The 72089-nt window shown below is 32.7% G+C and overlaps 1 protein-coding gene across 1 annotated transcript; it reads right to left on the bottom strand.

Moving 5' to 3' along the window:
- Window positions 1-43129: 43129 nt before the first annotated feature.
- LOC149539218 (stress-response A/B barrel domain-containing protein HS1-like) lies at window positions 43130-45036 on the bottom strand. Its single transcript, XM_089800553.1, has 2 exons — window positions 44798-45036; window positions 43130-43498 (listed from the first exon to the last, which is right to left on the bottom strand). Exons 1-2 carry the CDS (start codon window positions 44941-44943, stop codon window positions 43312-43314), a joined length of 333 nt encoding a protein of 110 aa, XP_089656679.1. The 5' UTR covers window positions 44944-45036; the 3' UTR covers window positions 43130-43311.
- Window positions 45037-72089: the final 27053 nt, after the last annotated feature.

Raw genomic sequence — 72089 nt, 5'->3', positions numbered from 1 at the left:
GAATCTAGACACTCGGGTATCACGCCTTCACTTTGAACTTTTTGCTTCATTTTAAATCATCAAATCTTCTTCATCAGACCTTCTTTAAATTTCTCCAGCCGTAGATCTCATAACTAACTTCATTCTTATATTCGATACTTCTCAAACAATCTTAATGGTCATCCTCTTAAAAAATGACATTGCTTCCAAAATGGTGACTAAATGAGAAGAGAGCTCAACTCAAACAAAATGTGAAAAATATACAATGAACGACATCTTTGAGGACCTTTTTAGGGTTTGGGAGCAAAGAAAGAATAAAATATATCAATTTTGCACATGCAAAAGTCACCTTTTAAGTGGTTTTGGGAATTCGAAATGGTCTCAACCTGTGGATGCTTCTAGATGCCCACGAAGGCCGTTTGGAGGGCGTTCGGGAAGCATTTCTTGGGCCTATCGGGGAAGCCCTCCTGAGCATCTCCATAGTGCCTCTGTGGAGCATCATGAATCCACATGCTTGGACAAAAAGAATCAATACCTTGGCTTTCTTATTGTGGATTGACTTAGGATTTGATCCTGTAGAAGGATTATAATTGGAGTTTGGAACCTTAGATGTGGATTAAGATCTTTGGACTTCGATTACGATTATGGAAATTATTTTTGATTTCTGATTTGAAACTTGGAATCAGGAATTAGATTTTCTATTTTTTAGGATTTGGACTTGGAATTGATGAATTTGGAAATCTAATTTTGGATCATAGTTCTTGGAATTTCTGATTTCTGATAATAGGATTCTAAAAATGAAATTCTAACTTTTAGGCCCAGACTTCTGGATTTGCAGTCTTGGAATTGGATTTGAAAGTGGAAATCAGATTTTGGAGGAGGAATGTGGGTATTGTGGATGTTCTTAGAATGGAAGTTGGGAAGTGCAACGATCCAATTTTTTGTAAACTTGGAATGACAATTTGGAGACGGATTCATGAATTTGGAAAACTGAAGTTCTGATTTTGTAATTAGGAACTCAGGTTTAGGAGTTTGGAAACTTGATTTAAAAACTCGAATTCCTAATTTTGGGTATGAAATGCAATATAGGATTAGAATTTGAAAATATGTTTTGGAAATTGGGGTTGCATACTTGGAATGGAAAAATGGTTTTTTCGGAAATTGGATGTTAGAAAATCAGTTTTTGGATTTTGGATTTAATGCTTTCTTGATTGACAAGGCGCATTGGAGGAAAACTTTGGAAATTTCCTTGTTAGGTGTTTGTCCTCACCATGAAGGCACATGCATCCTTAATGTTTGACTGACATTTTTGTATTTTGAAATTGTTTAGGGGCATATGTGGAGCATGGCACATGGAGGATATAGTTTTGAGTTGTTCTCATTATGGCTTTGGTCCTTCATGTTTTTCCTTAAACTTCTCTAATGTGCAAAATGTGGTCCTTCATGCTCTTCCTTACCTTGTGTCCCATGTAGCTGCTTAAGTGCATTTTGTGCTTATATTTAAGCAGTTTAGTGTTCTCATGAAAATTTAAAAGTGTCTATGAAGGATAATTTAGAATCTCTAGTTATTTTAGAGGAGTGGCTATTATTTAGCGATTGAAAATAAGCTATGCAAAAAGATGAGGGGCTGAAAATAAGCAGTCATTGCTTATTGCCAAAAAAAACCACGTGGCTCCACAATTTTTTTCCCTCCTTTTAATTTTTATTAAATTTCTAAATTCATCTTTGTAAAAGTATTATCTAATTAATTAATTTAGAATTTAAGTTTCCTACTTAAAAATAAGCAGCAAAACATATGTTTATGGGGCCACAAGCTCCACAATTATTTCCTATAGTTGTTGAGCAGCCACTACTTACCAAAATAAGCTAAGCAATGGCATGGGAACATGCTCTTAGTTGATGAAATTCCTATTTCTCCATCCTTGCTCATGTTTCCTTTCAACTTCATTTGATTCCTTCATGATTTGATTGACAAAGCATTCATTTCTAAGTTTGTAAATCCCATTCCATACTCCTAACGTCTTTTTCCTATGCAATCTTGTGGTGATCTTCATTCAAAACCAATTTGTTTGTCCATTTATCAATTTCAAGGACATCCTAAAGACTCTTTATTGTTACTTTTCCTTTCCTTTGTAATTCTTGGCAGATTCCAATGCTACACCTAATTTAATCTTCGCTTATGCAAGGTGTATTTGTGATCCTCAAATGCAAAGATATAATGTACACCTCTTATAAAAAACACTCCACATGCGAGTGACAAACTTGACTTGCCCTAAGGGGAACAAAAGAGAATTGAGGGTGTGCCTTGCATTCTAGGTGGAGAGATCCAAGGGGAGTTGGTGTTTAAAATTTAATTGCAATGTATTCTTTGTAGGGCAAAATCCTTGCAAAAAAATGAATTATATGTGATATGGGTCTTATGAACAAATCCTCACAATTTAATTAATTTAAAAAAGATATAACATTTTAGAAGAATAAATAACTTAAACCCTTTCAAAATTAGCAATCATAAAATGTATGTCCCATGATATGTAGAATGTAGTTATACATTCTATTTCAAAGAAAATATAAGTTGCATTAAAATCTTCCATTGTTCATTTGGTGCGTCAATTGGAATATGGAAGAGGAACACATATTCCCATTTTGCTCCTAAAATGAGCTTATGTCCATTCCAAAAAATAGTTGTTATTGAAATAGCCATTCCTATTCCAATATGCATTCTTATTCTAAATTCTTATGCCTGCAACCAAACGGGCCCTAAGATATAACACAAAGAGAAAAAAATTTATTATCACTAAATAAAATAAAAACATTAAAAAAATACACAAAAAATACACAAAAAATCCACACATTTTGAATGATGAATCTACAAACATGTCTGTGCAAATGGTGTTATTCCGGTCAAACTCTATTAAGAATAACCAAGTACTATTTCAGGTTATGGTGAAACTCTATGCAACTTAATATTGCTATTCTATTATAACCCAAACCCACATTCAAGATTTGACATTGAACAATTATCCACTAATTCTATCCCTCCTTTGTGAAGACAAATTTGCAAGGGATGTTAACAAAAATATTATATTCTTAACATTGATAATTGTCTAGGGGAGAGAAACCAGCAGTTGAGCGGGGTCAAATAGTCGATCACCCTCTTATGAATATATTATCCAATCTTCAAACACATTTTTACTATGTATTGTAATTAATTGATCTATTTGTAAATTAAAAAAATTCAAATGATGATAAAAAATAGATCAATACTTCGGGCTTTGATTGTGGCTGCTCGACAAGAGGGTAAATGGTCAGTGATCAAAAACCTTAAGGCTATGATTCGAGACACTTTCCCTGCTAGTTGGGAGTTGAGATCGAAGTAGGTCCTAAAGGCTACAAACATTTACTAGGTGGCAACATTTTTACCATTCTTCCTTCTTTCTCTTCTCCTCTCTCTCTTTCATTGAGCTTGGATCCCTACTCTTTGTCGAGGTGGTTCTCGCTCGCTTCTTCTTTTGCTTTTGTTCTTTTTTTTTCATGGACACCGTTTGGTGGTGTCCTCCTATTTGTTGCTTTCTTGGTTGTAAGTTTTCAATCCCATAGACCTCTATTGGTCTTTTGTTGGACTAATAGATTTATCTCATCTTATCTTATCAACACGTGAAAACTTATAAATGTTATAGAAATAAATAAATAAATGAATTCATTAATGAGTGGAATACATAACTTTTTGTCTCAAATAAAATGTCATAGCTATCTAATTTATGTTTGTCAATTAAAAAATAACATGCTCACTTAACAAGATAAGATGCTCACTTAAATAAATATTGATATCTTATTGTACAAATACTAATCTTATGTGTGCAACTATTGGGGTAGCAATGTATATGCATAGAGTAAATCATATTAATAATACGTCTTGTCACAAATATAAAAGGCGAATATTTTCTCACAAAATGTGTAAGATTGTAAAAAACTTTTAGTGTTCAACTACTCATCCCTTTGTGTTGAATATAGGTTGTACTTAATACAATAATGTGTTAATCTTCTAACAACAACTAATTTTTTTTTGTGTTGAGGTATTTGTCCTTTTGTGTTTAATATAAAAGTTATATATAACAAATACTTATGATTAGTAATAACTATTTCATCCATTTAATTTGCATATATGTTACATTTCATATAGTTATACAATATTCTATTAACAACAAATGATATTTTAAGATTCTATTATTAGAGATTTTTAGATTCAACTTTGGTCGAATGTTTAAAAAGTTATTTTGTGGAAATATTTTGCTAGGTGTGATATTTTAACTAGTTGCATAATGAGTCTCACCTTCAAACCTTAGTTGTAGGTAGTTCAATGTCCATTTTACATTTCTAAAAAAAACAGAAAGTCTTGTGATATCCCATGTAGCGGCTACATGTTGACAAAGTTAGCCACATGACTACCGGTCCCTCTTGCCTATATGGCTAAACTTGATGATATGTTAGATATTTCTTCCCAAGGGAATGGTAGAGTCATCAACCATATAGCATAAAATATACACAATCTATGTAATTTGAGAATTTTTTGTCATAGGATTCAAGATTTTTTTGAGTAGTCATTCATGTTATAAATAAGGTATGTTTGACCTCCTTACTATGAACTTTAGTTTTTTATAGGTTATCTATTAGACTAGGTAAATTAGAAGGAAAGTTTATGATGAATTGGTATGGGTAATGATAATGATATAATCTTACAATCTTTACATTCTATTTAACTATGGAAATTATAATGACATCTCTAATTGTGTGCCCTATTGATACATTCATTGAATATGATTGAGCTTATGCGTCATTGAGCCCAAAAGTTGATTAATTCAATAGGATGCAAAAATATGGATAGTAATGCCTTAGTGTGCATTTAATCGTAATTAAGTATAATGAGATTGACTAGCTTGAAGTGTGCATCTCATTTTGTTTGTTAATTAACTTGCAGAACCATCAAACTAAGGAAATAATACTAACACTTGCACCCAAAGGAGGTGCAAGGGATACACTGATAGGGGTTTGATTGGAAAACTTAAATGGAGCTTAACATTAGATAACGAATGGTAGCAAAGTGAAGATCTTAAAACATGTTATTGCATAAGGCAAATCTCTATATAATTAGCATCATTTTAGATGATTTCAAGTTATGCTAGTGTATTTTTAGTTTTTCACAAGTCGCCATAAAAAAATCTAGCATTTAAATGCATTAAAAAATGTATTATTGCTAACTATTTTGTTTCCTCATAAGCACACTTTTCTTGCAACCACATTTTAAAAACCTTCAACTAGTGTTGTTTCTTATTAACCATTCATTGGAAAGTCACTTAAGTTCATCAATTGATAAGTAGGACATATTTTCTATGGCAAGTCAAATTGTAATATTTTTATCAAGATTCAACTACATAGTTTTTGAGTCAAACTTGTTGACCCATGTTTAATGAGTTGCAACTCACTAGAACCCATCTATCATTAGAATGAATTAAATATTTAGCACTCATTGCTTCTAGGCGATGCTCACAAATGTTAACTACCAAAATTTTTGACCATCGTGTTATTTGTAACTTGCATTGCTTGCAAATAGAACATGAGATTGAGAACAATATAAGCATGAGAATTTGGTAGCTAAGAGTAGAGGATTATCAATAAGATTTGCATGCATGTTAATGTAGATGAGCTATATGATATTGAGATACCCTATATCTCACATAAACTCAAATTAGGTCTTATGTTCTTCATTCTTTAAAAAAATTGAAGTACAAGGTTTGATTTATGGGGGAATATTATAGAGAGATATAGCAAAATAATTGAACCAAATAAAACAATAAAAAATATAAATCTAGTCTAATTTTTTTCAAAATAATCTAAAGTAGTTTTTGGTGAATAAATATGTTGTCTTACTTGGTGCTTTATGTTTCTGATCTTTTATTTATGATATTTGTGCAAGACAACTTATTTCGGTTTTAGTTGTTATTTCCATAACATCTACATCTCCACTAACTGTGACAATGTTTATGGAAAAACTAACTAATACATAATCAATAGAAATAACTCACATTAACTAATTATAAATATGCCAAGATCATTTAAATATTATCTTACATACTAAAATTGTTTTCATTGCCTTTCTTATGTACTTTTCACATAACACAAGTACCAAGATTGCAATTTTTTGAGACCATAATTTTTGTGGAAGCCACAATATTGTAAACCATCATATCTACACTACATTTTCTCAAACTTATATGCTGGTCGAAATGTTATAATTTAATTACTTTTAATGATTTGATACCTCGTATTTTAATTAAGCAAGAATACTCTTTGGCTAGTATTCCCTAGGCTAAACAAAAACCTTAAAAATTACTCTCCATCAGTTGTTTGATATGAAGCAATAAAGATAGGTTTAAACACCTTTACATTAGCATTTTATCAAGTGCTTCCTAAAAGTTATTCCAATTCTTTGTAAAATTCTAATATGGACAAGGTATTTTCAAGAATAAATGAGTTTTGTAGAGAAAATAGTTCTTCATAAACTCAATTTGATATAAAAATAATAATACAAAAAAAAAAAATATTTTTTCCAGAAATTACAATTGGATGTGCTTAGAGAATTTAAGATTCATGAATGAAAGAATCCTCTCTCTTGCTATACATTGAGAGAGTTTAAACCATAGTTGTATTTGGACCCAACTAAAGGGAAAAAGAGTAATGGTATTTTTAAAATTGGACCATTTCATCAATATGAATTGGAGATCTAACAAGTGGGCCACTAGTAACCAAAGAAGAGTTGAATATTAAAAGAAAAACTTAATGAACCAAATATTTAAATAAGCCATAGATGGAAAACTAGGTCATTAACATACACCAATGCAAGGACATATTTCAATCTCAATGATAATGTGCACATTTAAATTTTAACAAACAAATGAAACAAGTAAGTTGGAAACTAGAGGCAATTGGATTTCTTTGCCTCACAAATCTAGTATATTATCGTATACCCAATTTCAAAAAATACACAATTTTATGTCTAACGTGAGTTTATGAGCTGTCATAATGGATTAAATATTGGATTTGACACATAGTGGAATATGCAATACTTACAATAGTATAGTTAGTGGCATATGCAATGCTTACAACAAATTAGTGTGTGGCATATAGTCTACTAAATATGGTAATAAATAAATTCTAGGCTTAGATCAAGCACATATTCTCAAGCTTTTCATTGTGGTTTTTACTTTGCATTGATTGAAATAGAAAAACATGTATCTTCAAGAGAGAAGAAAGAATTGCAAACAAGCAGAAGAATATAGTATTTATACTTTATTTTATTCTCTCAATTTTACTTAACTAAGTCTAGTCATATACTATTACAAAGTCATATTTCCAATAAATTTCACCTAAATAGATGTTTGCTTCTATTGCATGGTGTATGCCTCTGTAGAAATTTTGTGTCTCCATTGTAAAGGAGCGCCAAATTCTCAAACCCCATGAATGATTCCTTGTGCTTTTTTCAGACAAGGAATGGACATTATTGTTCACAACTCTATTGCACTCCAATGCCATGGATTTGATGCCCTCCTCTGGTTGGAAATTTGATGCCTTGTTTTAGGCAATTGGATATTTGAGGAGAATCTTTTATTTGATGCCTTGTTTTAGGCAATTGGATATTTGAGGAGAATCTTTTTCTTGCTCAACTCTGATGAGGTGTTTCTCAACACAAAAGACATTTCTTTTAACCTTGAATTCAATTGCACTTTCGAAAACCTCATATGGTTGCTATTCCCCCACTATTAAACCTAATATTTCTCTGATGACCTACATGTTTCCCTATTATTCTTAATTTCTCTCATAGGACTTGCAAGCCACATACATATCAAATGAGACTTTTGCCAACAAATAAATAAAAAATACCAATTCAAAATAAGATAGAAGAAATTGAAGATAACTCAAAAAAAATCCCTTGCCTTAAAAAAGATCCAACATAGCAGCCATCAGATCATTAACTCAACCCCTTCTTTTATAAAACCGAGAGAATTGAGATTCTTCAGCTCAATCCTGCAACTTCTAAAACACCAAAAAAACCAACCTCCCAACCCAAATTCATAACTAATTAAACAAATCTAATATATGGAAATTAACACGCCATTAAATATTTTGGGTATGTGAATCAATGTGAGCAGTGGGCAAGAACACAAAACCCAGAATGCATACAGATGCACAAATTTCTCTTCTAGAACATTTCTTCAAGCTCACAAGAAGTTGAGAACAAAGCATACTCACTCAAATCCTCAGCAAAAACAAAGAGAGAACAAAAATGAAATCCTCAAGCCCAAATTACTAGACTCTCATTCTGAAGACGTGAGCCAATTTGATGGACACAACTCTAAGTAATAAATTATACTCACCTGTACACAAATTAACAATGTTAACTGAAAAGAAAAATCTACATTTCCACAATTTTTTACATGTTTGAAATCATATCTTATTTTATTTCCAAGGCACTAACACCAATTTCACAATAGTCACATCTTATATTATTGTGTAACATAAAATTGTGTAAAGCATTTTAGGAAGCTCCAAAAAGAACATCAACCTCATAATTCTGGATCTCTAATTCACCAGGATCCACCAAATAAAGCTCAAAACTTTCTTATAAAAAAATCCCAACAATATCACATCCAGATCTGTCAAACTCAAATTTTGAAAATTTGAAAATCAAGAAATTCTTAAGAAAATAAATCTAGGTTTATAGCCTCAACGTGTTATTTTCAAAAGGGAAGAACGTAGAATCATAAACAAGGCAAGTGACCCAGCAAACCTAATGTCTCAAAGAGATGTACTCACAAAATGGATTTGTCATTGAAAAGGCTTTGAAATTTTCCAAGCAAATGCAACTGCCAGGGGTAAACCCAAATTTCACAACCTTTCGCATGACCTCCTCTGCCTATGCCAAAATGGGCTTGGGAACAGGTTATACACAAACGTCAGAACATGCAGATCCAATTTAGAACCCAATAATACAGCAATAAAGAACAATAATACTCTTAGTAAAGAACCCAATTCTAATAAGGATCCTCCAATGGCCGACATAGACCATTGGAGGACCTTCAAAAGACATCCATGCAAATACCATTCTTAAAATAGGGAGTTTCTGGTTTGCAGGAGAAAGAAAACAAATAACTTATTAACTACAATAATTCAGAAGTTAAATCACTCTCAAATGAAATCCAAAGCACCAATAGAAGACATGCATGTAAGATTCTACACACATACAACCCTGCAATTCCGTACAAGATACAGAACCAAGAAAAGTTGCAGCAAAAACCAAAAAACTCAATTCTATTCTCTTCCTCAACGTTTTCAAAAGATGAATCCATTCTTCTTTTTGAAGAACCACTGTTTTGTAACTTCCAGAAAGCCATCAAAACCTTCTTTCAACAGTTGCATTTGGAATACCAGCTGTTACTACATATTGCTCATGATGCTACAGGGATATGCTATTTGACATCTTTTTCCCAACCTAATAGTTAGAAACTTTATGATTTTTACTCACACATACACTTTGGAAAATAGAACTCAAACTAAAACACTCAAAACATAATAATAGAAACAAAAGCCTAAGTCCTAAGTGGCTAATGTCAGGTAGGCCTAAATGGGATGTGGCCATGACATTGCCACCACATGGAAAATGACTTTATTTAAAACTCGAAAACTCTTACACATCAAATTTGAAACTTAAAATTTAAATAGTTTCAAATTTAAACTATTTAATCTTCTTGGTCTTTATCTAGTGCCCCTCTACTAATTTCCACTAATTTTGATCAGGTCATGTGACCACTAGTTCCAAGAAGCAATAGTTTCACAATTGATAGGTGAATATGAAACAATCGATTTGTTGAAAGTGTTAGTTTTGTCATTTGGCATGTCAACAAACATCAACATTTCAAAATTTGCATTTCTCCTTTTAGTGACATCAAATTAATTCCAATTTGAACTTGCAAAAGCAACATTAGCCATTGTAATTTTAAATTTTTATTTATTTATTTATAGAGAATTAGAGGAAGCATCTAAGTGATGTACATAGAGGGTGCATTTGTGATTGTAAGTTGACTATAATGCGACATGGACAGAAGTGTGAGAATGAGTATTAATATTAGGAATAGAAAACTAACTATTCTTGTAATTAATATCAGGGGTAGAAAACTAAATTTTCTTGCTTGTTATATACCTAAGAGGCCTAGTTTTGTTTTCTAATTAGAGACAATGGCTAATAAGGCTATTAATATATCACCCTAGTTAAAGTTTTCTCACAAAATTTAGGCTTTCTAGCATAAATGATTGATCTCTAAACACACAATAGATCTCTATCTTTATCTAAATCTTCTTTTCAAAATTAACTACATTATCGACCATCTCATGCCAACCAAACTACACTTGCAACAAAAAATTATCCAATGATGTCTATTTCTTAGCAAAATGATCATTGTGTTGAACTAGAAGATTATAACTAATTTGTTTCCAATACTTATTAAATATGTGAGGAAAATGTAGACTCTAAGAACTCATTTTGGCTCCTTGTGATTTGCATTTTCACACCAAAAGATTATTTTTCTCCAAAAAAAACATATTCTCAAAAGAAACCATACCATGTAGAGAATCCATTATATATCTAGAGTCTACAATGAATAATAACACATTACTACCATTGATAGTGATCTAGAGCTTCTCATGGCATCATGATAACCTTATTCATTTTTTTGAGTACAATCATCGCCAAGTGAAGAATCCTATTGTGCACTCAAATAGCTTCTCATAGCATCATAATCAAATATACACCTCCTTAAATTTAAATATTGTGAATGCTATATATCCATAATCAAAGAACTTCAAATATTGTATTGAGAATTCAAAAAAAGAAAAGTAGAACCACTCACTATAAGATAAGAATATGATAGATGCTATGTGTAAGAATTTGGTATAGCTCTGATACCATATAAAAAATTTTCTTAGGGAAAAATTTACCCAAGACTAAGAAGCACAATAACTAGCACAAAAGACCAACAAAGTATGATCAAAATAACAATATGATATTCAATTCATTGTATAGTACACTAGAGGTGCCTGTATATAAAGGCCTTTAAGATGCATCTAGAATGCCTAGGAGTTAGCAACATGATAAGTCTTACAACCAGGAACATGTCCACCAGGTGTGGATTATCCTCCATTAAGCACAGGAATTAGTGTGATGATGAGAGGATAAACCTACAAAGGTGTAGCATGTAAAATTATGTTGTAGACAACATGTGCTAAAATAATAGTGCGAACAACTATGTTGTCTATATGATGACTCAATTGTTTATGCAAACTCCAATGATGTAGACACTATGTGCTAAATTAGAGTTTCTTACTCCAGTGTTGTCAACATGACAACTCAAATGAGTGCGCAAACTCCTAGGTGTCTAACCTAATAAATAATAAAATAATGCATTTATCCTAAGTAAACTTAAGTAAAGTGTAAATACTAATTATTTACACTAACAACCCCCCTTAAGTGCAACTTAGGGGAATGCACTTAAGCTCACAAAAGATATGATGAAATGTAAAATGGGTCTTGACTACTAGGCCATGTTAGGCACCCAAGCACAAATGCAATGCAATGAAATCTCTCTACAAATGAAGAAAGAGGGAAAACCTCATGGGAAAAACCCTCCCCAAAAAGAGAGATATGTACAATAGAGAAGAGAAGGAATGTGACCCCCCTTGGTGAAAAATTCCTCACCCCCAAGAGATCTTGCAAATGAATATACTTGACCTCCATGAAGGGCTTGGTGAAGATGTCAGCTACCTGCTGGTTAGTAGGACAATACTGCAGTGTGATGACTTGCTCATGGATAAGCTCTATGATGTAATGCATATGAACCTCAATATTTTTGGTGTGCTGATGTTGCACTAGATGTTTCAAGATTTCAATAGCACTTTGGTTATCACAATGGATGACCATGGGTTGGGGTAGATCAAATCCAAACTCCTTTAGAATCTACTATAGCCAAATAGCCTTTGTTGCTGCATTCAAAACTCCTTAATACTCATCCTCAGTCAATGAAAGAGCAATGCTCTTTTGCTTTTTACTCTGCCAAAAAATGGGGCTATAACCAAGATGAAACACATATCTTGAAGTAGACTTATGAGAATCAAGGTCCCCTGCATAGTCTAAGTTTGTATATCCCACTAACTGAAGACCTGTATCAGCTGCATAGTGTATCCCATGTATATGTGTACCCTGGATGTAATGTAGGATATGTTTGGCTGCCTTCTAATGAAGTTCATGTGGCTCTCATGAAGCGAGAAACCATGCCAACTGCAAATGAGATGTTAGGGCGTGTATGTGTCAAGTAGATGAGGCTTCCCACCAACTGTCTATACAAAGTCGCATCAACAAGTGGAGAGGAACACTTTGTTTCTAACTTAACACCTGAAAGGAATCAGGTAGTTGTAGACTTACAGTCACTCATGCAAAATCAAACAAGAAGATCAAGAGCATACTTGGGCTGTGATAGTGTTATCCTTGATGAAGACTGATGCATCTCGATACCAAGGAAATAGTGTAGTAGACCCAAGTCTGTCATCGAAAACCTATCCTGCAAAGTAGCCTTAACATTGTTGATGATGGATGCAATACTTCTTGTAATGATCAAATCATCCACATAAAGTACAAGGAGCAAATTTGAATCATCCCTTTGAAGAATGTAGACATTTAGATTGGAATGACATCTAGTGAAGGCTTTGGAGAGTGGAAAGGAATCCATCTTGGCATACCAAGTTCTGGGAGCTTGTTTAAGTTAGTAGATAGACTTCTTCAATTTGCAGACCAAGGTAGCATCTTGTATGAATCCCTATGGCTGCTCCATATATATCTCCTCATATAGATCACCATTCAAAAAAGCGCTCTTCACATCCATCTGATGAACAACCCATCTTTGAGCTACTGCTATAGCTATGGTCAAACGAACGGAGCTCATCTTCACCACTAGTGCAAAGGTCTTAGTGTAATCATGCCTGGTACTTGAGAAAAACCTTTTGCAAAAAGTTAAGCCTTATGTTTATCAACACTTCCATCTACTGTGAATTTGGTCCGATAGATCCACTTACAACAAACCAGTTTTCTTCCCTTAGGAAGAGAGACTAAGTCCCATGTATCATTTCTCATAAGAGAGTTATAGTCTTCCTCCATTGCTCTATCCCATTCTGGAATACCTGATGCTTCTTTAAATGATTGTGGATCTCAAACAACTGCAATATAAGCATGTGGGAGTGAATTGTGCCCTAATCTTGTCCTTCTTGAATCTGAAGGATTTCCTACCAATGATCTTGCTGCATCCAATGTCTGCTTAGCCCATCTAGGTCTGGTGGAAGAAGATGTAGAAGGAATATCCTCAATCTCAACTGGCTGATGCCTCTGTGTTGGTCGAGAATGAACATCTTCCAAGTCACTATTTTCACTATCACCCTCTTCAATGAAGGAGGAAGAAGGAGTTGAAGAAGAAAAGCTTAGACAACTTTCTTCAAAATGAACACTCCTCTCATAGAATATATCATGTCTCTCTAGATCCATTAACTTGTAGGCTTTATGTGAGTCTACGTATCCAACAAAAATGTAAGGTTTGCTTTGTGCTTCCAATGCCTTGTGTTTTTGTGGAGGTATTCTTGCCCATGCTGGACAACCAAAGACTCTGAAGTGCTTAACAATAGGTTTCCTGCCAGTCCATGCTTCAAAAGGAGTTACACCATCCAAAGCTTTGTGAGGACTTCTATTTTGAATATAGTTAGCATAATTCATTGCTTCCGCCCAAAAGTCTTGATCAAGAGACTTGTTTTGTAGCATGCAAGTGGTCATCTCCTTGAAAGTTCAATTTTTCTTTTCAGCAACACCATTTTGCTGTGGTGTATATGGTAGCCAATGCTGAAGGTCAATACCCTCTTGAGTGCAAAAGTCTATTAGTCTTGTGTTCACATACTCCCCCCCATTATCTATTTGAAGAACTTTGATGAATTTCCCTGACCGCTTTTCCAGTTGAGCCTTGAAGCTAAGAAATTTTTCGTATACTTCACTCTTATGAGCCATGAAGAAAACCTAAGTAAAGGGAGAGTATTCATCTATGAAGGTGAGTACATAGCGAGACTTGCCAAATGATGGCACTGGAAATGGTCCTGCCACATCACTATGAACCAATTCAAGAACACATTGTGCTCTCCAAGACTTCCCCTTTTCGAACAATTTTTTTGGATGATTTCCAAGTGAGCAACCTAAACAAACACCTTTGAACAACTGAATTTGAGGTAGACCATTGACCATTTTCTTGTTGCTAAGCTGCTAAAGATATCTGTAGTTGAGATGTCCAAGTCTCTCATGCCATAGTTTTCTTTCTGCATTTGAATGTAATTACAAGGCTTGTGCATTTGATTTTGGCACAAAGGAGGAGAAAGTGTAAAGCCTTGTATCATGATTGGCTTGACCAATTGCAATCATAGAGTCATCCTTAATGCTTTTCACTACCATTGAATCTGGAAGAAATTCAACTTTATTTCCACCTCCATAGTGTGTCATTTGGTAGACTGAAAGAAGATTAGAGGTAAGGTTAGGAACATATATAACATCCTTGAATGTTCCATTGTTCATCTCAACTTTGCCTTTACCTTCAACTTCCACGTTAGTATCATCACCTACAAAGATGTGTGGTACCTCTGAATGTGTCATGGAAGAAAAATCTTGCTTTGACGCACACATATGATGTGTGGCACCTATATCAAAGATAAATTCTCCTTGACTAATAGCGTTTTTGAGTAAAGCATGCCCTTTGCCCTTAGAATCTGAAGATGAAGATCCTTTCTCCTTATAAGCAGTAGGCAGTGGAAAATTGTGTTTCTTCATGATGTTCGTCAACTCATCAATCTTCTTATGATAACACTGATGTTCATCATGACCCAACTTCTTGCAATAGGCACACTTTTTCTTCCCCGAATTAGTGTCCCCCTTTTTGTTTGTATTCAAGGAAGACTTGCCTTGTTGATTTGATGGTGGTGTTGTCTTTTCTGTATCCTCTTGTTTGTTATTCTTCCACTTCTTCTTTTTGCCCTTTCCTTTATTTGAAGTTTGAACAACTGAATTTTGAGAACCCTCATTATTAGCCACTAATGCCTTAGACTTAGACACTTGAGAATTTCCATTGATTGCAACTCCTTTTCTTCATCGTCCAATAGTTGAGCATAACCATCAAAAGTGACTTTCTGATAGGTAGCCCTAATGTAGTCTTGGTGGTGTTATAAGAAGAAACAAATGTGGGGTACTCAGATGGTAGCTTATTATGAATGAGATAGATTAACCTATCATCTTTATTAGGACTACCACAATCATCAAGCTTTTTTCTTAATTCATTCACCTTAATGATGAAATCATGTATAGAATCAAATGTCTTAAGATCTAGGGAGACAAGCTGATCTTCAATTTTATAAACATCCTCCTCAGTCACTTTACCATATAGGTTTTTGAGGGAATCCCATGCTTCCTTGGCTGTCTTATACTTCTAGATCTGATAGAAGATTTTGTCTTCAACCCCCACCATAATATCACATAGGGCTTTCCTATTTGCCTGTTCCCAAGCAATAATTTCACTTTTAGATACTTGATCACCTATTTTTTTAGGAAGGATATCATCAACATATTGAGAAACTTCATTATGCATTAATCAACACCACATTTTAATTGACCATGTAGCATAGTTATGTGGTGTTAATTTTGGAAACTTAAGATTTCCCATGATGCAAGAAATGAAAGATAACAACAGGAAAAGAGGAACGCAACACCAAGAAACACCCCCACTTTTCACTCAATCGAGAAACCCCTCCAAATGAAAGATTTTGACACTTTATACTTAGTGCGTTTATAATAGCCACTTGTCAATTTTCGCCTTAGTGATCTTCTGATTTACTATTTACAACCTCCTTTTGGAGTCCGAATATGAAACTAAGTAATGCACAACAATTTTGAAGCAATACAATGCAAAGAAAGGACCTAATTCTGCACATGATATTTTTGTCTGCACAAGCCTATAATCTAATTGTAGATCTAGAAAGTAGCCAAAAAAATGCACTTTCAAAAAAATGAAACTTGATTTGGAGTCTAGATGAGCCCGTATGGAGCAATTGAAGTTGCAAAATGCAGGATTGGACAGGTACAACCATGAAAAAATGAAGTTTCTAAAAAATCCATGTACCAAAACCAGAAAAGAACAACACCACTAAAATATTTAGGAAATTCTACCCAAAATAAAAAAAATTGCACCCAATTTGGAGTTCAGATGATTGAGATATGGCCTCCCAAAGTCAGACTATCAAATCAAAACTGAATCTGGAGAGGGGTTTGATCAGCAAAACACAAGGTCAAATTTGAAGGTCAAACGACTGTTGTAGCAGTTCTGTTTTACCTCTAGATGACAGTCAGACGACTATCACAATAGTTCTATTTTGCCTCTGGATGACAGTCAAATGACCATCAAATTTAACATAGTAAACTATTGATGTTAGCAAAAAAGGGGCCCTGGGTGACTTGGCAGGGCCATACTATATGAATAGTATAGATCATTTGATGTGGCATACAGATAGTTTGATTTAGCCCGTGTGGCAGTGACAGGGCACTAATTGTACTTCACGGTTGACATGGAGGGGTCTGCTGACATGTCAAATGGTGTAGTGGATGGCCACGTGGATTGCTAAGGTGTCTCCGACATGGCATTTTGGTGGGTCCACATGGAGGGGTCAGCATGGTGGAAGTTCACGGTATGGGAGATGGATGTAGCGATTGCCAGGGGTTTTGGAGTCACTGTCACCAGAGAAAGAATACCTCCGGGGAGGTTTTACGACATAGTGGCTAGGGGAAGTTTTACAAAATGGGGTCTGCCGGGGAGTGGGGAGTTAGTCCCACATTTGCTATGGGAATTAACTCTGAACTATATAATAGGCAAAGCTCGCAAGGGTTAAATAAATCAAGCTGTCGGTGATGTAGGTTGTGGTGCCGTGAATTTGAATGGCCACTGCTGGCTAAAGCCAGATTTATGTGGAATATTCTTGCTAGATGGTAGAAGCCAGTTGCTATGTGCACCAGTTTGAAAGGAATATGCCGATCGTCAAACTTGTGTAGAATATTCCCTGCATTGTGATAGAATATTCTTTGTGGGGGTGGGGATTTCACCACTTGGTTCTTGCAGATTTTTTTCTCTGCAGGCCCTACTGGCTAGATTTATGTGATCAGTGCCAGAAATATTGGTATGAATACCGCTGTGGGTTAGATAGAAGAATATTCTAAATTCATAGTGAATATTCCCTGTGGGGGCCGAGGTTTCACCGCCCGATTCCCACAAATTTTTTTCTTTGTAGGCCAATTTTTTTTGAAAAAATACCCAAAAAATTGTAGAGAAAAATAAATATAGATATAAAAATAAAATAAATTGCAGATCTAATAGATCGTACCAAATTTGCAAATTGGGCCTTCGGGTGCTAGTTTGCAAAAAAACTTTGCCTCAAATTTGACTATTGCCTAATATAGGCTAATTTAGAGTCAATTTTCATCAAATCAACACTTTAGACATAATGGTGAGGTTCGCTCTGGCTCTAGACACTTCCAATATCTGTAAATACTTCAGATTTGGATCGAGGTGTTCTCAGAGAGGTGAAGCAAGATCGGTCTCCAATGGCTATGAAATGATGCTCCTATGGCTCTGATACCATGTAAGAATTTGGTATAGCTTTGATACCATGTAAGAATTTTACTTAGGGAAAAATTCACCCAAGACCAAGAAGCACAATAACTAGCACAAAAGACCAATAGAGTATGATCAGAATAACAATATGATATTCAATTCATTGTATAGTACACTAGAGGTGCCTGTATATAAAGGCCTCTAAGATGCACCTAGAATGCCTAGGAGTCAGCAACATGATAAGTCTTACAACCAGACACATGTCCATCAGGTGTAGATTATCCTCCATTAAGCACAGGAATTAGTGTGATGATGAGAGGATAAGCCTACAAAGGTGTAGCACGTAAAATTATGTTGTAGACACCATGTGCTAAAATAATAGTGCAAACAACTGTGTTGTCTACATGACGACTCAGTTGTTTATGCAAACTCTAGTGATGTAGACACCATGTGCTAAATTAGAGTTTCTTACTCTAGTGTTGTCAACATGATAACTCAAATGAGTATGCAAACTCCTAGGTGTCTAACCTAAGAAATAATAAAATAATACATTTATCCTAAGTAAACTTAAGTAAAGTGTAAATAATTATTATTTACACTAACATTATGTTCCTATATAAAGATCACAAAAAATACTTTCTATAACATTTCTTGTTTGCATTAAAATCTTTAAAAAATCCCCACAACCATCATCTCTAACCAACATATACACATTCCAACATTTCACTACCAAAACACCCAATAAAAGGTGACTTGGAGCTTCCCATGATTGACAAGTTCATATATTGAGAAAAGATAAGAACATTCATTGAGGTCTTGTTGCAACAATGACTCAAAAATTCTTGCGACTTGAGGCATCATTATTCAACTTGGAAAGATTCCTATTTGATTCAGTTTAGATTTTGGTGTGACAATAGCAATGGAGGAACATCCGTGGTGTAAGAGATATCTTGCATCCCTTAGAAGAAAATGTATTATTCTTTTGTTTTGTTGGTTTTCTTAGTTATTTTGGAGTCCAAGGTGACATGTATGAGGTGTAGGAAAGTCAAATCTATGAAAAGACTCAAAATTATAACTCACCATATAGCAAGTTAGCTAAATGAGTAAGTGTAGACATGAAAAATTACTCAAAGGATTGGAATTAAAATATGAAGTGGATGGTGAAAGAGCCACCTCAATATCTTGTACCATTTGGGAGATTAAAAATTTTAAAGTTGAAAAATTTATTTTTATAAAATTTCAAATTCAAATTTGAATCCATTAGAAGCTTCGTATAATCTCAAAAAGTAGATGATCAATATTGTAGATCTATTTGTGAGCTTTCTAATGTATATTACAATAGAAATTTAGACACCCAACTTGAAACTTATGGCTCCTAGAAGTTGTACTACCCAAATTCAAAATTCAAATGAAAAATCTTTCCAGGCAAGAAAATGAAAGATGAAACCTTTGGATGCCAAAAGGAGTTACACTTTTTAGAATATTCTAATGCAATTTTTTTTAACAAATAAAGAGCTGAAAAAAGGTTACTAAGGACACCATTAGTACAAATCACAATTTTTAATAATAGTTTTCTTAAAGTTTTAACTAATTTGTAGTGATTTAAGCCCATGCATCATGACATTGTAATTTTCTCATTTGTAATTCCATTTATTGAAGAAATCAAAAGTGTTTTTTCTTTTTCTTTTAATATAATCTTTTGTTAATACCTATTGTGATGGTATGCGTGAATGTTCAAGTGGTATTACAATGGATTTATTGAGAGCATTAATAAGTCATCAAACATGAGAGAATTTGCACTTGAACTTGTGGTTTTGGGTTAATGAGAAAGTCATCGTAATGCCTTCATGAAGAAACCATGGCAGTGGAAGAAATCCTGTAATAGAAGATGGTTTTGAAGCCATACAAAGACAAGTTCAAGTAATGCAAAAGGAACTATGTAGAGGGTTTGAGCCAAGAGGAAATATGAAATACAAAGTTAAAGCTGTAGAAGGACAATTCAAAGAAGAACAAGATGCAATAGTGTTAGGAAAATGGAGTGTTAACCTTGCAATAACAAAAGGATATTGTTGATTAATGAGGACAAGGTCCAAGGTCTAAACTTTAGATGGGGGTTCAAGAGTTGAGCACATTGGGAAAGGTTTTGGTACAATACCCTTGAAAGCCACATTTTTATGTATACTTTAGATGGGGGTTCAAGAGTTGAGCACATTGGGAAAGGTTTTGGTACAATACCCTTGAAAGCCACATTTTTATGTATACTTTATCATTATAAATCTTGATCATTATTATAAGGTCATAGATCAAATGGCTAATGTTATGGGCGATGGCTAATCTCCAAAAAAATGTACCAAAGACAAAAAATAAATCAAACATGATTCATTTTTAGATTCACAAAAACATAGCAAAATTTTTTCAATTTTGTTGTTGTTTTCAATCACAAAATATACAGATCATGAAGATCAAATGCTGAAAAATTTCAAAAAATTTCATTACGTTTTCTTATTTTTGAAATTTAGTCAATAGTGCAATTTGTAGGGAGGATAGACACATCCAACGTTACGTTGGGTTTGCTTTCCTTAGAAGGAAATTATGTTACAATTGTGTATTTGTTAGAATAAAGCAATAACTTAATTGTTAATTTATCTTAACTTGATCATTAAGTTACCTTTACTTCTCTCTTAAGATTTCACTTTATGCATTAGTGAGATTTAATAATTATATTAATTATTAAATGTGTTCCTTTTTTAGAATTTTGTATTTTAGACTCTCAATCTCCTATATAAGGATTGATCATTGTATATTTTATTCCTTCATTTGATTTGATAATCTAATCTTTAATATTTTTAGAGCTCAAACCATTACTTTGTTAGTTAATTGTTTTTGGTGATAGTTTTTCTTTGCATGTAGGTGATCTTGGCTTCATAAAATTGGATTGACAACTTCTACTTGGTATCATAGCATTGACTTGTTTTAGCTTGGTCTAGTTTTTGAAGATTTTGGGTAACGAGAATTTGCTCAATGGATCACAAATTTTTATTTGGTTTTTATGAAATAAGAGGTCACCTATTTTTTGGTGTACTTTGAGCCCAAACAAACCTCACTATTGGGTGTGTAGCACCCATAAACCCTATAATATAAAGTTTCTCAATTTTAGAGATAGTTGATTACCAAGGAAAAATAATTTTATCCCTAGGCCATATGACCTAGGTTCAATTCTTGAGGAGGTAGTGATTCCTATTCTTATTTTATTTTTAAAAATAGAACCACTTTATAAAAAAAGTACATGCATATTTAATAAAAGTGCATGAAGTTTTTTTACTAAACAAATTTCAAGGATGTATTTTTTATTCAAAAGGCTGGGGTGGTTTTATTTATTTTTGTCCTTTAGGTCCTTGTTGATGCAAGGCTTGCATTGTTGACACTTGTCACCATCTTGGTGCACTTGTAAGCACCTCAAGTTTCTCCCTCTAGTGACCACCAATTGCCACTTCACCCACCCACCCTCAGGACCACCAATGACGCATATTAGAGGTTTTATTTAAAATAAATGAGAGGGGGGGGGGGGGGTGTGTGTGGGGGGAATCAATTATCCCTAGGTCTAGTTGTACCAATTCAACTTTTAACAAATTCAAACAACTTATTCAAATTCATAAGATCACTCAACCAATATAGCAACTTATCAACAACTTAACTTGTTCATTCATCACTAGATCTCTCTTCAGTATATGCTGACTAACATGAATAAAAATAGTAAATAACATGCATCAGATAACAACATCCACACATATATGACACTAGGATATAACATAGAAACCTAATTTGGGAAAATCACCAAGTAACATGCTACCACTTTTCACTCTTTTGGAGTGAGCTCGGTTAAGAACCAACTCTATTAAAGGTTACACAACACACTATTAGATGTGACTTGGTTAGAGGATTTAATCACTGTGTTAGGAGTGGCCTTGTTAGAGGACTTTAGATCATTCCATTAGAATGTCACCTTGATCAAAGGATTTACAAATGACTGTTAGGTCAACCTTGATTAAATGATTTTTATTGCCACAATGGTTAGAAAGTAATAACTAGGTATGATCTATCAAGATACAACTTGCTTCACAAATTTAGATCTCTATTAAGCTGAATTACTGGTTCATTGACTAGACTTCATTATAGTTTCCATCTCTAATCTTCTTGGCAACCCTTCAAACAATCACACTTCACCAATCTTCTCACTTTTCCTCTACTACTCTATTATTCATAGGTTCTCCACAAAATTTCCAATCAAACAACGAACCAACCTTGATAAACATCTCTTATGCCTCCTTAAATAGGTAGCTATGATCTTTTGGTACTTAAAAATAATCGTAGATCTTAGTGTTTAATTAGGTTCAACAAATTTGATCATCATTTTATCCCTCTCCTTTCTTGATACTTCTTGATACTTCTCTTTGAATCCTTTCCTTTAATCACTTAACAAACTTAATTCATGAATTAAATATGCTAGCTCATCAATTCTTATCATCCACACATTTTGACCAATCCAAAAGTTCAACTATGTTAGCCTCAAAACTTGATTCTTCACAAACTGTCAAAATGCTAACACTCAGTCATCACTATGTTCTTCTCGATCATCATTGGGTCGCTTGATCTCTATTGTTCTATCTTGCTCTACTTACATTGACTTGGTTGGTCTTTACTACGCTCGGTCACTACTACATTTTCCTTCTTCAACTTGCTCGATTATAACTAATACTCGACTAATACTATTTTCTCAACTAACTCTTAAGTTCCTTAATATCTTGCTTCACTGACCTAGTAAAAGTGTCACTCGGTCAAGCTTAGTTTTTAACTCAAATTCTTGTGTTCTCTTATATACATCAACTCAACTATCTTCTTCACTTCATATAATGATTAAAGAACACATTATCTTGTCAAAGACTAACTGATCAAGTGCCCATTGTATTTCCAACATACTTGCTCCTCTATACTCGGCAACTTCACTAGTTTTTCTAGTGAACTCTCTTTTCAAATCCTCTTGATCAATCAACTGATATGACACTCTACACTGTTAGTAAATATCTCACTAGCAAGGTTTGACATCAATGACAAAAGAACAATTATTTCCGTTGTAGTTTCTAACAATATCCCTCTTTGACATTGATGGAAAGACATCTAGTTACCATGCAAATGTAAAATACTCCCTCTCAAGATTTTCCATTAATAGCTCCCTCTATAGTTTGTATCAGATCTTCACTAATATCCTTAGTTTCATTTTGATTCTCATCTTTGCACTCACTTACACTTCTCCCTCTATAATACTAATTGTAGATTCTTCATCTTGACACCAGTTGTAATACCAACTATATTGGCCCCCTCTATAACATCTCTTCCTGTAATTCAACTTCTCCTTCTTTCGTTGAATAAATGGTAACACTGATCACACATTCTACCTCTTTATCCGATAACCTGTATGATAACTGCATACATCATCTCCCTCTTTGACAACAATGCCAAAGACAAAATCCATTCATACACATTATCTTCTTTATGTCAGTGTCTAATTGATATTGGAATACCAATCCTTCTACCATCTTTGACTTGATTCCTTGTAGCTTCATCTGCTCATGCTTTAATTCATCTTTTCACAACTTTGGATAGCTCCTAAAGTGTGACCTCCTACATCAATGTGTAAGATATTGTGATCATAACATTTGATGCAATGTTGCATCTCTTCTCAACTTGCTTCAGATAGGGAAATGACCCCTAACTTACCTCTTAGATATTCAAATGCATCCTTAGGTAATGCCTTAGTGAATATATCAGCTATCTGCTCCTTTGTGTTCACATATTGCAGTCTCACTTCTTTGTCCTAAACCAACTCTCTCAAGTAATGATTGATAGGATTAAACCACAAACAAAAATAACAATTACATTCAAATATAAACAATAAAAAATAATAATAGATCACACAGAAAAGAACACAAGACACTAAGATTTAATGTGGTTCACCCAAACCCTGGGCTACATCCACCAAACAACAAGTCCAATATTTTTATGATCCAATGATTGCAACTTGATTACAATCCATAATCCCTTACAGCTCAATACCACCACAAGAACTAATTTTCGCATCACCTTATGAAACAATCCCTAACCCCAAGCCCTTTTATACAAGTATTTTTATTGCTTTAGGGTTATAATTAATAATTACATGTCAGCTCAAAATCTTGATAAGATAGGGTCCAATTTTTTCTTTTTCTTTTTCTGGGGCAATGCTCTAAGCCCTAAAGAATTTATGAAGTATATATAGTACTTCCCTAATTAGTCACCACAAACTAACAATAATACTTGATTTCAATGTGATTTTTCTTTGTATGCATCATAATATTCTTAGATATCTTTGTAGCACTTGTCTTATGACAATATATCACAACAAGTTCAGTAATCTCTTCCTTCATACCTTTCAACAATTGCTTGATCCACACAATGTTTGAACAATTAATTGTTGCAACAACATACTCATCCTCTGCTGTGGATTGAGAAATACAAATTTCTTCTTACTTGTCCATGCAATCAATTTACTTCCTAGAAATAAAGCTCCTCTACATGTACTCTTTCCGTTATCAATGTTTCTAGCCCAATCAACATCTATGTAAACTTTTAGCTCATACTTGTCACTCTTCTTGTACCATAATCCATAGTCTTTTTTTTCTTTTAGATATCTTAGCATCATTTTCACGGGCATCATGTGATTCTCCTTAGGGTTACCAAAAAATATTGCAACAATACCAACTGCTAATGTAATGTGAGGTCTGCTATGAATAACATATTGCGAATTTCCAATCATTGACCTATACAATCTCTAATTTACTTCAGCAGAATCATCATTCTTTGAAATTTTGTGATCAATGACCATAGGTGTTCCAATTAGTCTTGAATCTTCCATCCCAAAAGTCTTTAATATCTCCTTGATATACTTTGATCGTGTAATGTAAATACTTTTCTTCATCTGTTAAATTTGTAAACCAACGAAGAACTTAATCTCTCCAAACATTGACATCTCAAATTATTTCTTCATCTCATTGGAAAATGATTTGCACAACACATCATGTCCTCTAATATGATATCATCAACAATAATTTTAGCTAGCAATGTCTTGTTCTCAAATTCACTTTTCAAGTACAAATTGCTATTGTCATTAGTTCTTGCAAAATCGATTTTCACCAAATAAGAGTGTAACCTTTCATACCATGCTCTAGGGGCTCATTTCAAACCATATAATGCTTTGTGTAATTTGCATACCACATTCCTCTTGTCAGGGTCAACAAGTCCTTAAGGTTGATTAATGTAGACTTCTTCCTCCAATATTCCATTCACAAATTTAGATTTGATATAATTTGAACCCTTTTTAAGCAGCATATGCAAGCAATGCTCTTACTCCTTATAGTTGTTGCAGATGTCTCTCTATAGTCAACTCCTTTCTCTTGTGCATATCCGTTATAAACTCGTCTTTCTTTATTCCTTGTGACTTCACCTTTCTCATTTAGCTTGTTTTTGAATACCCACTTTTTTCCATTCACATTCTATTCCTTTGGCCTTGGTACTAATGCCCATGTCTTGTTCTTCTTTATTTGATCAATTTCCTCATTCATTTCTTTAATCCAATATTTGTTCTCCAAATCATCCTTAACTTATATATGATCAAACTCACATAGTAAACATGTATCCTTTTTCAATTTTTTTCTCATCATGACTCCTAAATCTTTATCTCCAATGATTTGGTTTGGTGTATGGTGTCTTCTAATACATTTTGCTAAGACATGTTCAGGTCTTCTCTCTTCTTGTGGTAATTCACTCAATCCTACTTGCTCATCTTCTTTAGGTATCTCTAGCTACAACTCAACATTGTTTTTATGGTGTTCAGTCTCCTTTCTTTGATGTTTGACTTCTTCTTTGTGTGACTTGACTCCTACAACTTGATGCTCGACAATATGATGATTCTTGGAAAAGCTTTTCTACTGAACCTTGACAATGCTTGGTTGTTGATGCTTGACAACTTGCTTCTCTATTCTAGGTAATGTACTAGGTTCTCCTTCATATATGTAGACAAAATTTCTATAATCTTTAGGTTCTTTCTCATATTCCTCTTCATTCTTTTCTGCAGATTCATCAAATCTAACATTTTCACTTTCCACAATTTTTTTAGTGTTAGAATTAGAACACTTGTATGCCTTTCTTTTAGTAGAATATCCTAGGAATATACCTTCATCACTCTTTGCATCAAGTTATCCTTTTCTTGCATCTTTCAATATGTTACACTTGCTTCCAAAGATCGTACCTGAGTTCAAAAGGGGGTTTGTTTGTACCTTTTTTAAACTTGAACTTGGTTTAGTGTATTGATTACAATATTTATTGCTTCTCTCCAATACTTTTGTGAAACATTCTTCTCCATAATCATTGTTCTTGCACAATCCATGATTGATCTATTCATTCTTTAAACTATCCCATTATGTGGCAGAGTCCTTGTGCACTCATTTGTCTCTCAATTCCTTTTCCATTCTAGAATCTATTGAACTCATCTTATATGAATTCACCTCCTCTATATGATCTCAATCACTTTAGACTCTTTCATGTTTCCTTTTCAACTCTAGTTAAATACCACTTAAACATTTGAAATGCATCAACATTTTTAAAAATAAACATCACAATCACCATTCTAGAGAAACCATCAACAAATAAAACAATTTTTTTGTCACCATAATAACTTTGCAATCCAATAGGACCACATAAATTAATATGAACCAACTCCAAAATATATCAGAACAATAGGTCTTGCTCTTGAAACTAGACTTTGTCATTTTTTCCATTTGACATTTTTTGCATATCACTTTATCAGGGTTTTTCAATCTTGGTAACCCTCTTACTCTTTTCATCTTACTAATGCTTACCACATTATAAAAGTTCGCATGATATAGCCTCTTATGCCATAACCAAACATCTTCAAATTGTGCAAATAGACAAGTATCTTCATATAGGTCTAGATAAAACAAGTTACCTCTTCTTTTCTCTCCACTTCTAATTAGTTCACCAGTAGCACCATAAATCTTTTCTTTCCTATTTTGGAATTCATGTTCGTAGCCTGAATTGTTCAACTATGCCACACTCAACAAGTTATATTTCAAACCATCAACCCAATATGCATTGTCACATCTGATCTTATCATTTAGTATTATTAATCCTTAAGCTTTCACATAACATGGTGCACCATCTAAAAACTTAAGACTACTCCCATCATAATGTTATAGCTTTTCAAACTTACTTGTATCACTAGCCATATGATGTGAACAACCACTATCAATTATCAATTTGTCATTCTTATTCACATGTGAAATCAAATTAGTTTTCTCATCCTCATCATATTCATCTTTCATTGCAACGTAAGCAACTTCTTCATCATTTTCATCAGTATCACTATAAAAACCATCTTCTTGAGAAATGTAACATGATTTATTACCTTTTCCTTTGTAGTCTTTGTTACCTCGGCTGTCTCTATTGTCTTTCCTTCCTCGACACTTGTTGTCTTTCTTTTCAATGCTAAAGGGGGATATTGTTAGCCCCCAACTGATGATGTAACTATGAATGTTATGAATGTATGTGAAAAATTCATATCATTTTTTATGTTGTCATTGATGTCAAAGTCTTAGTTGGCTAGACATTATGCTAATTTAGTAGAGTTCCATATCATTTGATTGATAAAGAGGATTTGAAGAAAGTAGGATGATGACAGAGTTGATAAGTATGGTATTCAATGGGCACTTAAATGAGTTGGACAATGATAATAAGATGTTGGTTTGATTTTTTTACAATCATGTAATGATGAAGTCTATGTAATCAATGAGCTATACAACCTATACTGAATGAAAAGGTGAAAGAAAGACTACAACATTTTCCAAGCTACTAAAGTATAAATTGAGTGTTTGATGAATAGAAAGTTAAAGTTCAGTGCTAACCAAGTAATTCATATGTTATTGTTAGTAATTTCTTCTGGATTAGATTGTGTTAAAAAATTACCATCAACATTTCGAATCACACTACGTGATTCATCATCAGGATGAGAGAGCAAGAGCTGCAAAAAAATACTTTCACTTTGTTTTACCACAAATTGGCTCCCTTCCCTTCTCTTCTCTTCTTTTCTTTTCTTTTTCCTTTTTTGTAATTGGGCTAGGATTCAGAGTTTTCTTCTTGGTTCTTTCTCTAATGAGCTCTTGAATTAGGTTTAATAAAATTTTCAGTGGTTAGCCCACTTTTGTTGAAAAATAAATAAATAAATATAAATAATGAGATAATAGTTTGAATTAAATTGATTACAAGGTTGAATTGTGAAGTTGAATGAGATCACCAAGTTATTTCTATTGATGTTTGTGAAGTTTGAATTGGTACTGAAGTGTTTTGAAAGGCCTGTAGCATAATTTGACATAACTGATTCACCCCCCCACTTGCCCCCCGCTTATCTAACACTCAATCTCATAATTGCATATGTTCCAAATGTTTTGGTTAACTCTTATTGAGATTAAGTTGACACATTTTGTCTATCACATTCTCTATCAAGGTCTTCTCATTGGTACTAGGTTATCTCATCTAAAACTTATCTATCATTTCTACATATTTAATGGATACACGAGACTCACAATTTTTGGCTTCAACCTTGAGCTCAAGAAGTTTGGAATTGTAATGCCTACCCCTACTTTACTTTTCATATTTTACTTTTGAATTCTTTTAGGTCATTTTTATGGTTATGTTTTATGTTTAGTGGTAGTTGGTTACCTAATTTGATTGGATGTTATTCATACTCAACTTATATATTTGATGAGCTACTTGATACTCATTTATTTCACATGTAATTTATTATTCTTTTGATGATGATACATGTATGTTCATATAGTGCTTTCAATTATTTCATAATGATAGTTAGATGGATGATTTATATGAATTTTATATGGTTACTTACCCCATACTTGCATGTGTATGGTGTAAGAGTATGTTTTACTTTATGTTTGACGTTTCTGATGTGGTTGAGGGAGGGAGTCGTAGTCACCTACTAGTTGGGGTCTACACAATGCACCACTCCCCACCATTGCCTATTTAGTTTAGATTTATATGTATATGTACATGCTCAACTTTTATGCAGATCGCAGGTACCAGGCATCAACTTCCCTGAATTGCCAAGATGAGCATGCCCTATCGCAATATCTCAATGGTAAAGAGAGGAGATAGTTATTGAGTCCAAATCCTAACCTTAAGCCAATTGTCTTAGAAAATATATAAGTATATGAGTTATTTACCCTTCTGAATTCATCAAGTGATGAGAATTCAAGATTTTGACCCTTGAGTTTGATTTAGTACTTTTTCTTTAAAACGGGTTATGTATTTAGATTTGTGGGTCAATTGTGATTTTCGGTTAGAATTAAATCAAATTTAGATAATATTAAATGATTTAATTTAATGAATTTTTTATAAAGAAAAAATATTTTTTAATTATATTTAATTATTTGAGAGATTAATTAAATAGAATAATTAAATTTAAAAAAATTAATTAAAGTTTCTAATTTTGACATAATTATATTTATTTAATTTAATAATAATTTATTTAGGAGTTTCATTTTAATTAATGAACTCTAAATATTATTATTAGTAAAGTTTATATATATATATATATATATATATATATGATCGGCAAATGGCCAAGGCCATGATAATTTTATTAATTAAAATGATAAGTTACAATAGCTTACTCTGTTCAAACGGGCATTGGTAGGAAAGTATGGAGAAGAAAACCTCCAGTCTTGCCCAAGACAAATGTCCTATATTATTACAATTTTAAAAGGGGCATACCCCAATGAATTGATGACCTACATTATATACACTTGAATACAATTGATAAAGGGGCATACCCCTGATTATTACATCTTCATTTGATTTTCCAAAACTGCTGTCATATGATATCAGGCCAAAATTTGATAATTCAGCCTTCTGTGAGAAGAGTCTATCATATAGAAGAGACTGCCAACTAACTAATCATATAAAAAGGTTAGATAACATAGAAACAAAAGGAAGATAATCCATCCGAGGGATCAAAATGATCAATGCCATCCTTGAATAGTTTACAAGTGAATAATTAACAGGAGCCTTGAAAATTTCTTAGAGATGAAGGGGAACCAAGAGAACTCTAAGAAAAAAGGATAAGAACAAAACTACTATTATATACACCCTACTCATATAATAAATGATAGGAACATTAAAAGGAATTAGTCGCACTTGCTAATTCCTAACTGATAATTATTTCAATCTAGATAATATCAAGTTTCTATTAACATAGCTAGATAATATCAAATTTATATTAACAAAGCTAGATGTTATTAGAATAGCATAATACAGATTTGAAATTACCTTAGAGGATCAATGAAAGATGTCAACTAAAAGTAATCTATGTTAATTCATAATACCACTGAGACCAATATGCAATTGAAGTAATTAATAAAGAAAAGATTAATTGACACTTTGCAATAACATAACCACAGAGGAAAGGCTCACAAACTGGACCGAGATAAGAGGTCCACGCCATGGAGCCAAACCAAACCCACGAATCATAAAAATTAGCAAAGCCATGCTGATCATAAACACTCCTAATTAGAAAGGCACACCAAGCATCAATATCTTGTAGAAACAGAGCAAAATCCAGAGATACTAGAAAGCTAAGTCAGCCTAACATAATACCATGTACCGTGCATTTGAATCGAATGAAACCAATATGAAAAAACTGAGCAGACATTGAATAGAATAGGAAATAAGCAAAGATCTCAAATCAGCAAGATAAACCATAATTAACAGCCTTCAAGCTTAAGAAATGACCAATCCTACTAAGTAGATTCATTCTAGTCATTTCCAAACCTTAATGATACCTTCTGAGTCATTATTGAAAAACTAGAAAGTTTCCTAAAGAGGGAAAGCCATAAATGAAATTGATTAAGCTGAGATAATACTTGAGAGCCAAAACTAAACTGCCCTCCAAGAGATTGTAAAATCCTCCCCTTTGGTATTATTGATCCTTAACCAACCCCAATCTAACATCCAAATCCTCAAATAGGAATAAATTAACCTATCGATAAATAAACAGAGTATTCATAAAATTTAATTTTTATATTTCTTCAAGTCTAAGGGTTTCAACATATTGAAGAAAATCACATACAAAGTTGATAAATATATAATTAAAGATGTCTTATGATTTAATAAAAGAGAGAGAGAATAAATTTAATAAAGTTTATTTTAATTAAAATACAAAAAGTTTCACATGAAATTAAAATAAATCAAAATAATAAAGAAAAGGGTTTGCATGATTGTAAAATTGAAACCCTAAAGGGAGAACACTCTTTATTAAGAAATTAGAGCTCATTTCTTCACACACAGGTTTGGAGGAGCAAATTTTGAGAAAGATGATTTTTGAGAAGACGTGAATTCTTACAAGCTTCGAGCATTTGTTTGGTTAGCATCAGATCGAATTAGGATCTTGTTGAGATTTGTACAGTAATTTCCCTTCAAAATTTTTGTCTTCTACGTGTTTTTTTATGCATATGTTTTCAATAATAATTCTGGCTGAAACCCTTGTTAAAATTTACTGTTCTTCATTATTGGATTGTCTTTGAATGAAATCAAATTGGAAACCCTTGCCCGGGAAATCTTGTTATTCGTAATTAGATTATTTTAGAAAAATTATGAATTTGGGATAGGGTTTGGAAAAGAATACCAGAAATTAATTTAACAATTTGATAGTTTACAACTGTTTTCCCTATAATATATATATATATATATATATATATATATATACACACACACACACACACACACACACACACACACACACACACACACACACAATAAAGAAATTGCTATGTTAATTTTACATTAAAATGGCAATTTGTTTTACCCCAAAAATAGAATTTGCATGCGTTTATTGGGGGGAGGCATTATTTTAATTGTTTTATTAAAAAAAAATTGTTTTAAAAAGGGGGCGATGGGTGGTGGGGGTGGGGTTGGGATCATAACGTCTCTGTCCTGAGCTGCATCGCAGCTTGGTTGCGAAAGCAACCAAGGCTGTCGATAGTAGCCGTAGCTACTACAGTAACCTATGTTGCCTAAGCAACCTTTCAATAAACATGCATTTTTCTTAATAATTTTCTCTATTAATGAATTTTTAATATATATATATATATATATATATATATATATATATATATATATATATAATATTAATGTTATTATTATAGATATTAATAATTTAATAATTATATTATTTAATTTAATATTTATTAATAATAATAATATAATATATAAATATTATTTTATTAATAAGTTAATAAATATTATAATTTATAAGTAATAATAATTATTAAGTTATGATAATGATATTTGATTACATGAATTTTTTTAATAATAATAATATATTATTATTTTTATATAAATAATTATATATTAAAATAAATCAATAGATAAATTTCAATCGTAATTAAGAATAAGTTTTCTAGGTAGAATGGTATTCTAGAAATGGTTCAGTTTTTTATGAAATATTTATATACTAAGGAATTTTGTTATACTTGTGAAACCGAGAAAACTTTTTCAGATATTGAAGAAATAAAAACTTGAACTCTTTTTGTAAATTAAAATCTTATGTTTTCAAAACCAAATAAATTATGAAACTACACTTGTTGTGATGTATGTTTTAGTTTGTGTTGGGATTGGGGTTGACTTAGTATGTTGACCAGTTTTGGATGTTTACTAGAGGCCTGTGAGTTATTGTTTTATGATGTTATATGAGATGTCGTGGTTTACGTTTTGATCTTTGAGATATGGATCATTGTTTATTATTTGGTCACGATCTTTTGTTCTCAACCATTGTGATGTATTCACGTATTTCTATGACAAGTTTTGATCAGTTGCTTGTTAGTGCTTTCCAATTGCTTGTATAGAACTGAGGTGATTATTGTGATTTTCTTGTTGTAACCTTTGAGTTTCGATTGGTTATCTTTTGGTGCTTTCCAGTTTCTTGTATAGGACTAAGGTGAATATTGTGATTTTATGATTTGTACATTTTATGAGCTTAGGGTAGGTTATCTATGTGTATGTTGGAAAGTGGCTTGCAATGGAGGCTAGAGCCCTAAAGAGGCTGCCTGGGTAACCCATTGTAGGTTGTTTTAATAAGTGATAATATTTCATTAAATGAGTTTAAAATGAATTAATAAGAGTTAGTGTTTTTTTGCCCATGCCTTGAGTGCTAGTCCAGGCTAGGATGGGAGTAGAGAGGATTCTTGGTTGCGACCTTGCCTCATTAGTATGCCTTGTCTATATGAAAGGATACTAATGCCACACATAGACACTAGGGGGCTAGAGTCTAGTGAGGCAGCCAGGGTAACCTTAGAGTTGGCTCATGCGATGACACTTGTCATCTTACATAATATATTTCCTACATGTCTTTGTTGCCTCTGGGTTTAGATGTTATTTATGTCTTGGTACCTTTGAGATAGATTTCTATCGGGTTTTCCTTGACCTAGATGTTGGTTATGAATTTTGGGATTGATGTCCATATGGGACTTGAGATTATCTCCTCAATACAATGGGAGCAGGCCATTTAGGTTCCATGAGGTTTGGGTGGTAGAGTTTCTTATACCATTGAGATCCTATAGCTAGATGTCATTGCTAGATGTACTTGTGTAGTTGTTCCTTTCATTTTGATCTGGTGCTTCTATTGGATGGTTATATTTTGTTGTACTATACTTGATTATCTGGAGATCTTTTGAGATGATGTATTTATTCATGATGTATATTCTTTGAGTTTTTCACACCCCATGACTTGTACAATAGATGATTATGCCATGTGACATCTTAAATAATTGTATATTATTTAATTTGATTTCTACTTGTGGTTATTCTATGATGTAGTTTTATTATTTATCAGATTTACATATGGTGTACAAGTATGTTTTACTTTATGTTTGACATTTCTGATGTGGTTGAGGGAGGGAGTCGTAGTCACCTACTAGTTGGGGTCTACACAATGCACCACTTCTCACCACTGCCTATCTAGTTTAGATTTATATATACATGTACATGCTCGACTTTTATGCAGATTGTAGGTACCAGGCACCGACTTCCCTAAATTGCCAAGATGAGCATGCCCTATCGTAGTATCTCAATGGTGAAGAGAGGAGATAGTTATTGAGTCCAAATCCTAACCCTAAGCCAATTGTCTTAGAAAATATGATAAGTATATGTGTTATTAACCCTTCTGAATTCGTCAAGTGATGAGAATTTGAGATTTCAACCCTTGAGTTTGATTTAGTACTTTGTCTTTAAAATGGGTTTCGTATTTAGATTTGTGGGTCAATTGTGATTTTCGATTAGAATTAAATCAAATTGAGATAATATTAAATGATTTAATTTAATAAAATTTTTATAAAGAAAAATTAGTTTTTAATTATATTTAATTATTTGAGAGATTAATTAAATAAAAGAATTAAATTTAAAAGATTTAATTAAAGTTTCTAATTTTGACATAATTATATTTATTTAATTTAATAATAATTTATTTAGGAGTTTCATTTCAAATAATGAACTCTAAATATTATTATTAGTTAAGTTAATAAATATCTTATGATTAAATAAGAGAGAGAGAGAATAAATTTAATAAAGTTTATTTTAATTAAAATGCAAAAAGTTTGCACATTAAATTAAAATAAATCAAAATAATAAAGAAAAGGGTTTGCATGATTGTAAAATCGAAACCGTAAAGGAAGAAAGCTCTTTATTAAGAAATTAGAGCTCATTTCTTCACACACAGGTTTGGAGGAGCAAATTTTGAGAAAGAGGATTTTTGAGAAGACGTGAATTCTTACGAGTTCCAAGCATTTGTCTGATTAGCATCAGATCGAGGTAGGATCTTGTTGAGATTTGCACAATAATTTCCCTTCAAAATTTCTGTCTTCTACGTGTTTTTTATGGATATGTTTTCACAAATAATTCTGGCTGAAACCGTTCTTGTTAAAATTTACCGTTCTTCGTTATTGAATTGTCTGTGAATGAAATCAAATTGGAAACCCTTGCCCGAGAAATCTTGTTATTCGTAATTAGATTATTTTTGAAAAATTATGAATTCAAGATGGTGTTTGGAAAAGAATAATAGAAATTAATTTAACAATTTGATAGTTTGCAACTGTTTTCCCTACCCCATATATATATATATATATACCACAATAAAGAAATTGCTATGTTAATTTTACATTAAAATGGTAATTTCTTTTTACCCCAAAAATAGATTTTGCATGCGTTTGTTAGGGGGGAGGCATTATTTTAATTGTTTTATTAAAAACAATTTTTTTTAAAAGGGGGTGACGAGTGGTGGGGATGGGGTTGGGATCATCACCTCCCATCCTCAGTTGCATCGTAGCTTGGCTGCTAAGGCAACCAAGGCTACCAATAGCAGCCGTAGCTACTACGGTAAGCTATGTTGCCTAAGCAACCTTTCAATAAACATGCATTTTTCTTAATAATTTTCTTTATTAAATGTATTTTTAATATATATAATTAATGTTATCATTATTGATATTAATAATTTAATTATTATATTATTTAATTTAATATTTATTAATAATAATAATTTAATATATATAAATATTATTTTATTAATAAGTTAATAAATATTATAATTTATAAGTAATAATAATTATTAAATTATGATAATGCTATTTGATTACATGAATTTTTTTAAATAATAATAACATATATATATTTTTTATATAAATAATTATATATTAAAATAAATCAATAGATAAATTTCAATCGTAATTAAGAATAAGTTTTCTAGGTAGAATGTTATTCTAGAAATGGTTCAATTTTTTATGAAATATTTGTATACTAAGGAATTTTTTTATACTTGTGAAATCGAGAAAACTTTTTCAGATATGACACTTGAAGAAAGAAAAACTTGAAATCAAATTAAAATCTTATGTTTTCAAAACCAAATAAATTATGAAACTACACTTGTTGTGATGTATGTTTTAGTTTATGTTGGGATTGGGGTTGACTTAGTATGTTGACCAATTTTGGATGTTTACCAGAGGCCTGTGAGTTATTTTTTTATGATGTTATATGAGATGTCGTGGTTTATGTTTTGATCTTTGAGATATGGATCATTGTTTATTATTTGGTCACGATCTTTTGTTCCTGACCATTGTGATGTATTCACGTATTTCTATGACAAGTTTTGATCAGTTGCTTGTTAGTGCTTTCCAGTTGCTTGTATAGAACTGAGGTGATTATTGTGATTTTCTTGTTGTAACCTTTGAGTTTCGATCGGTTATCTTTTGGTGCTTTCGAGTTTCTTGTATAGGACTGAGGTGAATATTGTGATTTTATGAGTTGTACTTTTTATGAGCTTAGGGTAGGTTATCTATGTGTATGTTAGGAAGTGACTTGCTGTTAGTTAATAGTTTTTCCCAAAATCTTTGACAATTTGAACAAGGGAGAAAAATGCAAACTAACCAATTGAATTCCTATGCTTTGATTAGGAATTCTCTGCTTTAAAGGTTTATTCAATATTGATTTAGGTGTAGATAACCTTTATGGAAAGATAATCGTTCTTCCGTAGTCGAGGGATAATCTTTGCAAGGAGTATTTTACTGAAAATACTCAAAAGTTCAAAATCATCTTACAAACACAAGATAAATATTGATGCTGAAAAACCAATTAATTTTAATGACTAAGATCATATACATGATTGAATGCAAAGATGAAGGAAAAATATTTAAAACAACAGAGATTTAACCTCCCATGACTTTCAAGATTCAAAACTTACGATTCCAGAAGAATGCAACAATCACAACTTAACTCCAAACATAACACACATTCTCAAGAATGTATATTACCACAAAGCAAACAATAGTATTTGATCCAAGAAGCTTCAACAAAACAAAATTATAGAACTTTACTCCAACTACTGCAAATTTGAAATACTCTATTTCAAAATTCAAAAAGAATAGAGTATCAAAACAAAAGTATTTTTGCTTATGTCCGCGGAGAGATTAACCCCTACCAATATTAACTATTACATATATACAGGCATAGGGCTGGATAGTTATCCAAAATTACCCCGCTAGGAGTAAATAGTCTTTAGTTAATAAAACTGTATCAACTAAAATGCATAAAGAAATAAACAGGAAAAAGAAAAACTGCTGCCCATTGATCATTCACTATGTCAGGAGGAACTGTCTGCTCTAGCCACAATCCTTGCGGCTTTCTATGTCTCATATGCGGTCATGAATGTAGAGATAACAAATTGATGAGGTAAGCTGACATATGCCATCCTCTATTTTTGGATTTCTTTCTTTCTTTTTAGCTCTGTCATCTTTTTGGCGTGCATCTCCAAATGCTTAAGATTGATTATCAAAATAGCCTCAGTATGAGCAATGTTGGAGAAATCCTCCCTGCATTGTGCCTTTTTGTCTCAAACCTCATGGAATTTTCTCTAGATTTCACAGACCAGTTCTTCCACAGGGGCAACAGAGTCACTTTCTTTTCTTGCACAATGTTTACCAAACCATTTCAGATCACTTTGAATGATCTTATCCACGAGCCTGAGGTTGTCCAAGATTTATTTGATCTCATTGATTGCTTGGGCTAGCACCTCATTTCTCCATTCATTGCAATTCGTTATCACATACAAAGTTTTCTCATCAAGACCAGTGACAACGCGTTTAGCTTGGAATTTTTGTAAATCAAATCCTTGAATTTCTTCGATCCAAAGCACTACATTCACCCAATTATTTCTTTCCTTATCAAAACTCTCATTGCTGGACTCCACCTTTTTAATGATGGTGGAAGTTTCCTTCGAGGCCTTGTCCAAGAGTCTAACTTGTTCCTCAGTTTTCATTAGGATGTATTGCAACCATTCTTCAAATGTTTTCACAACAACCATGCACTTTTGTAGATTGTCAAGAAATTGCTGATTGGCTAAAGATGATACATCCACCAATGCTAACATCTCACTCAGTGGTTTGGGTTCTGGATGCAGGATGGCATTGATATATTATGCCATGTTTTTAATTGCCTCCTTCATTTCCTGCTTGCCCTGAGCATCCTTCCAAACTCTATCTACTATCTTCTTATTTGAGGCTTCAAAAATCTTCATGTCAACTGCACGGTTCCCCTTACCAAGATTGACTCTTGTTATTTGATAGTCCTAAGGAGAGAATTTTTCAGGGGGCATGTCTTTCAATGGCTTGACTATTTCAGTTTTCCAATGTCCTGAGTTCTTATCAAAGTTCAACCTAGTCTCAAATTTGGCCCTTTTAGCCTTTGAGGGTTTTCCCAGGTATTTGCTGACCAAATCATTAGTAGGCATGGATATGGGTACTAGACTCCTTTTCTTCTTAATAGAGGTTTCCAACCATTTAGGGGTAGTAGGTTCTTTACCTGCCAGAGGAGAAAATTTTGCTATGGCCAAGGTATCAGATTGAGAACCACTATTATTAGGGGACTTCTGAGGAGCGGGGGTATTATCGACCATGATGGAAATGAGGGACTACTTGAAACTTGGCTTTGCCTCGGTAGGATCTAGGTCAACTATGACTCTTCCCTTTCTTTTGTTCAACATTGCCTTTTTAGTGCTAGAACAAGTTACCCTTCTGAATTTTGGTACCTCTTCTTGAACTTGAAGTTGAAGTGGCTTTGGGGTTACTTCAACTTCGACTTCAGCGTTAGCTTTAGGAAAACCTGCAATAGAGTCAACAATATCAAGGTTAGAAATGGCCTTAGGTGTGCACTATGCTTTCTTGTGCTAAGCTTTTGAGTATTTTTTTGGGACTTCAAGAGTGGTTGATTCAACATTCTTTGATTTTAACCACTTCTCGGTTCTTCTCAACACTTCTGTGGTATGGGACATTAGGTCATTCTCGTCCCTCTTAGTCTAGTCAAGTTCAGGGATGGGTATGTATTCAACTTGTTCAACATAGAATGGGTTGATCACATCCTCAGCTTCATCTTCTTCTATCCCATGAGTATTGAGATTTACCTTAAACACACTAATTTGATTGACTGCCAATCTGGACCATAATCTCTTTCTAACTTCAAATTCATCAAGGCAATTCACCTAGTAATCTTCCAAATGAGGAACATGGGTTAATAAAGATGCATGCCCAAAATTATTTTTAGTAGATCCCATATAATCAAAATCTTTTCTAGTAGTATAGGGTTTGAGGCATAAATGTGACAATGCAGGTTGTGCAAACTTAGCCTGTTTGTAATTTGAACACCTATAGTGACCAATCTCAATAGGGAAGAGGCATGTGATTGACTTCTTTGTGCTTTTAGAAGAGTCAAATATAGAAATAAGCTGTCTACATATCTCTGACAAAACAATACTATCTAAACAATAACGTGGCAGCGTAAGTGGTTCACCAGAAAAACCCCCAATCCTGAGATATGTAAATTTAGGGAAATGTATATAAAAGAAGCCATAAATTTTAATAGCCTACATGGATTCCTCTGATAACCTATGATTTTCATGACCTTGGAGCTCAAAAACTAACCTCCCAAGAAAAACATCATTAACCCTTCTGAACCCCTTGCAAGATTCAGTGGCATGAAGGTCTTTATAATATTGGTAGATAGTCATCTCTTCTACCCAGGGAATATGTGGAAGTTCCTCCCATTCTTTGGATGCTACTAAAATATGGACCAAGTAGGAATATAGAAAGAATGAGCTGAAACTACCGATTGCTATGAGGCTTCTATGCAAATTCTCAGCTATTAAATCTGCCTAGTCAATAAAATTTTCACCTTCGATGATCTTCAGAATGAAAAGATACATCCAATTTTCCTAGTGAAATGCATGATAATTTCCTTTAATCTTGTTCAAAAGTAACACAATGTCTACTATTTCTTTAATGAAATGCTCAATCCTTAATGGCTTTGGCAATCTAGAACCCCCTTCAGCTAGTCTCAGAAGCTAGGATTGAGCTATGATGTTGTTGTAGTTCTTCTTTCTATCATGATATAGATGCTTAGATTCCTCAAAGGTCCATGGTTCATAGGGTTCCTTATGAGGAATTCTTAGGGTTGCGCTAATACTTGTCTTGCACATTCTTACTAACACCTCTGTTGAAGTTTTCTTTATGCATCTAGTGTTGGGGTTGTAGTGATTTGCACACTCCACAACTAGTTCTGGGCATTCAATGGCTGGTGAGAAGGCAACGACTTCTAACAAACCACTACTGGACAATTTTTGATGTATGAGACTAGACTGAACATCCCTCGCTTGCTCAAATATATCCCTCAGGTTTTTATTCACCATGAAAGTATCCCAAATTTTAGGAAGGGAACTCAATAGGAAGGTCTTTTCAAGCTTAGGCATTTTGGGGTGAAAGAGCGTCATGGTTTAACTTGAAAAATATAGATTTATTGAATTAAACCAAAACACTTCAAAGGGAAAACCAGGCACGGAAATGACAAAGTGAGAGATAATGCACTTATAGTTTTTGGTAGAGTCTAGACATCCACTTTCCTTGCTTACCAGTCAGCGTTGAGAGTTCAAAATGATGAAATGAACAATTATGCAGGATAGAAGGTTATTATAGAGTATATCAGAGAACAGATTTGAGTGGGCAAGAAGGGTTAATTAGAAACGTGCCATCTATACTTTGATAAGACTTGCAAGGTTTATTTGTAGTTAATATCCATCACATCTGCATGTAGCTCATCCTTTCATGATATCACAAAAATTTGTGCATAACCTTTTTCCATAAAGTAACCTTACTTAGCATGATTTCTCATAATTGCCACAATAATTACCTTTTGCATCTTCATCATCACCATAGGGTGGGACCCATTCCTTTGATTTACAAAAATGAATTTATAATCCTGCTATGCCTTTTCTATAAGGAAACAAGCACACATTAGAAAAAAATGAAGTCGAATTTGAAGTTGAATTTTAAATCAACTTTGGCTTCAACTTCAACTTCCAAAAGCAGACTTGGGTCGACGAGGGAGACACTTTATCGAAATGAAAAAGAAAGGATGAAGTTGAACTTGAACTTGAAGTGAAAATGGGCTTCAACTTCAACTTCAATTTACAAAGTGACTCTTGGGTGATAACTTTGTACATCGGTGAAAAGATATGGTAACACTTGCAATGGAGCCCGGAGCCCTAAAGAGGCTTCCTGGGTAACCCATTGTATGTTGTTTTAACAAGTGATAATATTTCATTAAATGAGTTTAAAATGAATTAATAAGAGTCAATGTTTTTCCTCGCCCATGCCTTGAGTGCTAGTCCAGGCTAGGATGGGAGTAGAGAGGATGCTTGGTTGCGACCTTGCCTCATTAGTATGCCTTGTCTATATGAAAGGATACTGATGCCGCATATAGACACTAGGGGGCTAGAGTCTAGCGAAGCAGCCAGGGTAACCTTAGAGTTGGCTCATGCAATGACACTTGTCCACTTATATAATAGATTTCCTACATATCTTTGTTGCCTCTAGGTTTAGATGTTATTTGTGTCTTGGTACCTTTGAGATATATTTCTATCAAGTTTTCCTTGACCTAGATGTTGGTTATGAATTTTGGGATTGATGTCCGTATGGAACTTGAGATTATCTCCTCAATACAGTGGGAGTGGTCCATTTGGGTTCCACAAGGTCGGGTGGTAGAGTTTCTTATACCATTGAGATCCTATAGCTAGATGTCATTACTGGATGTACTTGTGCAGTTATTCCTTTCATTTTGATCTGGTGCTTCTATTGGATGGTTATATTTTGTTGTACTATACTTGATTATCTAGAGATCTTTTGCGATGATGTATTTATTCATGACATATTTTCTTTGAGTTTTTCACACCTCGTGACTTGTATAACAGATGATTATGCATTATGGTTATGCCATGTGGCATCTTATATAATTGTATATTATTTAATTTGATTTCTACTTGTGCTTATTTTGTGATGTAGTTTCATTATTTATTAGATTTAGTATTAATAAAACTTATGTATGTGATTCAATGTCATGGAACCCTTAAGAGATGTAATCTATTTATGGATTGTTTGTATGTATGTGAGTTCTTTCTTCCACTATATTATCTATTGTTGTTATAATCTTTCAAAAAAAAAATGTTTGCCAAATTTAGTGAAACTTTAGGTTAATTTCTTTTGGGTTCCTTGGCGAGGCATTATAGGAATTATATTTGTGTTTTTTTGTTAAACCTTTTAAGATCCAAGCTTTCTCAAGGCATATAATGTTGTTCGAATATTGACTCGTAACTCTTCCTAGATTTACTTTAATAAGGAGTATTGATTTCAAGGTTAAAAAAATTAACAATAGAAAGATGGAGACTATTATTGTTATTAATTACTGTATTAATACTCTTTTTAAAATTTATATTAAAGATCCATGACTTTGTACAATGATATGTAAATTCAAATGTAAGCTAAACAAGTTTCACTTGAAGTGGTGTACCTCTAGGTTACTTTAGATCACTACAAGAACAACCCAATATTTTCCAAAGTATCATCAAATCTGACCTCCATTAGAGATCACTCTCTTCCTCATATAAATTGACATTGATCTAGTAAATTTTCTTGGGGAGATCAAAACTATCAAACAAGTGATTCCCAAATCCCTCTAGTAAGATCTAGGTATTTGTCTACTAGTAATTAACCTCAACATTCTTTCCTAGCTTTTTCATCCTCTTAGCCAAATGATCAAAGAAGTCCTAGCTTCCCAAATTTACATAAATTTCATCACCTTGCTCTGGTATCTTATCATCCCATTACATGTATAGCTTACCAATGAAAGAAACTAAAGAGAAAATTATCACGAATTGGTAGCCTATTCGTAATGGTCAAGCCCCATTGATGAATGTGGAAAACAAGATGACCATGACTGCCTCTACTAGTAAAGCTCTTTTTTCTTAGCCATGTATTAATATTTGAATTCGGTAGTATATTGAATACTCTTACAAATGACTTACTATATCTTATACTTCTTAATTGTGTATATCATCATATACATAAATTGGGTGGAATTTTCTTTGTGAAATATCCACATATTCTAAAATTAGTGAAATAAAATAAATTCTTATCTAAGTTGAATGTATATATCAGATATATATTCTTCAATGTTATAATATCAATGTAAAACATACGTCATTATGTAAAAATATTTGTTTACATGAAGAGAAAGAAAAATTGCAAAGAAGATAATATTTCTTTACAAGCATCACTAAATGAAATTGTCATCTTAAAGGAATTAAAGTAGTGCAATGTTCAAGCCATTGGTAAACCAATTTTTTATGACAACTCCTGTCATTTTTTATATCAATCTAGAAGCTTACATGTCTTCACCAAATCTACAACACTTTGGATAAACACAAAGTAATTATTGATTTGAAGTCTTTATGCAAAGCAAACATGACTTATTATCACAAAGAAATATGTTATGAGACATGAAGCATGATGTTTTACTTGGTATATGATGGTTGGTAGTCAAGAATAAGAATGTCTTCAATAGAAGCCATGAATTTGATAGCATAAGCTTTGTGAGCAGGATGAGACACATATGTAGCAAGTCCTCCCGCCTCATAAAATGTTATTACAAATATGTGAGTGAAGCCCTTCTGTCGTTTCACTTCTCCAAAATCAGTTCCCCTATACACAAATCAATATCAAACTTTATTCCTCACCATCATCTTTGAAAATAAAGAATATCATTGCCACATAAGAATACACATGTCTACAATCTAGTTTCTGAACCTCTTTCTAGTTAAAATCCTCTAAACAAAAACCCAATCATAAGAATGGAAAGAAGTTTGAATATTGAGTTAAAAATAATATATAAATAAACAAAAAGAAAAATATCATTAATAAAACTTACCTATTATTCTATTTTCTTATAGATTAAAAGACATCACTTCTAAATTTATATTTTATATTATATTAACACTAACATATATTATAGATATTATTAAATATTCAAACAGCAAACAACAATTTTATACCATTTATTATTTGAATAATGAATGTAGAAAGCTCTCATTTTGTTTCAAACTATTCAGTCCTAAAGAATTGGAAGCTCATAAATATGTAGCTCTGCCATAAATTAATATATATCCAAGAAAAGCAACTCCATCCTTCATTTATCATAAAGCACATACAACTAAATCAAAGCACATATGGGTAGTTTGCTTAACTTTGCCCAGGAGATTCAGTTAGAAAACTGGTTATTAAAAAGTTTTAGCTGCTAAAGCCATTTTATGGACACAAACAGATATAAGAAAAACCTTTCTTAAAAGGGCACCAGAGAAAATGAAATAGCCAAGCAAATCCATTACCTTGTCACAATTTCTACTGAAATAGCAAAAACAATATCATAATGTCATTCAAAGTACATAGAAAAGACCAAAGGAATAAACTTATGTTATTATTTTGGGTTCCTTTCAAAACCCATTGAAGAACCTTAACTCTGATTTAGAACGTCTATCTTAATCAAGACATTTATCTTGTCATTGAAAGCATCTGCTATACCTGCAACTCACTCATACAAAATACTCATAAATCAGTCATTTAAATTCAGACAAGGTACATAGAGAACAATATCATCATGTCAGTCATCTAAACTCAAACAAGGCACCAAGAAAATAATATCATTTTATTTGGTTATGTAGGTTCTCTGAGGATGGTTTTTGAGCTGTGAATTGGTTCGTTTGTTGGTAATGGGTTCTTCCTTATTCTATATTGCTCCCTAATTTTATCTCCTTAAATATCAAAAACAATATTATCATACCATAAACTAGTTAATTCTATTTTTTTCCAAAATTTAGATTCCTTTCAAAAACCCATTTCTTAATCAAAACAATTTTCATATCATGAAAAACACATACTATAACTGCAACTAAATCATACAAGACATTCACAAATCAGTCATTAGCATTCAGGCAAGGCAGTTACCATTCAAAAGATTTCACAAACTCAAGCTTAGAGCAAAGATCTTCAAGATCAGAAATGAGTTGTCGAAGCTCTTGGGTAGTGAGATCTGCCTTAAACTTGACCAGAACAGTGTGCCTCGCATCACTTACAGCTGCTTTTTCCGCCATTGAAACAAAACAAAGAACAAAACTATTGAAGCAAAGAACAAAATTATTGAAACTGCAATGCTGTATGGAGGTATTGAACCTCTCAAAGAACACCCATATATAACTACAAAACGTCTCAAAGGACAAGCACCATTTCTTTCTTTCTTGCAAACATCAAATCAAATGATTAATTGTTTGAACAAACATGCATTGCCTCTGTTTTGGATTAGATTCCGTTAACAATCTTTGTTTGTCCACTAACCACATTGAATGGTCTGTTCTACCTTTTGTTTTCATACGGTGGTTCAGAATCTGACAGTGCACATGGGAATCTCTTTGTTTGAAAAAATACAAGTGGATGAGTACAAATTTTGCATAGTGCAAAAACCTTTCACATGTGAAATTTAGGGTTTTTTAAATTTATGTATCAGATTGGCTTGTTGGTGGTCATGGATATTCCCATTTTGGATTCTAATGGGGTGCTTTCATGAGTGCTCCATTAACATTTTGGTCAAATCTTTATAGTCATGAGTGTTCCATTAACAATAATGGAATAGATCTTTTATTATTATAGTGTTGAAAATTTGTGTATTTTTATTGAGGGAGTGTTTTTAACTGGTTGAGTTGAATCGGTGAGAATGATGGTCTATTTTATTATTATGTTATTTATCATGTTTATCTGAATTTGGAATTTAGTCAGATTCAATTTTTCAACAATTTTGTTGTACTAGATGTCCCTACTTGCAATAGATTAATTTTTGATATAGATGTATGCTTCTTCATGATGTTATAATGTCTTATATAAAGACAAAGCTGTTGTTATCTATGTAACTTATTTGTGATTCCATTTAAAAATGAATTAAAAAAACTTACACATTTTATTATAGTTTAGAATGAAATAAAAAGTAATAGATTTCTTCTACATTAGGAGAGTATTGTAATTTATTAATAAAAAGGTTCAAACAACAATCAACTATCATTTAAAAAGTCACATTTTAAATTTTACATAATTAAAAAAATACAATTTGCTAAGTTTGAGAATATTCATTTAGATAAAAGCATGAAAGGAGGGCAAAAGGAAAGATAACACATTAGATTTTTAGCTGAAGATAGATAGCAAAAACTGTATACTAGGAGGTTCTAAGTCATTCGGTATGAGATCTAAAATGATATGTTCTATTGGAATTCTTCACAGCCTCTTTGCACATGGCCACATTTGATTTAGTGTGGCTTTGTCTTCTCATGCTTCTTAAGATGTTGGGTTATACAACCATGTTCTTGCAATTATGGAGTCAAAACTACAATATACATGTCAAAAATTGTGTTCCTAATAATTGTTGAGATTTTTTTGGCTTACTCAAATCAATAGAACAATTTAACAATATATATTAGACACACTAAGGTGAGTGAGATCTTACATGCTTAAGAAGATATGGAGTGTGTAACAATGGAGGTATGTTAAGAAGTGTGGACATTTACAAGCTTCTAACTATCAACCATGATGCCCTAATTGGTGTTTGTGGTTTTTTTTATAAAATGCTTGGCATCTTCTTTATATTCATTTTCTTATAAACCCTCTTATATAAACACATTTTTCCTATTTCTGACTATTGAAGTGAGTTAGGATTGGTAAGGTATTTTTTATTTTTGTGATATTATTGTTCATAGTTCTATCCTAGATGGCATGAATGTGTAATGCTATTATCTAGACTGAGCATGGGAATATGCTAGAAAATAACATGCTCACAATTTTAGGGGGAAGACACAGGCCCTCAAGGGATGATTGACACACTAAATGGTCAGAATTGATCATGTCATGTTTATAAAGGTGAGTATTGATTGATTTCAATAGAACAGTTAAATTGTTGTATGCATTGTGTTTGTGTGTGTAGTTTTTGTCCTCACTTTAGGATACATAAGAGATACAAGGAATCAAGCATGAAAGAGTATGTAGAAACCAAACCAACATTATACTAGATGAATAGGACATTAAGAACTAGATATTGGAGAATTTTACTTGACATCATTTATCTACCTCTACTCAAGCACTACTACCTTTTAATAAATCAAGCACAAGAGGAGAAATTAGGCTCAATTATAAAATAACCTACAATATTTGATTCCTAGCATGTTAAGATCTCTATTTCATGGATTTGCAGCAAGTGTGTCTTCCTTGAAACTAATAGTAATGGTTTTCTTAAACCAAAACTTCCTTCATAAAGGTTATAATCCAAATCATTATGGGTAGCGTAATATAGTTTCATGAAAGAAAACTTTAACAAATTGAAGGGTTCAAGGTGTAACACTTACACGATAAAACTACTTTAGCAATACACATAATGCAATACCGATGAACATGTGTCTCTTTAATCTTGGGAAATGTAGTGTAATGTCCCCATTTTGGCTGACATCATTTTACGTGTCGGATCAGTCTACCATGGACTCTCGTAGACTGGTGGTTGTGATGAGAGAGTCATTCTGGCATTTATTTGAGGATTGAATGGTTTATTATGCTCTTGGAGATATTATTTTATCATTACTTTTTTATACGTGGCCTACATGTTATAATTTTAAGTTGAGTTGCACTTTTTTATTTTATAAAGTTATTTTATTATAAAAGTGCATTATAATGGATGTTTCTAGAAGTTCTTAGTAACTTCTTAGAAAAGGATGCTGCTAGAAGTCCTTAGTAACTTCTTAGAAAAGTAAATAAATAGAGGGCTTGGCCTCTCATTTGGATGGATAGGGGGATTCGATAATTGTACTACATTTTCTCTTGAGCATTTGTGGCACCATCTAGGTCTGCAAATATTCACCATAATCCTTGAGAATGATACCTCTCAAGAGATTGCATAACTGAGAAAGTGAAAGACCTTCTGAAGGGTTACACTTTGGAGATAGTATCCAGCTATCTCAAGCTGAGCATAACTGTGGCCAAGGGTCAACATCTAGAGGATTTTTTTGAAGAAATTTTAATTGCATATCTTGAGGAAGTTTCTACTTCAGTTCAAAAGGGTTTGATTTTTTAAAAAAAGCAGTCCGAAAAAAGCAGAACCGAAAAAGTAGGTCGAAAAAGTAGAACTGAAAAAGAAGGCCAAAAAAGCAATCCGAAAAAGCAAGTTTGAAAATGCAGCTCGAAAAAGCAAATTCGAAAAAAAAAGTCTAAAAAAGTAGTTCGAAAAAACAAAGTGAAAAAATAGATCTGAAAAAAGAAAATGAAAAAGAAGAACCGAAAAAGCAAAGCAGGAAGATAGCATTGGAGAAAGTTATTACAGCCATCTACAACCAGGTAATTTCAGTCACATATATGCATTGAATATTGTCAGAATAAGTTGCACATTCATGTTAGGTCATTGCTTAGTCAATTCAGAATCTTCTTGCAAGCATTCTTCTTGATGCTAAGTGAAGGAAAGAGCCATAAAAGAATACTGAATTTTATATCAGTCATATGACACTTGTATGCAAAGTGTTTTCTTGAACCTTTATCAACATTTAAGGATTAGATTTGAGTAGGGTCATTACAGTGGTATTAGAGCATAATTTACATTTTGATGTGTTGATTCTCAAGCATTAGAAGCCACCTATAGTTACTTTTAAGTACATATCAGACTGATAACATTAGACCAAAAAGTGGGAAGGTTGCACATGTAGCATTTGACAATATTCCTTGTGTCACTCAAAGCACATTTTAGACCTATAAGACCAAGGGATATTATAGTGGTATCAGAGCTATAAGTCTTGCCATCCTGTGAAGGTCTTATTGGGAATTTGGAATAGCTAGATAGAGAGAAAAATGTTTGACAAAATGAATGCCGGTCCAAATCAGGGAAATGAAAGATTCTTATAGTTATTAGACACCTTAGCATAGGGACAACGATCAACAGAGCAAAGAGCATAGGAATAGAGTCAGAGATTGGAGCTTATGATGCAGATGATGTCTCGTCAAATGGGGTTGAATGCTAATGTGGGTGGAGAAAATAATCAGAATAATAATAACTAGAGTGGTAATAATAAGGATGGGACACATAATGGAGGTGAACAAGTTAGGAACAATTTCGGTCATGCACCCCAGCAAACTAGGATAGTAATTTTGAGGCCCATTATTCCCACATTTCCTCCTAGAGCTCTAGAGTAGATCGTACCAGAGCCCCATATCACTGATATACAGGATCAACTGAGGAGAGATTGGGAAGCCAGAGGTCCAGATTTTACTACTGCAATTACCTTTAGGGAGTATATATATGTGTGGATGAAGCATATTCCATGTGGACATGACAGGAACTAGAGCTATGAGCTATGGAAGAAAGTAGGGAAACTTCAATTACCATATTATGATGGCTTGGGGAAATCTATAGCAAGAGCTTGGGTTCAAAGGCTTGACACATACTTTCAAATGAACCCTATGCCTAAGAAAGAAGCTATTAAGTATGCAACAATTCACCTGGATGGGCTAGCACACAAGTGGTGGCATCATGGTATGGTCACTGTGGGTCATGCACACATTACCTCATATGTGGAGTTTACGGAGAGACTGATTGAATGCTTTGATAGGCCTAAGGATCGTACCTTTCTTATTACAGTTAGAAACTTGTATGAGGAGTTTAATAGACATGCTGATTTGATACAAGGAGACATTAGCACATCTTCAGGTAATGGTTTATCTGCATCATCTTCATAGGCATAAGGGGTTACAGATGTTATGCAGGTTGAGCCAGTAGCATCAGAAGATGATATCACAGGCACACCGAATTGTGTGATTGACACAGATAGTGATTCTAGTACAGTTGGGCTAGATGAAGTTACAGTAGTTGAGGATATTGTCATGTTTGAGGATAGTACAATTGATCAGAAAGTGAGCATTTAGGACTTTGCAAAAAATGAGTATCAAGCATAGTTGGATGCTTCTTCACATGAGATAGAGGCTAGTAGCTCTTTACTTGGTTTGGAAATCCAGCTAAAGACAAGGGACAAGAATATTGTCACGGATTTATCTCATCATGACAGGATACATGGATTGATTAAGAATCACATTTGGATGATTCAACTGCAGGAGAGACAAAAAGGAGTCACAACAGGTTCTTCTTGTGACAACTTACAATAGATCAAGGAAGGCATGGAGGCAATGAAGGTAAGTTACATACACCTACTTTCAGATCACGAACATCTTCTTAATATTGCAAGGATCTATTTAGATGCATTGAAGAAGGAGGAGGAGGTTGATTGGCTTTCTCATGAGCTAGAGGATACTCAAAATTCCTTGGTGTGCATTCAGTTGGCTCTCCAGGATTCTGAGAGACATGTGGACAAGCTTTGTCTTGAGGTGAGCTCAGTTCGAGAGTTAGCGCGTATAGCAGGGACTCAGTTTTCTTTTATAGTCAAGTCACATGTTGATGATTTCTTAGAGATGACAGAGTTTACAGGAGAGTCCCAGGATCTGAGTATTACAAATGATAGCTATTCTGAGGTTACTCCTTTGGATAATGTACCCGGGATAGAGTATAGGAGTTCAACCAGTCAGCACAATCATGTGTCTAGTCAGCTGAGAGTTGGCGAGCGAGACATTTCTATCGCTTGCAAGCATTTCGATGTTGCTCGTCAATTGTTAGCAATTTATGGATGGGGTTCTCCTACTAGTGATGAGCAGAGAGGCAGTTATCTTTCCTTGATAGAGATCCACTCTTTATGGGAGGCTATTCAAATTCTGAGACAAGATTATATGCAGTTGGTAGTTGACAGAGATTATCTTATGGAGTGGGGCAGTACAACATATGACACGTTATTGGTCAAGGAAGATGAGGTGAGTGAGCTTACTCAGCAGCTCGAGGTGACTTCTGAGTTTCTTGAGAGTACATAGTTGGCTTTCAAGGAGTCACAGTTTCATTTAGCTAAGGTGACCATGGAGTTAGAATGACTTTAGTCTTTACTAGATTCTGTACAATCACGGGCTGTGGTGTTTGGTGATTTGAGGATGTCCATGGTCGAGGTTGATAGAGGTGGTGGAGATGAGGATATATCTGTCCACGACACTAGTATTGGCATATTTGGTCCATTTCCATTGGAGGTAGGTTCAGCTGAGTTCGGCACTGCAGCTAAGCATTGTGGTATGTTCGACTTGGAGGGCACAGAGACTAGTGATGTTGTTGATTCTGCGCCCTTGGCTATATCATCATCTCACTTAGCTGATGATTAGTCACAGTCGGTTGTATCACATCTGCAGGATGAGTCTTTGACTAGGATTGGTTCTTTTTATCGGCATTATACTGCAGGATATGTTCATCGGTTTTCTTTTGATCCATGTGTTGAGGAGTTGATGGCAGACAAGTTTGGTTTGGGCTCTCATTTTTGCTATCTACCATGTAATGACTATTCACCATCAGTAGTGCATGGGTGTTATGGTTATGAGATAGTGACCGGTGATCTGTAGAGTTGTGTTAATTGTAGTAGGTGTGCAGTGTGTGGATTCTCTATATTTGGTGCAGTTTCATGCGAGAGTATTCACCGTTGTTGCAAAATTGTATTATACATTCTACACAGGCTAGTGGGATGCGTTGATGGTATTTACTATGTTGGTAGTTTGGGTTATCTACTCTACTTGGGTTCTGATATTTTGAGAGCTTGTTTCTCATGGGTTCCTGACTTTGGAGTTTGGGTGAGTTGTATTCGCCAGTTTGATTATGGTTTCCTCTTGGTTAATTTTCAGAGGTTGTTGCAGGAGCCTATGTTGACTGACAATAGTATAGTTCATGACTACATTTGGGATCCAGATGGATTGATTGGGTTGTTGTTCGGCCATTGCTTGGGGACAAGCAATTTCAGGAAGGGCGGACTGAAATGTCCCCATTTTAGCTGACATCATTTTGCATGCTAAATCAGTTTACCATGGACTCTTGTAGACTGGTGGTTGTGATGAGAGAGTCATTTTGGCATTTATTTGAGGATTGTATGGTTTATTATGCTCTTGGAGATATTATTTTATCATTACTTTTTTATACGAGGCCTACATGTTATAATTTTAAGTTGAGTTGCAATTTTTTATTTTATGAAGTTATTTTATTATAAAAGTGCATTATAATGGGATTTTATAATGGATGTTTCTAGAAGTTCTTAGTAACTTCTTAGAAAAAAATGCTTCTAGAAGTCCTTAGTAACTTCTTAGAAAAGTAAATAAATAGAGGGCTTGGCCTCTCATTTGGATGGACGGGGGGATTTAATAATTCTACTACATTTTCTCTTGAGCATTTGTGGCACCATCTAGGTCTGCAAATATTCACCATAATCCTTGAGAACGATACCTCTCAAGAAATTGCATAACTGAGGAAGTGAAAGACCTTCTAAAGGGTTGCACTTTGGAGATAGTATCTAGCTATCTCAATCTTAGCATAACTGTGGCCAAGGGCCAACATCTAGAGGATTTGTTTGAAGGAATTTTAATTACATATCTTGAGGAAGTTTCTACTTCAGTTCAAAAGGGTTTGGTTTTTAAAAAAAAGTAGTATGAAAAAAGCAGAAGCGAAAAAGTAGGTCGAAAAAGCAGAACCGAAAAAGAAGGCCAAAAAAATAGTTCGAAAAAGTAGGTTCGAAAAAGCAGCTCGAAAAAGAAAATTTGAAAAAGAGAGTCTGAAAAAGCAGTTTGAAAAAGAAAAGTGAAAAAACAAATCTGAAAAAAGCAAGTGAAAAAGCAGAACCGAAAAAGCAAAGCAGGAAGATAGCATTGGAGAAAGTTATTACAACCATCTACAACCAGGTAGTTTCAGTCACATATATGCATTGAATATTGTTAGAATAAGTTGCACATTCATGTTAGGTCATTGTTTAGTCAATTCAGAATCTTCTTGCAAGCATTCTTCTTGATGCTAAGTGAAGGAAAGAGCCATAAAAGAAAATTGAATTTTATATCAGTCATATGACCCTTGTATGCAAAGTGTTTTCTTGAACCTTTATCAACATTTTTGGATCAGATTTGAGTAGGGTCATTACAATGGTATCAGAGCATAATTTACATTTTGATGTGTTGATTCTCAAGTATTAGAAGCCACCTATAGTTACTTTTAAGTACATATCAGACTGATAACATTAGACCAACAAGTGGGAAGGTTGCACATGTAGCATTTGACAATATTCCTTGTGTCACTCAAAGCACATTTTAGACCTATAAGACCAAGGGATATTACATGTAGGACTCAAACCTTGGAGTTAATTTACAAAGTATGCTCAATGATCTGCAAAGGATGTCTTTTTCAATATATCATCTCATAATGAAAAGGGTTAGGTTTAAAGTGAAAGTGTATCACTTGAGGATTTGAAGAAGGAAATGAGCAAGAAAATTTGAACATAAAATTAATATGGTGGGGTTTACAGTGTTGAGAATGTTGGAGCTTTCATTGTTTTCTTTTTATTAGAGGGAAAGACTCTTGACAAGGGTTTGTTAGGATCTACTAGATAAGAATCAGTGGGATCACACGAACACATGTTCTCTCTCTCTCTCTCACACACACACACACAAAAATGGTGCTAAGAATATTCTCTTATTGACCTAGTCAATTCTATAGTGAATAAAATCTCCTCTAGGTTGAAGATTTCTCTCATTGAGAATGTTTTAGGAACTAGGTTTAACGATAATTGTTTTTGGTACTAAGATATGATAAAATTACAATATTATGGTTATGTTGAAATCATTGCTATGAGGAACAAAGCTTCTTGATATATTCCCCATCCTATAAAAGATAGTGCTTGGATCATTTTGGAGGGCGCATGGGTCATCATTAAGTCAAGGCTATTCTTTAAAAAAATGGGACCATGTTTTGATATTGAGAGGGAATGCATCGAAAAAGTTCATTTAGAAGGAAGTCTTGGCTGAGGTATAGTTGATGCTATCAATCAACTTCTTTTTGTTGACACGGTGTTCAAATCTAGGAAAAACTTGTTATATGACAAATTTTGTGTAATGATAAGATGGATTTGGTGCTCCAATCTTTCATAACTTTATCTTCTAAATCTGGGATTGAAAGCAACAAATTATCGACAAAGAGTTATGTAAAGCCTATCACAAGGCATACTTTATTGTTAGTTCCTTGAACAATAAGATGAAGTCATAATCTTAGAGGATACAATTATATATGGATATTAGCCTCTCTCTACATTTGGATGATTTTCTTTTTGTGTGTTGTCATTATTGTGACCTTTTTCTAATGAGTTTATCTCTATCAATAATGTTTCTTTAACATGTTCAAGTCTTGAATTTGCTACGAGATTTTGAATTATTTTGAAGGAGATTTTACTTAATGTAGAATTGGGTGATGCTATTCATTTATCCTTTTCGATCTTGAAGGACAATAAGATTTATCTATGAATGAGAGATTTACTTGAATCCAACAAATTATGAGTCACTAACCATAAAAAATGGAATGTTGTCAATGTGGAGTGTAATATTAACAACTAGTAGTTGTGTGTAAAACTACATAGCTTCAAAATTGCTAAAAAAATGAAATGTGTGACTTGTATTTTTGACCCCTAGTCCTTTTAGTTCTTATTGGATAGTTTTATTGTTGAGCTTTTTTGATCTTTCTTTATTGAACCTAAATTTTAATCGAATATATTTTTGGTATTGGCTAATTCTCAAACTGAAATGTCAAATATATAAAAGACGTTCTAAAAAAGACTAAGTGTTCCCCTTGGTAAGACGTACATTTTAGTTTAGGATATAGACATCACCTTATCTTTTTAGTTTATTTTCAAAACAAATCCTTTGTCAAACATATAACAAATGTTGTGCTAGGTGCCAAAAAGGCACATTACTGTCAGCCGAAAGAGGATTTTGTTTGGAGTGAAAGAAAACGAAATTTGGAGGACAAAATAGGCGAGCAGCCTTTGCCGATAAGGTGGTAAAGATTAAAGATTTCAAAGCATAAAAAAGTAAGTAGTTGTTTAGTCAATTATTAATAAATAAATACAGCCAACAAATTAATGGGTCCCGGGCAAACTTCAAAGGCAATGCAAAACATTTTTAAAACGATCTCCACAAAGATTCTAGGGCAGCAGAATAAGCAGGATCATGAATTTCATGCCAGGCATTCTGTCAAACAGTTCATGTGCTTCCATATTTTGCACACATGTTTTTCATGGCTGAATATTTCGTTGATGGATGGATATTCTCTAAATTGAAGCAATCAAATGGGGAATTTGGTATAGACTTTAAAAAAAAAAAAAGTTGTTTGTTGTTGTGCACGTTCCCATAGATTATCAGCTATTATATACTAGTACTACATTTTAGCTAGAACATGACATGGGTATTAAACGGTACATATAATAAATTGATTTGGTTTGATCTCTATGTAAATATATGTCTTGATGGGAATTTTATGTTCAATGAAAGCACAACACAGATCAAAATTGTAACTAAACATTGTAGTTATTGTGTTCAGTTCAATCCTAATTGTTTTTCAATGATAGATGGACATTATAATTAATGTGATGGATCCATTCCAACTTTTGTGGAGATAGAAAATATGTAAAGATGATTAGGTTGTTTGTCAAAATTATTTTGAAATTTACCACTGTTTACTTTGGTGGTTGTAATGTTCTCAATTTAGTATTCTAGAATTAAATTAAGTGATAAAGTATGTTTGATTAATTAATAATAAATATAAGGTTTAAATTAATAAAATAATAAAATAAATAATATTGTGGCATGTATTTGTCATTTTCTAGATCTTTCTTGGAGGCCTTTATAAGGCAATGGCTGTGCATTGCAATTCATCATGGATTGGTTATGATTTTTCTTTGTATTTTCGGAGGCTAAAGGTTGAGGAGGATTGTTCACAGTTTTGGAGGTGGAAGATCCTATCTATTCTACCTGTGCATTTTTGTTGGTTAAACGCCACCCTATACTATTGATGGAGATATCGTTCAAATATTTCACATTGTGTTCCAGATTTGTTCATCATCTTCATTTGGAGATTGATCTATGTTTGTCATGATTTGTATTTGAGTTGGTGGCTTCAGGTGATAACCATTTGGTGTTCATTGTTGAGATCTGAAGTTTCTGTTACTTGTATTTGTGTGTGTGACATCAGAAGATGACAAATCAAAAAGATTATTATTCTATTCCTTTCTCTTTGGTGTATATGCAATAACATTATTCATCTAAAACCCTATGAAGTAATACTTCATGTACGGGTTAACTCAACAACTTACTATCAACTTAGTCATTTGCTGACTGTATACCATACGACTAGAGCTAAGCACCATACAGAAGGAGTTGCCAACCCTATGAAATTGACACTCCTGCATAACCCACCACACTTATACTCTACACCGTATAACTTAGACCCAACCTATCGTATGATCTAAGATGACTGTATGCCATAACACCTTTGACACCATCTAGGGAGCACATGTGGAAGGAAAAATTACTATTATGATAGATCTCCATATGGATAAAAACTCTTACAGTCTTGTACTACACCATATGCCTAATGTGAAGAGGTGTTCGTACGGCCACCTAGGTCACCACCACACCAATAGCACACACTGTACATCATAATTATATCATGTGGAGGAAGGGATTGTTCACCACCAATGAATATTTGACAAGAGAAACACTCAAATTAGACACCAGCCTCACATATTGGAAATCGTTGTGTGAAACAAGACATCATAGTGGTATCAAAGTTGACAATCTTTCTAGCCTATCAAGTATTGAGATTGATTTATGGCACCGAGTGATGGTTTGGTTGATGCAATGAGAGATATAAGAACAAGTCAAGAAAGGATCCACCAACAAGTGAAGGAAACACTGAACCTCTTAATAGACACAAGGCATTTGATGACGAACTTCATAATGAGCCTCAAGAAGTGCAAACACCCACCTTGGATGAGTCACTAAAGAAAATCAAACAAGATTGGATAATTGGGGGATGGGAGAGGGACATATCTCTAAAGGATTATATAGAGTTACAGATGAATTATCTCTCATATTAACACAATAAAATCTTCAAAAATGGTCAAAAGCAGGAGGTTGGTAAGTGACTATAGGATGAAGTCATACAAACATTAGAGGATATGGACAAGCAAAAAAATCTAATTTCTCCTTTAGATGGAAAACAAAAAAAGTCTCAAGACAACCACAAGGTTGATGACGCAAAAATCATTGAGGTTGGGGAATGAGGAAATAATTGCATACTTGAAACAAGATGACAACCAAGGAAATATTGAAGTGGACCCTCATAAGATTGTTTGTGTGTGGAAGGAGAGAAAGTTTAAAAATCTTCTAGAGCATATGGATAACAATTTGGAGTTCCATCAAGGGAATCATGAACCTAAAAGTCTGGGCGTTACCAACACTCATGTGCAGGAACAATTGTTACCATTGATTGATTATGGAGTCTATCCTCCTACAATAATAAGTACAATCTTTTTGTGTCAAGGACTTCCTAGTGAGACAAATAGGGTCTACCAATGCTACGAGGTTTTGGAAGAGGTTGATGATCTTGATGTCATTGATGCATTTTATGATTGGAATCTTTGGGATCTTGGTGACTCTGAACTCAAGGATAATTATATTAGATTAGCACAATGGAAGTTTGATGACAATGTGTTGCAACAAAAGATTGATGCCAATGCATTCATTAAATAAGTGTGGTTGGTTTGGGGTCCTAAAGCTAATGACCTTTCATTCAATTATGGATTGCTTGAGTGGAATCAATCTTTGGACATAAAGGATTTTTAATGTCCCAATTTTAATGTAATAATTAATTATTTAATTGGTCCCCAAGATTAAATTAAATAATAAAGAACCTTTAACTAATTAATAAATATGAGACCTAAATTAGTAAAATAATAAAATAAATAATATTGTCAACTTGTACTTGTAATTCTCTAGATCCTTCTTGGAGGCCTTTGTAAGGTGATGATTGAGCATTGCAATTCATCATGGATTGGTTATGATTTCTCTTTGTATTTTTAGAGGCTGAAGACTGAGGAAGATTGTTTGTTGTTTCAGAACTAGAAGATCCTCCCTATTTTGCTTTTGCAATTTTAGTTGTTCAATGCCACCCTATTCTACTATTGGAGATATCATTTAGATATTTCAAATGTGCATTAGATTTATTCATCATCTTCATTTGGAGATTGATCTATGTTTCTCATGATCTATATTTGAGTTGTTGGCTTCTGGTGATAACCATTTGGTGTTCATTATTGAGATATGAAGTTTCTATTACTTTTATTTGTGCATGTGACATCTGAAGGTGACATATCACAAATATTATTATTCTATTCCTTTATCTCTAGTGTGCACAATAAAATTATTCATCTGAAAACCTATGAAGCAATACTTCATCTCTGAGTAAACCCAACAACTCACTATTAACTTGGTCATCTGTTGACCATCTATCATATGGCTAGAGCCAAGCACCACATGGATGGAGTTGTCAACTATTTGAATTTGGCATATGACCTAAGATGATTGTATGCCATAAGACATCAATATGCCATCTAGGGATCACAAGTAGAAGGACAAATTGATGTCAAAATAGATCTCTATATAGATATAAAAATCCTATGGTCTTTTACTACACCATATGCCTACTGTGAAGAGGCGTCTGTATGATCGCCAAGGTCTCCACCACACCAATAGTACACATTATGTGATAGAATCATACCTTATAGAGGAAGGGTATTTTCATTTCCAGTAAATATTTTGATAAGAAAAACACTCAAATCAGATATTAGCCTTGCATATTGGACATTGTTGTGTGAAACAAGACATTACAGTGGTATCAAAGGTAGGGATCTTGTCACCCAATTGGATATTAAGTTTGAATTATGATACCAAGTGATGGTTTGGTTGATGTACTGAGAGAGCTAAGAAGAAGTCAATAAAATATCCACCAATGGGTGAAGGAAACATTAAACCTCTTGGTGGGCACACTAAGGTTGGCAAAAATTTTCACTCATAGGACTGAGTGTTAGGAAGTGCAAAATTCCATCTCGACTGATTCATTGAAGACAATCAAACAAGATTGGGTGATTAGAGGATGGGAGAAGGACATATTTCTGAAGGATTATATAGAATTGTGAATGAAACATCCATCATCTCAACATAATAAACTCTTCAATAATGGTTGGAAGGGAGGGATTGATAAGTGGCAACAGGATGAAGTCATACAAACATCAAAGGATATGGACAAGCAAAAAACTCTAATTTCCCCTTAATATGGAAAACAAAATAATTCTCAAGATAACCACAAGGTTAATGAAGGAAAAATTGTTGAGGTTAGATATAAGTAATAGAAACTTCAGATCTCAATAGTGGACACCAAATGGTTGCCACCATAGACCAATAACTCAAATACAGATCATGATAAACATAGGTCAATCTCCAAATGAAGATGATGAACAAATATAACACACAATGTGAAATATCTAAACAATATCTCCAATAGCAGAATAGGGTGTGCTGAACCACCAAAACTACATAGGTAGAATAGGGAGGATCTTCCACCTCTGAAATTGTGAACAATCTTCCATAGCCTTTAGCCTTCGAAAATATAAAGAGAAATCGTAACTAATCTATGATGAATTGCAATGCCCAATCAATGTCTTATAAAGGCCTCCAAGAAGGATCTAGAGAATGATAAGTACAGACTACCAATATTATTCAATTTATTATTTCATTAATTTAGGCCCCATATCTATTAATTAATTAATTAAAGGTAATTTAGTAGCTAATTTAATTCTAGGGACCAATTAATTAATCAATTATTACATTAAACTTGGGGACATTAGAGTGGTGATATCTTCTACATCAAGACTTTGAGATTGGAAGGTTTTTCATGCATAAGGTATATTTGTTAGAGTTTTGTTGTGTTTTTTCTTTTTTATGTTGATCAAATGATCTCTCTATACTTGATGAAAAAAATAGAGGATATGTAAAATCAAGTTTTCAAGTGTATAATTTGTTTGCATTAAATGATATTTAAATTTTTTCAAGGAGTTTTTTGCCATTGTGGAATATAACTTTGAATGAATCTCATAGAAATTAATTGGTTAGCATTAAAAAAATTTAAATTAAAAAATAATGAGCTACTCTCACAGCTAAATTTTGCCTCTCTTTATAATGTTGTCACATCTTTCTTGTATGCAAAAAATATTCAATCTCTATTAGGTACATGAATTGTCCTCCATTTAACATACAAAAATGTGGAATTATTTTCAAAGCCCATGAATCATAATTTAGAGTACCACAATTATGATTTAATCAAATTCGCTATGTGAAATCTACAAGCTGCATGATCTAAAATGGGAAATTTGAAAGTGTAAGATATTTGAATATTTTTGGCTTTAAAATAAAGTTTTAGTTTTTTTTTGTGTTTTAACACACTCAAATGAGTCTATGAGTTTTTTTTAGAGACTTAAAATACAAACACGACTATCCTCTTCACAAATTGCACCTTTGACTTGTTTTTTTCAAAATTACAAAAAATACAAAAAAATCTTTACAAAACTTTTAGTGTAATTTCGTTGGTCAATAACAGAAAAAAACACAAAATCAAGAAAAAATCATTGCATTTCCACAGATCTGAAGATTTTTTTTTTTAAATTTAAAATTTTTGACTTTTGAGTGCTTTTGGTTGAGAGGATAGCCCACACCTTAAAATAGTGTTTCTCATGCGTTCAACAGAAGAAATCTAGAACTCTTGTTCACTAATTGAATGGTAAAATTGTATCTCGTCATTAGAAACATCATAATTTTTCTATAGTTTGAATTTGCCACTCCTCTAAAATTTTAGGTAAATATGTTTGCTGTTAAAATGCATTAAGCTATAATATAATATGGTTCATAATATTATAATAAAATGTCTGGGTTTCACAACCTAGTATTATGGGTATTGTGTATCCTTCTTAGTCTAAATTTGTAGTTGCACTATTAAATCTTTTGAGATGGTTTCCATCATATAATTTTTTGTACGAGCCTAATGAAATGCCACAACAATAAAATTGGCAATTACCTCTCCTTCTTGAAATCCAATTGTAATTTGTATTTTAAACCTTTTTGTTTGAATAGATTTTTAGTTATGTCTATCTATTTGAGGAGATTCCATCAACCTAGTTCAACTTGATGATGCACTTTCTCAATGTCTCCAACCCAAGGAAGCATTAGCACAATTAGCTTCATTATTATTAAAACAATTTTCCTATATTAAATTTGTATACACCCATTGCAATTATTTGTTCAATCAACCCCAGTTCTTTAAAAATAGATAAACATTATAAGTAATATGATTGATCAATTCCAATTGTTATGTAGTACAAAATATTATATAAAGATGACTAGGTTGATTTTTGAAATGACTTTCAAGTTTACCACTATTTTAAGTGCACTTTATATGGAACTTCTTGCTACATATCAAGTAAATTTTGTCAATGCTCTATGTATTTTGGAATACAAGCAATCAATTATGTGTTGTATGTGAACTATATTTTGAGACTTGAAAGCTTTTTTGTGCACATGGCAACCAATTGAGTTCTCTAAAGTTTGATGAAATTCATAGAGGATGTCTAAAATTTGTTTTCTAGATGTATAATTCATTTTCATTATATATCATTTGAGTTTCATGAATGAAGTGCAAAGAAATTAATTGGTTTGCTTTAAAAAACTCTACATTAATTTTCCATTATTCCCTAAAATATTGGCCTAATAAATTTATCTTTTAAGTGCACTTTCTATGGAATCTTGTCACTATTTATCAAGTAAATTTTATCGATATTTCCTTTTTTTGGAATAGATATAAACAATTATGTTTTGTATGTAAATTAGATTTTGAGATTTGACAACTTTTTTGTAATGCTTCGCTAGGAAACTCAAGATAAATTAATCTAAACTTGTCACTAAGTTTACCAAACAATTTTTTTTTTCAAAGTTTATGCACCGTCAAGATAAAAATGTGGATGGAATATAATAAATACACATTACATACACAAAAGTAGTACAAAACACAAATTCTATTTCATAAGGATTCCTTAATGTAGAATCACATTAGTGTACATTTTTAAAATTATTTTTAATCATAAGCACAATGTCCATACTCATAAGGAGATACCAAATGCATTATCTCCTAATGAATGCATAAGTACAAATGATACAATAAGGTACATCCAAAACATAACATCCTATGTACATGTCACATATATGCAATGACAATCCAAATACAACACAATACACCACCCATAGGCATCTCAAGATACAAAATATATGACACATAGATACGTCAAGTGAGAATAAAAGAAATTATCCAAGCAATAAAAATGTGAATAGTACATGAATAACAATGGAACATCTAACACTGATACAAGCTTTTTTGGATCTCAAAGGAAAAATAATTACTACCACCCAACCGCATGGAACCTAGATGGACCACTTTGACTATGCTAGGGAGATAAAACAAAATCCCACTTGGTTATCAAACCACAAATATAATAATACAAAACCTAGGTAAGAGATTATGAAATCTCTCTACCTCAAGGGTACACCAATTGATGATACATAAAAGATAAAAAATATCAAGGTACCAACAAGTACCAATATCAATACATAACAACCACCAAATAAATATCTACCACCATATCAATACTAAGCACCAAATGAATAATAACCACTTAAGGAAAATGAAAAATTATGGAGGATACTAAGGCTACATATTAGGGAGTTTCATCACATGGTCAACTACTTGAGTTTCCTTGGACTGGTCTCTCTCTAGAACCCATATCCTCAAGTGTTGAGTTACCTTGGACTGGTCACTTTAGACCTTGGATCCTCAACATGACCCATGAAGAACCAAAATACCCTCTCATGAAGATGAGGAATACTAGTCATGCCTACAATCTAGGTATTATCTCATTCTCATCCTTAGCATATACGAGTGCTCAAGGTATGGGCAAGGCAATACCACTAATTATATTTTTAATGTGTGCTACAAATTTTAATTATTAAGTTATCACTTATTAATAAACTTATGATATGTTACCCTAGAACTGACCACTTTTGGGCTTTGTACCTTTATTGTAAGTCACTTCCTTTAGATGTACCAAGAAAATCACCATTAAGCTCATAGATCAAAGATAGATATCATAATTTACCAAAAAAAAAAAATCAATTTGGTTTTATAAAAGGCAACTAAAACTCACGCTGATCCTCAAACCAAAATATTATAAATGCTCTTAAAAGCACATATGATACATCAAACATGCATTAACAATCATAATCAACCAAATTATTAGCCTTTGGTGCTCATTCTTGAATGACCAACTAAGTTTCCCCAATAACCATAAATGTCTCATAAAAAAAAGAAACCATTTTTAAAACATGACTTTTAAGCTACATAAATAATCCAATTGTTTTCTAAAGTCTAGTTTGGCCATAAAAGTATGTGTAAAAATAATGTGTATCTCATTTAAATTGTCATCACAGAAGTCTTTACTCAATTTTACTAATTAAATGTAACTCATTGATCAAAGGTAATTTTCTATTATAATAATTGGCTTACTTGATAAACTATTAATTAACAAATATTAATTACAACATATTTACACTAATAATTTTAAAATAATATTAATATTTATAATTAATAAGTATTAGTTAACATTATAAATTATAAATTATAAATATAAACTAAAATAAAATAAATTAAAATTAAAATTTAATTAAAATAACATGTATTAATTTTTAATAAATTATATATATTTTTTATTTTAAATAAAAATATTATTTATTATTATTTTAAGAAGGGGTTTTACCCCTTAGCTATCACGATAGTGTTGGCTGCTTAGGGAAGTCTTGTTGCACGCAGTAGTACAATTGTCAGCAACAAATCTTCTTGTCTGTGATTGGAAGCAACCATAGTGGGTGGGGCTTGGATCACCTTGCACTCTTTTAAATTTATTTTTTAATATTTTTTTACTACACACACATGCGTACACACATACTTTTACAACTATATTTATTTATAATATAGAGGAATGTACCTATATTTATATGTATTAGGAAAAATCATGATGAATTCAAGGCTTTAATGATAGAGTTTTTTTCAAACTCTAGACGATTTTAATTTTTCATTTGCTATTTTTTTCTTTTCTATTGTATAATTTCTATAGTCAACCTAGGGTTTCAAAGACGTTCAATGAATAATAGTTTTATAATTTTTTTCTTTGGAAGGTTTACTAGATCCGATGAATTCACATAGTTTTCTACTCAATCATTCAACAAATGTTATTCTCTTAATTCCTCAAATAGAAGAAAAATGAACTAAATTTGTCCATGCAATTCATAGATAACAATAATTCATGATTTCAATAAATAATCCAAATATTGTAGTAGATACAAAACAAACAATCTTTAGAAGGAATTTTTTTACCAAGGTTCTCAATTCTCACCTTGGATCCACCAATTGAAATTTTGAAACAAACAAGATAATTCATGCATTTTGAAATACTCCTAAGCTTTTAAAATATTCTTTGACTTCAGTTTACCAAAACCTGTAATTTTCTCTTCAAACACTTGTCTTCCCTTCATATTATGAGAAGAGGCTCTAATAAAGAAAACCAAGCTCTCCTAAGGTTTCTAATTTTCTCATTTCTAAAATAACAAAAATCAATTTAAAATAAAAAAATAAAAATCTTAATTTACTAATTCCTCCCTTCTGCACATAATTACTTTTTTTTTAGTTTGTTAATTTATTACTTTATTTCTATTCCCACTTTATTTATTTATGCACTTTTAGATAACACAATTATTATTGCAATCAATAATTAATATTTTAGCACACTAATTATATGCAACTTGTAATTAATTATTACACAAATTAATTATGCATAAAGTACCAATTTATCTTGATTATTTAATTGTTATCTTAACTTTATCAATAATCTAGACTTTTTACATTAGGTCTCTAAATTAAAAAAAGAATATTGCTACCAAGGGGGTAGCTCCTAGTATTATTAATCAAAGAATAGAGAAATTTTAGAGATCCATTAGTTCCCATGAAGATGATCCAAGCTATAGAGGAAGCCAAGAAATAATTGAGGGAGAAGCAAGGAAACCAAAGGCCATAGTGCAAATGGGATAATCCATATCACCAATATAGTGCAAATGGGATAATTCACATCACCAATAGAGGGCATGGCATGCCAAAATCTTAATTCACTAAGGTTGGGGTCTCATGGGCACACACTTCTTTAAAAATAAAGTAGGCGCTGCTAAGATTTTTTAGGAATATTTAGAAGGAAGCGGTCCCATGAATTTTTTAATTGAATCCTCTTTAAAAAATCAATTTGTAAATTAAAGGAATCTAGTTGTCTTATTAATTTTTACAATAAAGAGATTAATTCATTTTGGTGGGAAGTCGAAGAGCTTTTTGACAAATGGAAAAATCCTTCCCTAAGTTGGTGGGGCTAATTCCAGCCCCACGCCATTTTCACCCCCTTAAACTGAGAGGGCTAAAAAGTCAGGGCTCCTATTTTATAGGAAAAGATTCTAAGTAAACCTTTAGCCCCCCCTTAAAATGTTATCATGGGGTCACTTGCTCCACAAAAATAGAGCCCAAGCTCCTCCCATGGGACCCCTACCTAATACGTTGCAACCATAAATATCTGCACTAAAGCTAATACAAAAGATTCAAAATGGATGGATGAAGCTTGATGGAAACATTGAGCAAGCACACCATGAATCTGACATAGATTGCATCAAAAGCGGGAACCGATATATGTGAAAAAAAAACTAACATGAAGAGAACTAAGAATTGAAACCATATTATCCTCCCCCAAAGGAGCCAAGAAAAATTAGGCATCCGAAGAAACATTGAAATAGCCACACCAACCTTTAAGAAGAAAAATGAGGCATAAGAAGAAACATTGAAATAGCCAAACTCTGTATTCATTCTCCATCATAGGAATTGATGCAGATTGTGTCAAGAATCTTGTGGATAGCTAGGATGCATACTCTAGCAGTTCACACAGAATTAGCTTCGCTAATTTTGGAGAGGATTGAGTTGGACCAAAATTCAAAGGAAAAGTTGTAGAGTTGAACCCAAATTGGCCCATCATAAGGAACACAAGCTATTGGGTTGAAAAGAGGAGTCCACTCCTGAATAGGAATGTGTTGGGAGTCAAAATTATAAGAAGATTTCCAAGGATCTTGTTATGCCTTTCCTTATTACCCAAGTCTACCATAAAGAATTAGAGAGGTAAGAAGTAAATCTTTGAAATATCATTTCCCCAATTTTCATTGATCCAGGCATGAATGTGATCCCTAGCCTAGTGTTTATCAAGAATTCTACAAATAACAACATTGCAATCCAACTTCATGACATCGTGGATGATTAGGTCAGTTACATCAACCCTAGGAGCTTCCACAATTACCTCCTTACTGACGATAGACAACACCATCATTCCCTTAATTTCTATTTAATTAAATACCTTCATATTTTAAATATCTTAATAATCTAAGATATATAATAATTTTATCAATTAGTTAATCTTATTTAATTTTCTTATCTAATTTAAGACTACACTCTACAAAAAAACACATGACATATAACCAATAAGAAAATTGAAAAAATTCAAAATATCAAAACATACTTAAGAGGTAAGATCACAAAATCACACCACCTTGACAAAGTTGGATGGGTAGTCAATTAGATACTTTTCCTCTATCTTAGGACAATAATAAGCTTAGGTTGGGATTTAGACCCGAAGATTATCTCCCATCTCTTACCCTTTAGATATTGAGATAGGCACACTCATCTTGAAAATTCAGAGAAGTTGATGTCTAGTACCTAACATAGTGCATAAAATATGAGAATATAGACATATATATCTATATAAACAAAGAATCGAGGGAAGTTTTACATTGTGTAGATCCCAACTCATAGGCTAGTACGATTCCCTTCCTCAACCATATCACACACATGCAAGTATCAGGTAGTAGAACTATTAAACTACAAATATAAATAAGATTACATCATAACATATGAATCCTATCATCATGAAGATAAATGTAGCCATCAATTGAAAGCACATAATATGAGAACATCATGGAAATAACTATAATCACTAAATAAGAGAATATGTAATATCATCATTATGCAAGTATTATAATCATTAACTCAACACATAAAATGTATCAACTAAGAAATAACTCATGATATATAAATCCAAACACAAAAGATACATCTATAGAATCAAGCATCTTTGACTAAACTAACACATTCATAAAAACTAACCTAAAAGAGTTTGACAATATGAATTGAAGAAGAAAACTACGAGTGAGCACTACATTTTCCATGCACAAGACATAAGTTTTGTTTTAGTGTAAACTAATTGATTCTCTCCACTTGAAATACATCATAGAGGATACCTGCAAGATAATTTATTTCATTATAATACATCATTTGAGTTTCATGAAGGATTTTTTTTCCTATTGAGGATCATGATTTTGAATAAAGGGTACAGAAATTAATTGCAAGCATTAAAAAATAAATAAATTATGCATCATTGCATGAAATATTGAGCATCTTTTTCAAATTGGATTGTTAAAAACTATTTATTTTGTTCTTGCCATAGTAAACCTAAAGTTGTATAATTTTCATGAGATAGAATTGAGATTTGTAAACCAAATCTATGGAGATCTTATCTTCTGAATGGAAAATGTGCATTCTTTATTTCATAGAAGAGATACTAAAGGTCATAGAAACAAAAATGTATTACAAGAAATATATTTTTCCCAACATATGACACATCATAAAAAACATTTGGCTGGAAATCAATAAGAAAGAGATAAATTGGTATGTATTTTGAAAAATCCAATTCTAGCAGTTGTAGCTAATCATATTCATTCTGATTGGAAATCAATTCAAAAGGAAGAAATTTCTTGCTAATAGGGAAAAAATAAATTCCTTAGGCAATTGAATACTATAATTATTTGATAGTTGATGTTATGATGGAAGCATAACCTTATAAAAGAATCTAAAGTCAAGAAGGTCTAAATTGTTACAAGAATCTATAAACTTGTACATGAAAGCATTGCTAAAGAAAAATTTATAATTCAACTCCTCCTAATTGAAAGTTCTATCAAAATACACAATATAGTCATACTAACAATTCCTTCTTTTTGTTAGTTACTAATATAATTTTTATGATGAAAACATTATTAGGTATGTGAATTGTGTTAAGAGAAAGGCCCAAATAAATGTGATCTTAGAAAAATAAATCATTGCAAGTTCTTCTTGAATGAATGGTTGAAAGATTTTAGTAATGTCCATAAGGCCAAACAGTCTATGGGACCCACAAATAACTAGAAAATGACATTAATACACTACACCCAAATGGAAGGCCTTCACCACTAGATTTCTCAATCATTTTGTAACTCGGTTCTTCTATTATGTGTCTTAATAAGAAAATCTACAACCATTATAATCCTTTCTTCTTCAAAACACTTTATGAAGGTGTTCACTTTAGTGTTTTAGTGTAATAAATCTGACTGTACTTGTAAGTTGAGCACTCTACGATGCAATTCTTATGTCTCAGCCACATCTTGAGTACAATAAGAACATCTTATATAGATACCCACTCTACTTGAGTTATCATCCATCTTCTAGTTTCACATCTTACCTAGTGTGAAACTTAGCTAGGAAATTAGCATTTTTTCTTTCCATTTTATTTCTATTGGACTATGTAGTTATTTAGAGTAGTTTTATGTGTGCAATTAAAGTGTTTTATGCAATACTTTTTTATTCCTCCTAAGATTTCCAACCCACATGCTTTCCAACAATTTTTCTTAAACATGCATTTTTATTTTCCCATTGGTTCTTGCACACTCATTAATTTTAATATTCCACTTATTCAACCATTTTTGTTTTATTCCTTCCATGTTCCCTTTCTTCTAAATGATTTCTCTTCTACTACCATTCCATTTTTGGACAAAGATATGGCTCCATGTTCTCTAATTTTCTCAAATATCCTAGAAAGTAGTACATGTTTACCGCTTCAATAGGAAAAACCCATGTCTCTTCCAAGACAATATTGTATAGAATTAGATGATTTAATACTAAGGATATTTGTAATCAAGTGTTTTTGAAATCTCTCTATCTATATCCACTTGCTAAGTGTTGTTGTCACATACCCCACAACCATTAAGTATAGTTGGAACCACTAGAAGTCTGAAAAGAGTTTTCATAATTTTCCAGTCTCACAACTCGATACTTGTGCATCTATTTTCCATTGCATATAATGTTTTACATCCTTCTTGTAACATTTTCTCATTGCATGTTTTCCAATAGAGTTTATTGTGAAAATCTAGACCCATGTATTTATATTCATTGACCACTTGCAAAGTGGCATCTTGAAAGCTAAATTCTCTATGGACCTTCTTTTTTGTCAAGGTAAATATTATGACCTTAGTTTTGTTGGTGTTAAGTTTTATCTCTGCTTCATGGAAAATAAATTCTATAGATTTTAAGTGTTCCTTCAAAACCTATGTTTTTTTCCATTAAAATAAGGGCCCTTGTGTATAGGAGTAGCTTTATTTCATAGTTGGTCAAATGTACCCTACCACCACCAAACTTGTCCAGTCATTTCTCTAACTTGTCAATGTGCATTCCAAATAACACAGGGGATAAAGGAAAAACTTTTTTGTCCCCAATAACACTTCTATAAAATTCTGATAAGCCTTGTTTGGTTTTAATTTAGGCCCATACTTGGTCTTAACCTTTGAATAGAAGCTTTGTAATGTTCCATAATTTTCAAATCTCTCATTCCACTCCACAATTTGTTTGCTGATATTATGCCAAAATATTTCTTGAATTCAATGAAACATAAAAAGATTTTCCCTCCTTGTGCATGCCAAACCTTCCAAATCGAGTGCTTGAGTGTGTTGTGATGGTCTATTTTAGAATGCTCAACCTAAATCTTGCTTGCCCATTGGCCCTATTTATCTCCTTTTCAATCCAACTACTAATTTACTTCCCTATCATTCTATCAAAAAATTTACCAAAAAGAGGATCGATCACTATAATTTGAAGGGTTATTGAAACTGCGAATTTTGTGCAAGGGTATGATGGCACTGATAATCTAATTTGATGAAACTTTTTTTCAATGCCTCCATTGAATATTTTTTTCAATATGTGAGGTGTGAGGTCTTCCAAGACCCATTATAGACATTCTTCTTATAAACCATCTATTTCATGATCCTTTAACTGTAAAATATAATTCCTTTCATATTTTTTGTAACTTGAAAGTTTCTCTCTTGAAGTGATTACTAGGGAAGTTTCTTTATGTTGCCCTCATTCATATAGTTGTATCACATACTCCATCTATTGAGGATCCATGGTGTTGTTCTATTTATTTGTGTCTTTTTATTGTAATTCCTTCCAAAAAGTCTCTTCAATTTCTCCTCCCAAGTGAAACCATATATTTCCTTCTAACTTGCATAATCCTCTTATTATTATTCTCCACGTCTCTCTAGTCAAACACCCTACTTTACTAGGGCTATTCTTCATGCATTATAGACTCTTCAAAAAAGACATATCATAGTATATCTTTAATATAATAACACCATTCTAATCTTTTTATGTTCTTTTAGGTTCCCTTATGTCCCAATAGTTGTAAATGTATATATTTTAGAGCACATCATGAGCATGACAATTGTTAATTGTCAAAAAAAGCTTGAAATAAAATTAGCAAGGTTTGATTATTATTAAATTGGGTAATTTCCTATTTTCTAGTATGCCACATGAATTTAAAGGCCTTAGTGATAAAATGGTGGAATTGTACTTGAGCTTGTTTAGATTTCTATACAATCAACTAGAATGATTTGAAGATTTCTCATTTTTGGTTTTGTTATCCCCATTGTAAATTCTTTTCAATTTAGAGTACTTTTTTGGGTTTGGTTAGTTCCAATATATTTTTCTTTGTAATTAGGATTATTATTTGATTTTGGGTTTGGTGAATCTTCTCAATACAACTTATCTTCAATTTGGAGTATTGTATCTAGGTTTTAGTTATTTCAAGTACAAACTCTTTTCAGATAAGGAGTATTTGCTAAATTAGGGCATGTCTTTCGAACAACAACTCTTCTAAGTTGAGTTATTTTTATGCCATATTTGTTTCTTTCCAACACAAACTATTTCAATTGAAATCTTCACAAAATAGACTCTTTTCTTGATTGGAGTATTTTTCAACCTAGAGCTAGGATTTTTTTAGCACAATCTCTTTCCAATTTTAAGTACTCTTTGTCTTACCCTTGAGTTTTCTATAAAAATTCTTCCCAATTTGAAGTATTCTTTTGTTAACTTGGTAGCCTTTTATGTAGGTTTCAATACCCATTTATTTCTATGCATTTGAACCAATTTTAAAAAAATTATGTTGACACAATCAAATTACTATCCTTTCTTGCAAGGACCAAATGATTGCCAAGGCACCATGTTTACACTCTAGTTGATATGTGTAATATATTTTATCAATATTTTTTTCTCTCGGCCTAAGGCTATGTTAAAATTTGAGCTCTCTTATTAGTATTTAAATACTTATTTGACATGCATTAATTTATTTTCCCCTAATATGTTGCCCAAAAAGGGGTTAGCTCTATAATAATTTTTTGAAAGGATAGGAAATGTTAACAAGATAAGGTTTTATAAATATAGATCTCACAAGTGATATAAATGCATTTCTTTGTATCTCCAAATGGTCCCTGAATTTAAATCATAGATGGTTTGTATAATCTTCATTATGCTTAACATTTCTTTAGTTGAAGTTGGCACATTTTCTCTAAGCACTCTAAGGCCTTTTGATCAGTACTAGTTTATTTATATGAGATATTCAATCCTCTCTACCTATTTTATGGATAACATAAAGCTCTAGCCAAGCACTTTTTCTTATTTCATCCCAAAACCCATAGATTTTAGAATTGAGTTCGTGGTTTTTTCAATCCTTCAAAACCTAAGAATTTCTTATGACATCTAGTCTTATTAAAATATTTTCCTATTATAATACTTTCTAAACTTATTCAAGTATGCTATATTTTTAGGTGGAAAATATTTTTAAGCATTTGATAAAGAATTTGTTATTTCAAGTTGATGCTGATCTGTTATATATTTATTTGTACTAGGTCTAAATTT

Source organism: Cupressus sempervirens, chromosome 9, assembly GCF_028749045.1.
Source record: "Cupressus sempervirens isolate cs-2001-9-10 chromosome 9, ASM2874904v1, whole genome shotgun sequence".
Taxonomy (NCBI): Eukaryota; Viridiplantae; Streptophyta; class Pinopsida; order Cupressales; family Cupressaceae; genus Cupressus; species Cupressus sempervirens.
The sequence above is the reverse complement of the archived record's forward strand: the minus strand, read 5'-3'. Positions and strand labels throughout refer to the sequence as shown.

Excerpts from the sequence above, each read along its gene's own strand:
- LOC149539218 (XM_089800553.1), bottom strand. The coding sequence starts at position 44,943 with ATGGCGGAAAAAGCAGCTGTAAGTGATGCGAGGCACACTGTTCTGGTC. Across the intron at positions 43,499-44,797 it reads TTTGTGAAATCTTTTGAATG|GGGAACTGATTTTGGAGAAG; the intron begins GTAACTGCCTTG and ends ATTTGTGTATAG.